This window comes from Nicotiana sylvestris, chromosome 11 (genome assembly GCF_000393655.2).
Source record: "Nicotiana sylvestris chromosome 11, ASM39365v2, whole genome shotgun sequence".
NCBI classification, from domain to species: Eukaryota; Viridiplantae; Streptophyta; class Magnoliopsida; order Solanales; family Solanaceae; genus Nicotiana; species Nicotiana sylvestris.
The window spans coordinates 158,139,666-158,211,754 of record NC_091067.1 but is presented as its reverse complement, the minus strand read 5'-3'; the positions used below and the strand labels follow the sequence as shown (position 1 = coordinate 158,211,754).

The 72,089-nt window shown below is 37.1% G+C and overlaps 2 protein-coding genes and 1 pseudogene across 3 annotated transcripts; 2 read left to right on the top strand and 1 right to left on the bottom strand.

The window, feature by feature from the left end:
* Positions 1–22,258: 22,258 nt before the first annotated feature.
* Positions 22,259–23,697, bottom strand: LOC138881999 (UDP-glycosyltransferase 92A1-like; annotated as a pseudogene).
* Positions 23,698–29,477: 5,780 nt separating this feature from the next.
* On the top strand, positions 29,478–32,338 carry LOC138881901 (uncharacterized). Its single transcript, XM_070162201.1, has 7 exons — positions 29,478–29,819; positions 30,176–30,488; positions 30,642–30,733; positions 30,798–31,302; positions 31,363–31,494; positions 31,816–32,135; positions 32,252–32,338. Exons 1-7 carry the CDS (start codon positions 29,478–29,480, stop codon positions 32,336–32,338), a joined length of 1,791 nt encoding a protein of 596 aa, XP_070018302.1.
* A 2,012-nt stretch (positions 32,339–34,350) lies between these two features.
* LOC104221290 (uncharacterized) lies at positions 34,351–54,942 on the top strand. Of its 2 annotated transcripts, XM_070162517.1 has the most exons (15): positions 34,351–34,727; positions 38,984–39,144; positions 45,497–45,570; positions 45,642–45,780; positions 45,904–45,992; positions 46,074–46,227; positions 46,340–46,533; positions 47,128–47,339; positions 47,424–47,522; positions 49,263–49,378; positions 50,635–50,736; positions 51,574–51,683; positions 51,806–51,893; positions 53,624–53,820; positions 54,578–54,942. In XM_070162517.1, exons 2-15 carry the CDS (start codon positions 39,025–39,027, stop codon positions 54,792–54,794), a joined length of 1,911 nt encoding a protein of 636 aa, XP_070018618.1. In that variant the 5' UTR covers positions 34,351–34,727; positions 38,984–39,024; the 3' UTR covers positions 54,795–54,942. The 2 variants fall into 2 exon arrangements, with proteins under 2 accessions (XP_070018618.1, XP_070018619.1); XM_070162518.1 differs by lacking the exon at positions 38,984–39,144 and having other exon boundaries at positions 34,352–34,727.
* Positions 54,943–72,089: the final 17,147 nt, after the last annotated feature.

Below are 72,089 nucleotides of genomic sequence, written 5' to 3'. Positions count from 1 at the left end.
TCCGAGCTCACGCCCGGCACAATTGTCGATCAAGATATGGATGTTGGGTAAAGTAAAGTTGTCCTTTGGGCTTGCCCTGTTCAGATTGCGGTAATCGACACACACCCTGATCTTCCCATCTTTCTTCGGCACCGGCACCACATTAGCCAACCATTCAGGATATCGAGTGACACGAATAACCTTTGCTTGCAGCTACTTGGTTACTTCTTCTTTAATCTTCACACTCATATCCGTTTTGAACTTCCTCAATTTCTGCTTGACGGGAGGGCATGCCGGGTCAGTGGGCAATTTATGAACCACTAAATCTGTGCTTAACCCCGGTATGTCATCATATGACCATGCAAAAATATCTTTGAACTCAATAAGTGTTTTGATCAATTCTTCCCTGATATTTGGTGTAATGTGGATGCTTATTTTAGTTTCTTTGATATCATCGGCATCCCCTAAATTGATGGCTTCTGTGTCATTTAAGTTGGGCTTGGATTTTTCTTCAAACTGACTTAACTCCCTGTTTATCTCCTCGAAGGCTTCATCCTCATCGTATTCCGATTCATTATCATAATCGACCTCTTGTATAGTTTGTTCAAATTCAGATTGATATTTTAGACTAGGTTGAAGATCCGTTGTGCATGCCATGTCGTTAAGACCAGTATGAAAAGAACTGTTCAGGAAAAAAGAAAAGAAAGAAATAAGAATTTAAAATAAAAATAAAATAAAATAAGGAATGAAGAAGAAACTTTTCATTTTAGTGAATTATAGGATAACAAGGTTTCACACTTTGTTGAGCAATAATAGAAATAAAAAGGAATCTGGATTACAACCCTGGAATAATCCAGAAAACAAAAAGGAAAATCAGAGCCAACTACTAGGACTCCCTAAGTTGGAAGAGGAGTAGCTGTCCAATTGTTGACATTGGCCCTAAGCCCCACAAATTGTATGGCTGCCTTACTGGAACCCTCTCCAGCTTCTATTGTGTTGACATCAGCGAATATTCTTTCAAAGCCCTCATTCAAATCTCCATCTGGCCCGATCAAGGGTCCAAGAACTTCCGGGACTGGCAACTTTCTGCACCCTGCTTTGACAAATGATCTGGACAGGCGTGGGATTGGCTTAGGAAGGACCCAAACTCTTTTCTTCAACTTGCGGGCCCGCTTTACATCCGCTGCAGTAGGCTTGAATCCCAACCCAAAAGTATCCAGGTTCTTGGGCAAAGAAACTGGCTGGACCATTCCCTGCAGATCAATCCCCAGACCTTTTCCTGGTACAAACCCGCTGTTCAACATCTCTGAGGCTATCATGAAGGTTGCAGTTGTGATTCTGGGAAGTGGAAGGCCCCCACCTTCAGGAATTTTGTCTACTGAGACTGCATCAAAAACCTGATAAACCCATAGGCCCTTGTCATTGTCGGTTTTTATAAAGGGCGCAATCGCATCACTGACGGCATGTGTGCCGTCATCCCCATGAACCACAATCTCTTGTTAATCCCATTCAAATTTGACCATTTGATGTAGTGTAGAAGGCACTGCTTTGGCTGCGTGGATCTAGGGTCGTCCCAACAGAAGATTATACGACACTGCCATATCTATCACTTGAAATTCCATGGTAAACTCGACTGGACCAATGGTTAATTCCAATACGATATCACCCACTGTGTCAGTACCGCCCCCATCAAAACCTCGGACGCAGACGCTGCTCTTGTGGATCCTATCATCAGCAATCTTTAGTTTGTTCAGAGTGTCCAAAGGACAGATATTGGCACTTGACCCATTATCAATTAGGACTCGAGTGACCACCGAGTCTTCGCATTTTACCGTCAAGTAGAGTGCCATGTTGTGTTCGGTACCCTCTACACGTAATTCATCGTCAGAGAATGTCACTCGGTTTACTTCGAAGATCTTGTGCACTATTTTCTCCAAATGGTTCACTGAGAGCTTATCCGGGACATGGGCTTCGTTCAGAATCTTCATTAAGGCCTGACAATGATCGCTCGAATGGATCAATAAGGATAGCAACGAAATCTGGGTTGGGGTCTTCCTCAACTGCTCTATAATTGAGTAGTCATGGGTTTTCATCTTCTTCAAAAACTCTTCTGCTTCTTCCTCCGTTACTGGCTTCTTTATTGTTACAGGATTGGTCCTTCTCAATTCTACGGGAACAAAACACCTTCCCGAACGAGTTAACCCCTGAGCCTCGTATACCTCTTCCACAACCTCTTTTCCCTTATGCATCACTGTCACTTGACTGTAGCTCCACGGCACAGCTTTCTCACTTGTTATCGGCAACTACATGACTGGACTGATAACAATTGGTTCTACGTAGACCCCCTTTACCACCAACACTGGTGTGCTTGATACTCCCTACAACACTGCCTTGGTTGTCTCTGGTTTCTTCGCAGCAACAAACGAACCTTTCCCTATTACCACAAATGGCTTGTCATCTGCCTTTCCACAGGTTGAATTTTCGTTCGGACTAGCACGAATCATCATTACCGTTTGTGAGGGTGTTTTAAGTTTCCCTCCTTCATGCACTAGTTCGATCATGTGGGCGTCATGGTGCACTGGTAACGGGTTTTCATTGATGTTGGGTGCCTCTGGTGCCTGAACCTTGATCCTATTTGTGTCAATAAGATCTTGTATGGTAGTCTTCAACTTCCAACACTTCTTAGTATCATGCCCGGGATCCCCCGAACAATATTCACAGCTTACTGAATGGTCCAGATTTCTGGGAAGGGGATTTGGCAATTTGGGTTCAACAGGACATAATAAACCTATCTGCCTCAACTTGTGAAACAGAGTAGTATAGGTTTCTCCCAACGGAGTGAATGTTCTCGGCTTCTGCATCCTTTCGTTTCTGAAAGCCTGATTTCCGCGGAAGCTTGGCCCTGAAGGATTCCTGTAGGCCCTTGGTGGTGGATATGTGTTTTGTGGAGGTGTATATGTATGTTGGGGAGCCGGCACACGCCATTGCGGACGAGCTGAAGGCTGGGTGTAAGTTTGGGCGTGATGGACGGAGAAATGGGGCTCTTGTGGTGGATAATAGGGTTGTGGAGGGTTGTATGGATTGTGTGGATAATTTGGGTAATGGGGTCTGGTTTGGTAGCGGGTGACTGGACCTCTTGATCTGGACCAAGTACCTACTTCGACTGTTGCGACCTCCTCTCTCTTCTTTTTCCCGAGCGCACCTCCCGTGCCGCTTTGGATAGCCTGAGTTGTGGCCTTGATCGCCGAATAACTCATTATCTTGTTGGACCCGAGTCCCTCTTCAACTATGCCGCCCATTTTTACTACTTCATTGAAAGATTTACCAACTGACGTCACCAGGTGACCAAAGTAAGTTGGCTCCAAAGTTTGTAAGAAGTAATCTACCATTTCACCTTCCCTCATTGGCGGATCGACTCTTGCTGCTTGTTCTCTCCAACGGAATCCGAATTCCCTGAAGCTCTCTCTAGGCTTTTTCTCAAGTTTTAATAGTGTGAGACGGTCGGGGACGATCTCAAGGTTATACTGGAAATGACCTGCAAACGCTTGTGCTAGATCATCCCAGGTATACCACCTACTAGGATCCTGCCTTGTGTACCATTCTAATGTGGACCCGCTTAAACTTTAACCGAAATAAGCTATCAGCAGCTCATCCTTTCCACATGCCCCTCCCATCTTGCTGCAGAAACCTCGCAAATGTGTCATGGGATCACCATGTCCCTCATATAGATCAAATTTTGGCATCTTAAAACCTGCCGGCAATTGAACATCGGGGAAGGAACATAGATCTTTATAGGACACACTGACTTGGCTGCCCAATCCATGCATATTCCTGAAGGATTGCTCCAGGCTTTTCACTTTACGGAACACTTCGTCCTGCTTCGGATTCTTAGCTGGCCTCTCAGTTTCTGTCGGGAGCTGAAGGTGAGGGGTGTAAGTGTATGGCTCGGGTGCTTTGAAGGTGAGTTCAGGAGGATAGTATTGATTGTCGTGAACCTGAAACACTGGTTCATCGGATGATTTTTGCAATGTGGCGGGTGGAGGTGCCACGAAAACAGGAACAGCTGGTGGAGGAGGGTTTTGTTTGGGTGGTGAAGCTTAGGGATTATAGAAAGTTTCCCCTTGATAGTATTGGGCAATGGGGAAGCTCGTTGATGGACCAGTGGAAGGGTGTTCTAGAGTCCGAGCTGGTGAAAGGGTAGGAGTAGGGGGGAAGTATTGGTGGTGTTTTCCCCTTAGCCCAGGCTAGGTGCATCCCAACTATCTCTTGTCTCAACCTGTCTACTTCCTCCTTCATCATTTGCATCTCTGTCTTTTCTTCCTCAACACTTTTGTCCGAACCAGACATACTTTCCGGAATGGGCCCTTTTGATCTTGTGTGGTAATGGTAATCTGCCAAGACGTTCTAACGAGCTAACTATTTTGAAATCTCTTTCTCTGGTATAAACAACAAACTTGTTAGCGTTAGAGTTTAACATATATTGCAATTTCACATTGGGGAATACAATGTTCTTAGGCAGTTGACCATTTCTAATATGTTTTTGCTTTGACTGCATGCATCACTCCGACTTATGTCCTTTCTTCATTCACTTTGCCTCTTCTTTTTATCTTTTAGTGGTGGTCGAATCTTATGTGGATTGCCTACGTATCATGTACCCGCATGAATCAGACCGGGCGTAGTTCTGCCACATAAAAGGTAAACAACAATAAAACATTTTTGGAATCACTTAAAGACGAACAACAGACTCGAAATTCAAACGACCCACATTCTCTAATCAAAAGAAATACAAACTCAAGCAAAATAAAATGACAGATTCCTTCCCCTATATGTCGATTTTGACCAAACGGTTGTTTTTGCAAACGTGGCCCATTCCCAATTTCACATGAATTTTGAGGCCGAGAAGATTATTTTATGACACTTCACAAACTTGTCCGTTCTTTTACGAAAATAACCTTTTGACAACTGAAAGATACTCTAAGGCTATCTCGGCAAGAACGGTTTAAGACACCGCCGAAGCTGGCTCGGCTTATTTTGACCAAAAATCTAAATGGTATTCTTGACCACTGACTCTTTTTCTTATTATTTTTCAAATTAAAATAAAATACCGGGTTTTGCCAACGCGGCCCTTCAGCACCTCGGGGACGAAGATTTTAAGGCTGCTTTAGCTAACCGACCAAAATCCTAAAAACATGACCAAAGGTGGTCGTTTATGCAAAGTCAGCCTTTCGGCGTCCTTTTTGGGAACATTCGGCTATTTCTGACAAAAACAGCATCACCCAACTCTATGACGAATTTTTTTTGTCATTTTTGGCTATTTTTGCAAAAGGGGAGGTTGGACCCGATGAGGGCTACCTACGTATCTCACATCCTTTAAGAATCAAACTGGCGTAGTTCGGGCCATATAAACTAAACTTTGTAAACAATACTCCTTTCTTTTCCAATAAATCAAATTAAAAAATTTTAAAATTTCGGCAGGGTTTTGACACTACTTGGACATTGGTTTTATTTTTCTAAAAAATAAGTAGTTATCTCCCTACACTGCTATATACTTTTTTTCTCTTTTTTTTTCTCAAAATTCCTAATTTCAGAAGCCGGTCAGCATGCAGATTTGAAGCAAATAAATGTGCAAAACAAACAAGATGCAGCAGGATGGTCTTTTTCATTTCAGGTTGCTTGTCCTAGACGGACCCAACCCCTGTGTTGAGTCCCCTAAGCCAAATGCAACATGATGCAAATAAACGTTCCTACTAGGGATCCGACATGAAGTCAAGTTATTCTAGGTTCAACCTGGGTATATGTTCTAGACAGTGTGCCCGAGCGAACAACTCGAGTTGAGGAAGGAGCTCCTTTCCGGGAACCAAAAGGCCAGCCGACTTAGAAACTTTCCGAGCCTCTTTTATTTAGGGTATGACACTAACAGAATAGGGAGTCTCAACCAGTAAGCACATCCCCGGAGGTGAGAAGAGAAGGTTTAGGCACAGTTTATATGTACAGTTCAAATAATATCAAAGCGGTAAAAAAACATCATTTTGCACGTTTAGGCCAAAACATGTAATGAGATCAAATAATAAATAAATCCAAATATAATAATTCATCTAAGTTCGAATTCTGAACCCTGAACTAGAGATTCTGGGTTCGCTCCCCAGCAGCTGTCGCCAGAGCTGTCACACCTCCTTTTTACCCGCGCCTGCAAAGGCGTAGAGGAGTTTTTCCAATTAAAGTACAATCGAAACGGGATTTATTATTAAAATTCAGAGTCGCCACTTGGGAGATTTATGGTGTCCCAAGTCACCGGTTTTATCCCGAATCGAGGAAAAGAATGACTTTATATTACAATCTGCATACCAGAAATCCGGATAAGGAATTCTGTTAACCCGGGAGAAGGTGTTAAGCATTACCCGAATTCTGTGGTTCTAGCACAGTCGCTCAACTGTTATATTCGGCTTATTTATCTGATTTTAACAATTATGCACTTGGTGCAAGTTATGACTCTTTTACCGCTTTTATTATTATTGTTGTTATTTTGACAAGGAATTGCAATGTTGTGAAAACGTATCTCGAACCTCGTCACAGTTAATGTACCCGTGGTTATTGACACGTTTTGACTCCGTTGAGATTTGGATTTAGGTTACATAAATGCACACCCGTATTTAAAGACGTAATTTATTAAAGATGTGTCCTAAAGAGACTAGCGTATTGTTATTTTTGGGGAAGGACCATGGAGTTCACTAAGCGGCCGATCCCGAAGTCTATCCATTTATTATGTCTTTTTATCGAGGGCCCCGCAACTTGTGATTTCTCTAGCGAGGCACGCCTCATTTTATTTTAAAGGATTGTCCTATAGTAACTATGTTTTTCTATTTCCATCCGTCTCTAAAATAAAAGAAGAAAAGTACCTAATTTATTTACATGCTTGCGGGTTATTATAGTTAAGTTTCGAATACGATTCGTTAGTTCTGAAAATGATGCAATAAGGGCGATCCGTTTGCCATTTATGGGCCCAGGTCCAACGTATATGGGGTAAAACTGGACCCGGGTCATCCTTAATCCAATAGGGTCTAGTTAATGGTTTCTACACATATTCATAGCTTGCAAAAAAATGGTGTCATTTTGTTAACAGATTTCTGCAAATTTAAAGTGGCATTCTACTGGAATGAAAGAACTTGAAAATCTAATTTTTTATCCTAAACCATTTACATGCATGAAATTAACCAATGGTATCTAATTAAACAATGTTCCTACCAGTTTCAAAAACAGGCCATTTGTTCAATGAGATAACTATTGAATGTTTAAGAATAATCCAAATGGCCTAAAATGCTTTTGATATATACTATTTAACAAATAATACAGAAGTAACAGAACAGGAATTACTATACCATCAATCCTTCTAACTAAGCATACATGGGCAGTTTTCTCACTAAACTACTACAAAAGGCATGCCCAGTTATACATAAACAAACACCTACATGATTATAATGAAAGATGTATTCTAATGTATATACAAATAAGTAGACAACTACAATGAATTTAAAACTTCAACTCTTCATTTCTTTGTATTCATGCTTCAAGTTTCAGCCTACAAGAACCAGTGTATCAATTTGTGTACCTGGTATTTGGAAAGCAAAGAGAAGAAGAGGAAGATCAGTGCAAAAAACAGCAGTAGCATACACAGCAACACAGTAGTACAACAACAACCAGTAAACCATTAGCCAACAATAGCAGAAATCCTAGGAAAGATTAAAACCAAGCAAGAAAACCCATGAACTCAATACAATCAATACTCCACCAACAGAAACCCAGGGAATACTAAACTAAAACCCAGCAGTACCAAAATGAAACACATACAGATGCAAGGAAACAGTAGTTTCTGATTTGTCAAACACTCAAGAAAATCAGCCTGAAACTCTTTAATGTAAAAGTTCAGCCTTAACACTCTATCTCTCTCTGGACTTTTCTCTCAAAAATCCAGCCTTAGCACTTAAACTATTTTCTGAACCTTTTAGAATCAAAATCCAGCATATATACACTCTATTTCTCTGGAAAAATTATCTCTCCTCCCTCTCTCAAACTTTTTTTTTTCTCAATTTCCAGCCTCAACACCCTTTTATACAAGTCTGCCCCCCTTCCAACCTACTGCCCAACCATTTTCTTATTGAAATCTGAATTTTCCACTAAAATCCCACTAAGGAAAGCTTTTCCTTAATTTCAGTCCTCATTCCCTTTTGTTCCCCATTAGTGTATTAATTTAAAGACATTAATATCCCACTAACATTAAAATATTATCCTAACTGTTTCATTTCCAAATCATCCCTGAAACCCCTTAATATTACTGCCCCCTAATACAATTATTCAACTGTATTAAAGTAATTCTGAAATCTGTTTTCAACTAACAAAGATTTGAAGATTAAACCTGACTGACAGCTATAACCAAACTTATTTCTGATAACTGAATGACTGAGGTTAGAATTCAATTGGAACAAATGAACTGAAATTAAATCAAAACTAGACTTAACACAACATAGAACTCAACAGGATCCTTAAAGTTGAAATTGAATAATAAAATCAGAATCAACATGAATGCAGGATCATTGTCAACCTATTGACAATGCCCTGAAACTAAGTGTCCACAGATCAGCACACACAACAACCATTTGACGAACTTACTGGTCTACAAACAAGAATGAAGTAATCGACGAAAACTAATTAACCGATTGCCTACAACAATTGACACTAAACAATCAGAAACAGAGAAATAGGCAATTCGGGTAATTTCAGTGTTATTGACAGAAACATAGATTAACTGGAAACTAATTAATCGACGCAACTTATTAATCGATTACACAAATTATTACACATAACAATTATAGCAAACATAAACAAATGATAGAATTGGACCAAATAAAAAGGTCTACTGAAGATGAATAGAATCAATCGACAAAAAGAATTGAAAAAAAAACAATAAAACTAAACTAAACAGATACATAGTTATTCAAAAATGAACACAGAACAAATGAAAAAGGAAAATACCTAAAAATATCAGAATTTCACGGACCCAGGCTCGATCTTCGGACTCGGACACTTAGAGGTCGAACAGACCTTAGTCGAAGTATTCTCAACTGAGAACACTTCGATTAAGGTCGATTAGACCCCAAATCCTCACTTAATTTGGACGGATACCATGATTTGAATTTCCAGGGTTCCTAGTTTTTTTTTTATTTAGGGCTCGAATGTTTCTAGCCAGATTCGAAGGGAACCAGTGGTGGTTCAGGGGTGAGGGAGGCCTGGTGGATATCTGGTGTGAGTTTGGGGTAGGTTGGGGTAGGGTTAGGTTTTGCTCGAATCTTCGATTGAAGATTCGAGAAGCTATAGGGTGATTCGAGGTAAACGACTAATGGATTTGGAACGAGGGTGGTCGAAGGGATTCAGTGGTGTGAAACTGGGGTTGTTTGGACCACCGGAACCGCCGTGAGGCGATTTCCGGTGGGTGGTCGACGGTGGTAAGAGGCGGAGGGTCATCTAGCCTCTAAGGCATAGAGATGATGAAGAGATGGGGTGTTTTGGCTTGGGGGCGGGGTATGAGATTAAGGTTATATACGGAAGGGTGGAATGAATCCAGGCCGTTTGATCAAGTGAGATCAATGGCCTGGATCAATTTACCTATAGGAAACGACGTCGCTTGGTTTAAATAGGAGGGGTCGGGCTTAACCGGGTAATGGGTCAGGGGTCAGGTTTGGTCACAGCTTTGGGACCGTTTGATCATCTGAGATCAATGGTCCAGATTGAGACGACTGAAACGGCGTCATTTGATAGAGGCTGGAGACGGGTTGGATTGGACCTGGACATGGGGTGTGATTTTGGGCCTGAAATGGTCCAAAATTGGCCCAGTCCGGTTTTCTTATATTTTTTGAACTCTTTTCCTTTTCCTTCTTTAATTTCTAATTTAAACACAATTCCTAATTAAATTGTAAAATCAAAAATAAAACTACACAAATATTAATTAACACTTACACAAATTAAGACCTTAAAATAAAATCATACAATGACAAAAAATAGAATAAAACGCATATTTTTATGATTTTCTTTTTAGAGCCAAATGATGGTCTAATTAATTCCTAAATGCATAATTAAATCCTAAATATGCATGCAATATGTATTTTTTTTTTATTTTTCAATTAACTACAACAAGGTAAATATTTACGGACAAAAACACAAATAATTATCCAAAAATGTCACGCAAATCCTAAAAATTGTACACCAAGAGAACTTTGTTTTATTTTTGATTTCTTTTGGAGTAGTTTTCGTGAAACAAAAATCACGTGCTCACAGTGTGCATGTTTGGTTTGGAACTCCGAGGGCTCGGGTGAGTTTCAGATAGGTGTTGGAGTGTTTTTGGACTTAGAAAATCTGGTTTTCTGGTGTTTGCTGGTGTCCAGTTCCTTTGTACTATGAGATCGCATAGGAAGGTTCGTGATCGCATAGTGTAATTTTAGCGGGCCCTATTTTATGCTATGTGATCGCATAGCTTCTTCCGTGATCGCGTAGAGTTAATTCTGCACCAATTGTTCTATGCGATTGCATTGCTTTCCCCGCTATCGCAATGGGTTAAACCAAGCCTGGGAAAGGAACCATTTTTCCTCTATGCGATCGGACTCCCTAGTCCGTGATCGCAGTGCCCAATCCCCCTTACTTTATGCGATCGCATGCCATTGTTCGCGATCGCAGAGACCAATTTTGCCCAGTCATTTAAACATTAACATAACACATACGAGATTTAACCCAAAACTCATAACTTCTTCTTCCAAACTCCAAATTGGGCGATTTTTGAAAGAGAACTTCACCACAAATTCATAGGTATGTAATCTTAGACTCATTTTCTTCAATTTCCATTAACACTCATTAGATTTCTAGGCCTAAATCATGTTCTTAAGGGTAAAAAATTAGGAATTTGGGAAGAGTTAGGGCTTTTTGTATAATTGAAATTTAGACCTCATTTTGGGGTCGGATTTCAAAACTAATTACATATTCGTGCTCGTTGGTGAATGGGTGATCAAGTTTTGGTTCGAACCTTGTGTTTTGACCAAGCGGGCCCAGGGTCAATTTTTGACGTTTTGGGAAGAATGATAGGAAATCTATAATTAAGCATTGGAATTGAATTATTTAGCGTTTATTGATGTTATTAAGTCAATTATGTCTAGATACAATTGAATTGGAGCCAAATTCAAAAGGAAAAGCGGTGTTTGAGGCTTGAGTTAGTCGTGGAAGTTCGAGGTAAGTGTTTGGTCTAACCTTAGCTTGAGGGATTAGGAGTTGTGTCCTATTTGCTACGTGTTACTTGTTGAGTACAACGTATAGGCATGGTGACGAGTATCTACACAATGGTGTCAAGCATGATCGTGAGTCTTAAATTGAAATTGTTGTGTTCTTAGCAAATACTACAAATGCCTAAGTTGTTGATTCTCTGTATTGAGGAAGGATTATGATTGTTCTCGCGGAAATTACTTATTATTGAGTATTGGTGCTAGTTGAGGAAGTTAGATGTTGGAACAAGTTTGGTTATAGCTGATTTTTTCCTTGTCGGGACGTATTTACTTATACTGTCGATTCCCTTCCCGGGATAGTGTTTTTTCTTTATTGATCCCTTGAAGAGACTCTCTTTGTGATTGGTGTTTAACTGTATATGTGGATCGGGTTGCATACTACAACAATAATATGTTTGGATTGTGTTGCACGCCGCAACAATAATATGTTTGGATTGGATTGCACGCCGCAACAATATTATGTTTGGATCGGATTACACGCCACAATAATAATATAATTGGATCGGGTTGCACACTACAATAGTGATAAATGATATTGATCGGGTTGCATGTCGCAACAGATTTTTTATGATTTGGATCGGATTGAGCGCCACAACAATAGATACTAAAAATGCTTATTGGTTGGTTACGAGTTATTTATTATTTTGCTGTAAATTCTAAATTGTTCTTTATGTTGTGTCTTGAATTACTGTTGGTAAATGATATCCCCCCGCAGCATGTACCCCTCCTATCTTTACATGTTTATTTCTGTTTTATTTTCCGCTGTATATTATATAACTGCACAGGTTTATCTGGTAGTCTGGTCCTAGCCTCATCACTACTTCGCCGGGGTTAGGCCATGCACTTACCAACACATGGGGTCGGTTGTGCTGATACTATACTCTACACTGTGTGTAGATCCCAGAGCAGCAGCTTTTGGACCATAGCTTTGGGTGGCTGCTTTCAGTCTAGTCAGAGATCCTGAGGTAGTCCTGCAGGCTTCCGTAGGCCCCGACATTCTCTTCTATCTTTATATTTTGTTTTCATTTACTTCAGAGAAAGATTGTATCTTTCTTTCCAGATAATTATATGTAGTATTCGTAGATGGTCCGTGATATTGTGACACTGGTTCCGGGTAGAGATGTACTTGGTATTGTCATACTTGTTTTTGGGCTAAGTTATCAGATTACGTCTTCCGTATGTATTTAATTATTGTTAATATTTCGTTATTGATTACATGTTGATTTAAACTGTTAAAAAGTCTAAGTAAAAGAGTTAGTGAATCTAAAATACTCGGCTTGCCTAACTTCCACAAGTAGGCGCCATCACGACTCCCGAGGGTGGGAAATTCGGGTTGTGACAAGTTGGTATTAGAGTTTTAGGTTACATAGGTCTCACAATTCACGGACAAGCTTAGTAGAGTCTGAGGGATCGGTACGGAGATGTTTGTATTTATCCCCCAGAGGCTACAGAGTTAGGAAAAACTTCACATTTATTCTTTTCTGTCTTGCGGTTTGGTTTCTCAATGCTAATTTAATTTCTACTCTGTTCTTTTGCAGATGGCGAGGACATGCGCTTCCTCATCCACCTATTAGCATCCTGAGCCCCTAGAAGCAGCTCCCACGAGGGGCAGAGGGTGAGGCCGAGGTTGTGCTAGAGGCCGAGCTCAGCCCAGAGCAGCAGCACCAGCGGCGGAGCCTCAGGATGACTTTGATGATGAGGTTCCGACCTAGACAGTTCTGGCGGGCCCAGCTCAGGTCCCAAAGGGGTTTATTACTACCCCAGTACTCTAGGATGCTCTGGTACGTCTAGTGGGCCTTATAGAGAGTGTCACCCGGGCAGGCTTGCTTCCTATAGCACCAGCCGTCTCCCAGGCTGGAGGAGGAGCCCATACTCCTGCTACTCGCACTTCAGAGCAGATGGCTCCCCAGTTTCAGACTCCAATAGCTCAGCCAGTTGGAGCAGTTCAGCCAGTATGGTAGCTCAGACCGGTGTTGGAGCAGCTATGGCTGCCGATGCTTTGTGGAGATTGGACAGTTTCACCAAGCTCTTCACTACTACTTTCAGCGGTGCATCTTCTGAGGATCCCCGGGATTATCTAGACAACTGTCATGAGGTTCTCAGAACATGGGGATAGTGGAGACCAATGGGGTCAACTTTGCTACTTTTCGCTTGTCTGGAACCGCCAAGACTTGGTGGAGAGATTATTGTTTGGCTAGACTAGCTGGATCACTAGCTTTGACTTGGAAGCTGTTTACTCAGTAATTTCTGGAGAAGTTTCTCCCTATCACTCAGAGAGAGATCTATCAGAGGCGGTTTGAGCGTCTCCAGCAGGGTTCTATGACCGTTACTCAGTATGAGACCAGATTCATCGACTTAGCCCGTCATTTTCTTATCATACTTCCCACCGAGAGAGAGAGGGTGAGGAGGTTCATTGAGAGACTTATTCAGCCGATTCGACTTCAAATGGATAAGGAGACAGGGAGTGAGATTTCTTTTCAGGAGGCGGCCAATGTGGCCAGGAGAGCTGAGATGGTTCTGTCGTAGGGGGTGGTCAGGGGACTGACAAGAGGCCTCGTCATTCAGGCAGATTTAGTGGTGCCTCGTCTGGAGGCAGGGATTCGTATGGTAGAGGCCATCCTTCTAGGCCTTTTTAGTCAGCACTTCAGGTTTCTCATGGTGCTTTAGGTGGCCGTGGTTCTCATATGCAATATTCTGATTAGCAGCCCTACCATGCACTACCAACTCCTATCAATGCATTGTTGCTCCAGAGTTTTTGGGGTGGTCATTCAGGTTGCCAAGGTCAGTCTCAGTTTTCTCATCCACATCACTCGGGTGGATGCTTTGAGTGTGGTGAGTATGGTCATATCCGGAGGGCTTTTCCGAGATTGGTGGGTATTCAATCGCAGTAGTAGGGTTCCCATGCTATGGTTCAGGCATCAGGTGTTCCACTGCTCGCTCCTCCAGCTAGGGATGGGGGTAGAGGTGCTAGAGGTAGAGGTACAGGTATAAGATGTGGAGGTCGAGCAGCTAGAGGTGGAGGCCAGCCAGAAGCAGGCCGTCCCAAAGATGTAGTTCAGGGTGGTGGGGCCCAGCCCCGATGTTACGCTCTTCCAGCTAGGCCTGAGACTGAGGCTTCCAATGCAGTTATCATAGGTATCGTTCTGGTTTGTAGTAGAGATGCTTCAGTTCTATTTGATCCAGAGTCTATATACTCCTATGTGTCATCTTATTTTGCACCGTATCTGGTCACGCCTAGTGATTCTTTGAGTGCTTTTGTATATGTGTCTACATCGGTGGGTGATTCTATTATGGTAGATCGAGTCCATCATTCGTGTATAGTTGTGATTGGGGGTCTTGAGACTCGTATAGATTTGTTACTTCTGGACATGGTTGATTTTGATGTCATATTGGGGATGGACTAGTTATCACCTTACTACGATATCTTAGATTGTCATGCCAAGACTGTGACCTTATCCTTGCTGGGTCTACCTCGTTTAGAGTAGAGAGAGACTCATGGTCATTCTACCCATAGTGTTATCTCTTATGTGAAGGCTCGGCATATGGTCGAAAAGGGGTGCTTGGCCTATTTGGCATATGTTCGTGTTCTAGCGCCGAGGTTCCTTCTATTGATTCTGTGCATGTTGTTCGTGAGTTCCCTGAAGTATTTCCTTCAAACCTGCCGGGTATGCCACCCGATAGGGATGTTGACTTCTGCATTGATTTGGCTCTGGGCACTCAGCCCATTTTTATCCCGCCATATCGTATGGCCCCACCTGAGTTGAAAGAGTTAAAGGAGTAGTTGCAAGACTTGCTTGAAAAAGGTTTCATTAGACCCACTATTTCGCCTTGGGTGTTCCGGTGTTGTTTGTTAAGAAGAAGGATGGATCGATGCGAATGTGTATATATTACCGGCAATTGAACAAGGTTACAATCAAGAATAAGTAGCCATTACCGAGGATTGATGATTTGTTTGATCAGCTTCAGGGTTCCAAGATATTTTCGAAGATTGACTTGAGATCCGGCTACCATCAGTTGAGGATTAGAGCATCCGATGTCCCTAAGACAGCTTTCCTCACTCGGTACGGGCATTATAAGTTCTTGGTGATGTCATTCAGGTTGACAAATGCCCCAGCAACTTTTATGGATTTGATAAACTGAGTGTTCAGGCCTTACTTAGATTCATTCATAATAGTCTTCATTGATGATATTTTGATCTTTTCCCGCAGTCGGGAGGAGCACGAGCAACATCTTAGAGTGGTTCTTCAGACCTTGAGGGATAGTCAGTTGTATGCCAAGTTTTCGAAGTGTGAGTTTTGGTTAAGTTCAGTTACATTTCTGGGTCACGTTGTATCAGCAGAAGTTATTCAGGTTGATCCGAAAAAGATAAAGGCAGTCAAGAACTGGCCTAGACCCACATCAGCTATAGAGATCCAGAGTTTCTTAGGTTTGGCAGGCTACTATCGTCGGTTTGTAGAGGGGTTTTCGTCTATTGCAGCCCCGATGACCAGGTTGACCCAGAAGGGTGCCCAGCTCAGGTGGTCAGATGAGTGTGAGGTGAGCTTTTAGAAGCTCAAGACAGATTTGACTACGGCACCGGTGTTGGTTTTGCCCACAGGTTCAGGGCCATATACAGTTTATTATGATGCATCTCGTATTGGACTTGGTGCAGTGTTGATGCAGGATGGCAAGGTCATTACCTATGCTTTACGGCAGTTGAAGATTCATGAGAAGAACTATTCGGTTCATGATTTGGAGTTAGCAGCCATTGTTCACGCATTGAAGATTTGGAGGCATTATCTGTATGGCGTGGCATGTGAGGTGTTCACGGATCACAAGAGTCTACAACATTTGTTCAAGCAGAAGGAGCTAAATTTGAGGTAGAGAAGGTGGTTAGAGCTATTAAAGGACTATGATATCACCATCTTATATCATCCGGGAAAGGCCAATGTGGTGGCCGATGCTTTGAGTAGGAAATCAGCCAGTATGGGCAATCTTACTTATATTCCGGTCGGTGAGAGACCGCTTGCCTTGGATGTTCAGGATTTGGCCAATCAGTTCGTGAGGTTGGATGTTTCTAAGCCCATCCATGTGTTAGCTTGCATAATCGCTCATTTTTCTTTATTGGAGCGTATCTGAGATCGGCAGTATAATGATCATCATTTGTGTGTCCTTAGAGACACGGTGCAGCACAGAGGTGCCAAGTAGGTTACCTTAGGAGATGATGGAGTTTTGAGATTGCAGGGTCGAGTTTGTGTGCCTAATGTGGATGAACTTCGAGAGTTGATTTTAGAGGAGACCCATAGTTCCCGATACTCTATTCATCCGGGCGCCGCTAAGATGTATTAAGATTTATGGCAGCATTATTGGTGGCGTAGAATGAAGAAGGACATTGTTGCATATGTGGCTCGGTGTTTGAACTATCAGCAGGTTAAGTACGAGCATCAGAGACCCGGTGGTCTGTTCTAGAAGATTGAGATTCCTGAATGGAAGTGGGAGCGTATCACCATGGACTTCATTGTTGGACTCCCACGGACTTAGAGGAAGTTCGATGCAGTGTGGGTTATTATTGATAGGCTGACCAAGTCAACACATTTCATTCCTGTGGCAGTCTCCTATTCCTCCGAGAGGTTAGCTGAGATCTATATCCAGGAGATTGTTCGTCTTCACGGTGTCCCATGTCTATCATTTCAGATCAAGGTACGTAGTTTACCTTACATTTTTGGAGAGCAGTTCAGCCAGAGTTGGGTACACGGGTTGAGTTGAGCACAACGTTTCATCCTCATACGGATGAGCAGTCCGAGCGGACCATTCAAATTTTAGAGGATATGCTCTGAGCTTGTATCATTGACTTTGGAGGCTCGTGGGATCAGTTTTTGCCCTTAGTAGAGTTTGCCTACAATGACAGCTACCAATCGAGTATCCAGATGGCTCCTTATGAGGCTTTGTATGGTAGGCGGTATCGGTTGAATGGTTTGAGTCGGGAGAGGCTCGGTTGTTGGTACAGATCTAGTTCAGGATGCCTTGGACAAGGTCATAATTATTAAGGATAGGCTCCATACAGCTCAGTCCAGGCAAAAGAGTTATGCCGACCGTAAGGTTCGTGATTTGGCTTTCATGGTGAGTAAGCAGGTATTGCTTCGGGTGTCGCCTATGAAACGCGTGATGAGATTTGGGAAGAAGGGCAAGCTTAGCCCTAGGTTCATTGGCTCGTTTGAGATTCTTAATCGAGTGGGAGAGGTGGCTTACAGACTTGCGTTACCACCGAGCTTATCAGTCGTGCATCCAGTGTTACATGTGTCCATGCTTCGGAAGTATCACGGCGATCCATCCCACGTGTTAGATTTCAGCACTATCTAGTTGGACAAGGACTTGTCCTACGAGGAGGAGCCGGTAGCTATTCTAGACCGGCAGGTTCGTTAGTTGAGATCGAAGAGTTTTCCTTCTGTTCGTGTTCAGTGGAGAGGTCAGCCTACTGAGGCATCGACTTGGGAGTTTGAGTCTGATATGCGGAACCGTTATCCCCACCTTTTCTCTGACTCAGGTACTTCCTTCTTATATCCGTTCGAGGACGAACTGTTGTTTTAGAGGTGGAGAATGTGATGACCCAAAAGGTTATCACTTGTTTTAGAAATAAATTCTGCATTCTGAGGCCTTAAAAACCTTTGTTAGTATCACCTCAATTTGCGTGCACAGTCCAGGCGCGTAGCCGGAAAGCCATTATGTGAAAATCTTTGAAAATGATGAATTTTGACTTTAAAATACATTTAAGTTGACTTCGGTCAATATTTTGGATAAACGGACCTGAACTCGTGATTTGATGGTCCCGGAGGGTCCGTAGGAAAATATGGGTCTTTAGCGTATGTCCGAAATCGAATTCTGAGGTCCCAAGCCCGAGAAATGAATTTTTAAAGAAAATTATTTTTTGGATTATTCATGAGTTTTTGGAAATGAAATGTGTTTAAAATTTGATGGTATCGGGCCCGTATTCTGGTTTTGGAGCCCGATACAGGTCTTGTATATGACTTAAGTTGATTCTGTAAAATTAGTAAGAAACGGACTTGAAATGATGTGAATCAGACCGTATTTGAGAAAATTGAAAAATTTGAAGTTCTTAAGTGATTTCATGCTTTTGATGCTAAAATTGTAGTTGTTGATGTTATTTTGGCGATTTGATCGCACGAGTAAGTCCATAGGGTGTTTTTGAGGTAGTGTGCATGTTTGGTTTGGAGCTCCGAGGGCTCGGGTGAGTTTCGGATAGGTGTCGGAGTATTTTTAGACTTAGAAAATCTGGTTTTGTGCTGTTTGCTGGTGTCCAGTTCCTTTGTACTATGAGATCGCATATGAAGGTTCGCGATCGCATAGTGTAATTTTGGGGGGCCCTATTTTGTGCTATGCGACCGCAATCGCGTAGAGTTAATTCTGGGGGGTCACCAGTTGTTCTATGCGATTGCATTGCTTTCCCCGCTATCGCAATGGGTTAAACCAAGCCCGGGAAGGGAACCATTTTTCCTCTATGCGATCGCAATCCCTAGTCCGCGATCGCAGTGCCCAATCTCCCTTACCCTATGCGATCGCATACCCTTGTTCGCGATCGCAGAGACCAATTTTGCCCAGTCATTTAAACAGTAACAGAACACATACGGGACTTAACCCAAAACTCATAACTTCTTCTTCCAAACTCCAAATTGGGCAATTTTTGAAAGAGAACTTCACCACAAATTCATAGATATGTAATCTTAGACTCATTTTCTTCAATTTTCATTAACACCCATTAGATTTCTAGGCCTAAATCATATTCTTAAGGGTAGAAAATTAGGGATTTGGGTAGAGTTAGAGCTTTTTGTATAATTGGAATTTAGACCTCATTTTGGGGTGGATTTCGAAACTGATTACATATTCGGGCTTGTGGGTGAATGAGTGATCGGGTTTTGGTCCGAATCTTGTGTTTTGACCAAGCGGCCCCAGGGTCGATTTTTTACTTTTGGGGAAGAATGATAGGAAATCTATAATTAAGCATTGGAATTGAATTATTTAGCATTTATTGATGTTATTAAGTCGATTATGTCTATATACAATTGAATTGGAGCAAAATTCAAAAGGAAAAGCGGTGTTTGAGGCTTGAGTTGGTCGTGGAAGTTCGAGGTACATGTTTGGTCTAACCTTAGCTTGAGGGATTAGGAGTTGTGTCCTATTTGCTACGTGTTACTTGTTCAGTACGACGTATAGGCATGGTGACGAGTATCTATACGTTGGTGTCAAGCATGACCGTGAGTCTTAAATTGAAATTGTTGTGTTCTTAAAAATACTATGAATGCCTAAGTTGTTGATTCTCTGTGTTGAACAAGGATTGTGATTGTTTTCGTGGAAATTACTTATGATTGAGTGGTGCTAGTTGAGGAAGTTAGATGTTGGAACAAGTTTGGTTATTGCTGATTTTTCCCTTGCCGGGACGTATTTACTTATACTGTCGATTCCCTTGCCGGATAGTGTTGTTTCTTTATTGATCCCTTGACGGGACTCTATTTGTGATTGGTGTTGAACTGCATATATGGATCGGGTTGCACACCGCAACAATATTATGTTTGGATCGGATTGCACACCGCAACAATAATATAACTGGATCGGGTTGCACGCTGCAACAGTGATAAATGATATGGATTGGGTTGCATGCTGCAACAGAGTTTTTATAATTTGAATCGGGTTGTGCGCCGCAACAATAGATAATAAAAGTGTTTATTGGTTGGTTACGAGTTCTTTATTATTTTGATATAAATTCTAAATTATTATTTATGTTGTCTCTCAAATTACTGTTGGTAAATGATAAATGACATTCCCCCGCAGCATGTCCCCCTCCCATCTTTACATGTTTATTTCTGTTTTATTTTCCGTTGTATATTATATAACTGCACAGGTTTATCTGGTAGTCTGGTCCTAGCCTCGTCACTACTTCGCCGGGGTTAGGCTATGCACTTACCAACACATGGGGTCGGTTGTGCTGATACTACACTCCGCACTGTGTGCAGATCCCGGAGCGGTAGCTTTTGGACCGTAGCTTTGGGTGGTTGCCTTCAGTCCAGTCAGAGATCCCGAGGTAGTCCTGCAGGCGTCCGCAGGCCCCGGCGTTCTCTTCTATCTTTATATTTTGTTTTCATTTATTTCAGAGATAGATTGTATCTTTCTTTCCAGACAATTGTATGTAGTATTCGTAGACGGTCCGTGATATTATGACACCGGTTCCGGGTAGAGATGTACTTGGTATGGTCGTACTTGTTTTTGGGTTAAGTTATCAGATTACGTCTTCTGCATGTATTTAATTATTGTTAATATTCGTTGTTGATCGCATGTTGATTTAAACTGTTAAAAAGGGCTAAGTAAAAGAGTTAATGAATTTAAAATACTCGGCTTGCCTAACTTCCACGAGTAGGAGCCATCACGACTCCCGAGAGTGAAAAATCCGGATCGTGACAGATTAATACATTATGAGCAGAATAAAAACTTGAACTCGATAATTAATAACATTGCAGACAGAATCATTTTTTAATGATTATCTAGTTTCAGGAATACAAAATAATTGGGTTTCAGAAATGAAAAAGATTTTTTCTTTTAACAAAATGGTTATGAAGAAAAAACAGAAAACAGAACTGCAAAATATTTACAGTCTGTCCTCCAATGACATGTAGAGATTGATGGATGTCTTCTATCCTTAGGAAGAAGAGAACAACAACAACGATCCGTAAAATCCCACTAGTGGGGTCTGGGGAGGGTAGTGTGTACGCAGACCTTACCCCTACCTCGAGGAGGTAGTGAGGCTATTTCTGAAATCCTATCCTTAGGAAGAATAGAAAATGTCTTAATTTCTTAAAAGGACTTACAAGTTTATCCGAATCTTAATTTCAAAGTGGTCCGATTTCGTCATAGGTGGCTCGAGATGGTATTCAATGGTTACAACTATACCGATTGGTTTCGACTCTAATCATGTATACATATACAAAAATATTAAAGGACTCATATACATAGCAATTGCATTCATTTTTTAATATGGTAAGTTTTGGATTTGCCTCTGAATTTGGTATGCAGTCTGTTGTATTCATGACAAGTTCCAAAACAATACCGAAAGAGATGTTCAATTACACTTACTATTTGGTGAAAAACTTAACCCAGATATATAATTGGCATAATACATAAACATGCCCTCAAACTTGGCCTTAGCTGACAAGTATATCCTCCAACTTTGAGTGTGCACAAAGTAGGCACCTCAACTTAAATAAAGTTGAACACGTAAACACAAATGCTGATATGGCACTTAAATTTTGAAGGTGTCTAGATGATCATTTTGTAAGTTGGAGCATTCAACTGACAAAGTGAAGACAAGTTAAGGTGCCTACTTGTGCACACTCAAAGTTGGAGGGCATATTTGCCAGCTGAGACCAAGTTTTGTCCTTATAGAATTGAACATAGGCAGTGTTACAGATCATTGGAAGAATACAAATCAGTGTTATCAAAGGCGAAAAGCGCAGAAAAACTCTAATCTCCATTGGGGCATTAAGCGCAAAGCACAAATACAGTATGGGCTTTAATGAAAAAGGGCGCAAGGGAGAAAAAAATACAAATAGGTATGCATTGTCCAAGACTAATAATTATAATCATGAATAATAAATATATGGACAAAGAAATTGAAAACAATTATGACAAAGTGAAATATCAATTGTTTCGTGTCGCCTCTTCAGGATTACACACATTGGCAAGGAAAAGTATGTCTTAGAGCGTTGATGACGATACTAAAGCGCCCACTAAGCGAGGCGAAGTGCTCAACATGTTTTGAGTCTCACTTCAGGGCTTAAGCGAGCTTTAAACGCGCCTTTGATAACACATATATAAATCAGATCATAAGAATGAAAACATGAAAAGAAAAATAGGTTTTTTGATGAATTACATTAACAATAAACAAAAAAATAGAACAAATATTAATTTAAAAAACGTTATACTATTAATGCATGTAATAGTTTTTCTGGTGATCCAAAAATGTTCTTCCTCATACAAAATGCAGCATTAAGAAACTCACCCATGGCTATAATTGAAGAACCCTTTAAACCTTCTTTAGTAGTAATAAAAGCATTGTGAATCATCTCTTTCACCATTAAAGCTCTTTTTCTCATCTCCTTTCCTTATGTTTCCTTCATAAAATCTCAATTTTCCTCACTATCTCCTTATGTTTTATATCAGAGCTAATTACTACTCCACTAGCCATTATTCTAACACAAACTTTAAGATCTTCCTCTAACATCTTTGCATTAAAAGACTGCTTTACTCCCATTGGCCATCCAAGAATTGGAACTCCATTTGTAAGAGCTTTCATTACTGAATTCCATCCACAATGACTCAAAAAGCCGCCAATTGATTTATGTGACAAAATCTCCATTTGTGGTGCCCATTGTTGGACTATAAGTCCTTTTTCTATATTTAATTCTTGGTAACCACTCATTTTATTGATTAATATTTGATGAGTTCCTATTTATCCATATGAAATTTACCCCACTAGATTCAAGTGCTCTGCCTAAGTTTTCTGTTTGTGACTCTGTTAATGTACATTGAGAATCAAATGCTACATAAAGAACTGAATTTGGAGATTTGGAGTCAAGATAATTTGCACAAATCTTTGAAATACTTTCTGCTTCTGATGATTTTCCAGCTCTTGCTTTGCTACCAAATGATGAAACAATTGGTCCTATTGTCCATATTGGACAAGGGAATTGCTTTTTATAATAATCCAACCCCATCAAATCCATATCCTCCACTGTATTAAACAACATTCCATCGGTCTCTAGCCATTCTTGAAACATGGTCTGAGGAAATGGCATAGGTTCTGTAAAAAACGTAATTAGTAAATGTAAAAAACACTAACATTTCGTAATTTCTATAGTACAATGTATTTTGTTGCTAAGAATATTAAGAGTTGAACTATTGAGTTTAAACCTTGAATCTACCGTTACCTGTAATGGCTCTAATATCTTCAGTCAATTCTTTAACAAGAAGCTTATAATTTTTGAAACCAGGAAGAAAATATTCATCATCTAATTTTTTTTCCTACACGAGGAAGATTTATCCAAGTTGAATGATAAGCCCCCATACCAAAACATCCATTAGCATTGAATATAACATGAAAAATTCCAAATGTATGAGCAATTTTAGCTGTCCATGAAAAGAACATGTCTGAAATGACACAAAGTGGTGGCCTAGAGCAATTTTCTTCAAGAAAAAGATTGGACATGATTTTAGTGAAGGCTGGTTTGAGAGAGGGAGTGGATTCGAGGAATCGGATGAAGAGCGAAAGTGGCAGATTCTCGGTGGATTCAGTGTTGGGAGGGAGGCCGTGGAATGTGCAATCGTAAGGAATTTCAAGAAGACGAATGAAGGAATGTGGTGGAATAGATGGTCGGCGTTTCATGATATTGAGAGAGGTGGTGATGAAGGTTATGGAATAACCTTTTTCCTGCTCTAGTTTGAGAGCTAATGCTAAAAATGGGATGAAATGGCCTTGTGCCATTAATGGAAACATTACTATGTTTTCTCTTTTTTGTGCCATTGACAAGAGTGTATAGAAGAAACTATAGCAGTGTGTGTGAGAGAGAAAATATAGAGTTTGAGTATAGTTCTTGGACAAAGATATATAGAGGTCATGAAGTAAGTTTTTGAACTTTATCTCTTTTAATTTCTTGAATTATGATCTGCTATCATTATCAAGTCCTTTTTATTCTCAATACAAGACAGATTTTTGGAAACCATGTGAATATATTCTTAACAGACTATCAATTCCAAAATGAAGAATATAGTTTAACATTTTGGGCAGGTATTTGTCTTACTTGATTCTTCTTTAAATAATAACAACTTGATCAAGATAATGTATGGAAATTGACATAGTAGTTGAAATATCTAAACTTGTATTGTTTAAATACAAGGCAAAATACATATTATACCCATCGACCTTGTACTCAAATCCCTCTTACACACTTCTTAAATACGGGAATAGTATTACATACCAAAACTTTTAAAAGTGTGTCAATTACACACCTCTTTTTCCATGTGTCACACGCGTATATTACACATAAAAAGGCGCGTAAAACTAAAAAATTCACGTGAAATTAGGTTTTTTATTTTTTTATTTTCCCCTTTTTTTAACTATTTTCTTTTCAAATTAAAGAAAACAAATATAACCCATGTCTTCTTCCCCAACCCTAAACCCTAGTGTTCCCCCTCCCCCCAAATTTCGTCTTCTTCCCCAACCCCCATCCTAGTTTTATCTACCCCTTATGTTTCGTTTCTCCAATCCCCATGACTAAGAAGAAAAAACAAAGAAGAATATAGGAGCTATTGTACAAATCACCATTATTGACTTTTTGAAAAAATTTAAAAATTTAATTGTGTCTTGTTGATTTTGGTATTCCATGACCTAGAAAATTAGTTTGAATTCGTGATTATTGTTGAGTAAAAATTTGCTTAGGTAATTAATTTTGATAAAATTTAAAAAACGCCATTAACAAGTTTGAAGCTTTGGGTTTGAGCTTGAATTTGAAATTTGTATAAGGATTTGTGATGGATGTTATTAAAACTTGTTAAAAATCATCAAAGAATTGGAACTATAGTTAGGGAAGAAGGTTCTTGCGGTGGAAGGGTTGGTGATAGTATGGTGGCGGAGGAGAAGATGATGGGGTTGGGAAGATGAGAAGGGAGGAGGGGGGAGGGGTTTTTTTTCTGTTTTTTCTTTGGGAAGATGAGAAGAGGAGGTTTTAAGGAGGGGGGGGCAGAGGTTTTTTTTTCAAATTTTTTTCTCTCGATTTGACACGTGTCAAATGCTGATTAGCGCGTGTAAGAGCAATCTTTAAGAAGATGTGGTCAAACACCGAAGTGGTGTGTAATTGACATACCTTTAAAAGTTTTGGTGTGTAATATTATTTCCGTATTTAAGAGGTGTGTAAGAGAGATTTGGGGATAAGGTCGATGAGTAAAGTATATATTTTGCCTAAATACAATACAATCAAGTATTGTATAAAGCTGAATATGCTCCATATAGTTAAGTTTATATGCAACTATTTTTTGGAAGCAGCTGTAGGATAAATTTAAAACAAAGACCTATACATGTTGCAGAAGCATATTCGGCTTTATTTAAAGTCAAAATAGCACGGACTAGCCATTTTTCGGACTGGTAATAAAAAATAGTCTGCATTTGCGAAGTCATTAAAAAATAGCCACTGTTTTGCTGAAACACGGAAAAGTTCCATCATGATATGCGGGATTATGGAGCTCCTGCATATAAACTTCTAGCATATTATGTTGGAACTCTAGGACACAGAAAGTTTCAGCATGATATGCGGGATTATGGAGCTCATGCATATAAACTTCTAGCATATTATGTTGGAAGCTCATATGTAAAAAATTCGAACTCCAACATATTATGCTGGAATATTTTCGGAATTTTAACAGTGTTTTTGTTCAGATTTTATCTTTACATGAAAAGTGGCCAAATTTCAATTACTTTTTGAAATTGTGGCTATTTTGCAGTTACCAGTTATAAATCTGGCTATTTTTGAAATTAACCCTTTTTTTAAGTGTACAATTATTTTGCACCATCATGTTAAATTATCTATGATATTAGGTTACTGTATGTAACAAGCATGATCTGGAAATCTGAAAAAATATTGTATAGTAAATAACCTACGGGGCATTTGCATCTATACCCGCTTTTTAGGTCACGTTTTAACTTGTGTCCGCTTTGCAAAAAAAATTGCAAGCGCACCCACTTTTTCGCGTAACTTTAGCATACGGGACTGAAGTAGCAAAGGCAATCACGCAAAACTTTAACATTCTAGTAGACGGACCTGAAGTAGCAAGTGAGCTGAAGTTTTTGTTTGTAATTGCTGAATGAAGTTTTGTTCTCTATTTGTTGAAGTTTTTGTTTGTAAATTGCTGAACTTAAGCATAGTAGATGAAGTTTTGTTCTCTATTTGCTGAAGTTTTTGATGAAGTTTTGTTCTCTATTTGCTGAAGTTTTTGTTTGTAATTACTGAACTTAAGCATAGTAGCTGAAGTTTTGTTCTCTATTTGCTGAAGTTTTTGTTTGTAATTGCACTAAATAAGCTGAAGTTTTTTTGTCCTGAATTCATTAGTTTTGTCATTAAACTTTTTCAAAAACTTCAGCAGAAGATGCTGAAGTTATTTAGTTCATTTATAAAAACTTCAGCACTAAATAAGCTAAAGTTTTTTTTGTCCGAGATAAGCTTTTTCAAAAACTTCAGCAGAAGATGCTGAAGTTATTTAGTTCATTTGTAAAAACTTCAGCACTATAAACTGAAGTTTTTTTGTCCTGGATTCATTAGTTTTGTCATATAGCTTTTTTAAAAACTTCAGCAGAAGATGCTGAAGTTATTTAGTTTATTTGTAAAAACTTCAGCACTAAAAACTGAAGTTCTTTTGTCCTGGATTCATTAGTTTTGTCATAAAGGTTTTTCAAAAACTTCAGCAGAAGATGTTGAAATTATTTAGTTCATTTGTAAAAACTTCAGCATTATATAAACTGAAATTTTTGAAAAAGCTTTTTAACATACTAGATAAATAATCAGATTGCCAACATTATCTAAATCATAAATTTTGGAAACAATAAATGTGAAAAGAATAGAATTATCATTGTCTACAAACTTACGTACAAGGAAATATTCACAAATTATTCTCTACTAACTTACGTAATTATTTATAATTTATTTTTAAATAATCTAATAAATATATTTATGACAATCATCTCATGAACTGAAGTTTCATAGCAGCACCAACAACAACAGAAGAAAGAAGAAAAACAAGAAGAAAACGAAGGAGGAGAAGGAGAAGGAGAAAGGGGCTAAAGTTGTTTAAAAAGTGGGTAAAAATTAAAACTTTTTTAAAAAATGAGTATACGTTAAATGGGGGCGACCAAATAGGGCGTCCGATATGGTTAATACATGTAAAAATGAGTATATAATTAAAATTATATACCCTTTTTAATATTTCCTTTAATCTTTGTTGTTTTAGTTTTTCTTTTCCCCATTCCCTCTCTTTTTTTGGTTTCCCTTTTTACTTTGGAATACTAACATGCTGCTAGCTCGCACGATACTTCTACTTTGTGCATGTATAGTGTCCTAAATTCTTAATAACATGCATTGAAATTGAGTTGCTCATAGCCTTCATCAGTGACGGAGCCAGAATTTTCATTAAGGAAAATCAAAATATAAAAAAATAACTCACCAAGAAATCAAGGGGTGTCATCATATAGTTTATATACATATTTTAAAAAGCAATTATCGAGCTAAACAATATAATTTTCCCATGAAAAGGTGTCGGTTGACACCTCTTGCGCGCATGCGGCTCCGCCATTGGCCTTCATATTGGTGGAGCCACATTTATTGAATTTCTTTCCGGAATTGTATTGTGTATATAGGTGAAGTATTTTTTTATGTGTTTATATATAATTAAGATGATATTACAAGAGTATTTTTGCATAAAATATGTCATCATACTCTCATAGAAAAGCGTATTGTGGATCCCTAAAGTATTTGGGCCATAGATAAGTATGGGTCGGGAGAAATTAAAAAATAGTCAGATTTACAAGTGGTCATTCAAAAATAGTAACAGTTATTAGCTACGGCTGAAAGTAATTCCAAGCCAATTGATGCTAAATCAACAGGAAAAGTACATAGTGGAAGTCCTAAGATACTGGGGATTGAAGCTGAAATGGGTGGAGATAATTGTAAAACAAGGGCAGACGAGGTGCAAAGAAAAACTGAACTGAACCCTACTAATTCTGGCATACAATCATGGGCTAGTGTGGTTACTGGTAACAAAATGGCTTCGAGGGGTATGAATCTGCAATTTATAGTGCCGATGATTCACGAAGGAGAAAAAATAGTTCAGCTTGATCCAGAAGACATTGAGAATGAGAAGTGGAGCTCAGCTATAGTCCTATATGTTATTGTAGAATCTCCAACAATAGGAGCCATGGAAAGGTTTCTGGTTTCACAGTGAAAATTTGCAATGAAACCACAAATTTACTACCATAATGAAGATTACTTTGTGATTAGATTCCAGAACTTAGAGGAGAGAAATGAGGTATTGTACTCGGGGCCTCACACTATTAACAACCGACCAGTAATAATGAAAGCATGGACTCCGGATTTCAATCTATACGAGGAAGTTTTAAATACTATTCCATTATGGATTAAGTTACCAAACTTGCCTCTTAATTGTTGGACCATGAAGTCTCTTAGAAAGATTGGTAGTGCGCTTGGCAACCGTATATATGTGGATGACTGTACAACTAGCTCTACTAGAATATCATATGCTAGACTACTTGTGGAGATGGATGTTACAAGACCCTTTCCGAAAAGTGTTAAAGTACAAGATCCTAATGGTAAAGCGTTTGAACAAGAGGTTGCATATGAATGAGAACCGGCTTACTATGTTACTTGCCTAAAAATTGGGCATACTTGTGCTCTTGAAAATAACCAAAAACCCCAAATTCCCCCATGAGAAGAAGAAATGATAGATCTAAGCTAGTTTGGAGGAATAAGGAAACAGGAGTAATAATGAATGTTGCACCTGTTAATGTCCAACCAAAGCAAATGAATAAAGAGAAGGTAGGGGAAGATCTTGGTTTGAAACAGGGAGAGGGATGGCAAATGGTTACACGTAAATCAGCTGCTAAACCTATTAAAACAACCACAACTGAAGAGAGAAGCATTGACAAAAGTAATGGCTTTAATTTTCTGACTGAAACAAAGAATCAACTCGCAAGAACTAGTAGTACTAATGGTAGAGCAGAGTACTATAATCAATGTGTTACTGGTTACTATAAAGGAATTGCTGAAGATGAGAGCTGTAGTAATAGAGGTTTTGAGGGGTTGGCAAGTTCTTTATTCATTCCAACATGAATTTAGTTACATGGAACGTGCGAGGGGTGAATAAGGCATACAAGCAGAAGGAGTTGAAAGTAGCTATTAAGAAGAATAAAATGGATCTACTTGCCATCCTAGAACATAGAGTAGCAGCACAAAATGAGACAAAGATAATCCAAAAAATAGTTCCCGGATGGAAATGGATATCGAACTATAGTATGAATAATAAAGGGAGAACTGGTTAGTTTGGGATCCTAGAGTTTTGGAGGTTACATTAATTGAAATGGATGCACAATATATACATGGTCAAGTAAGAATCTTTGAATTGAAGCTTGAATTTGCTTTTACTGCTATATATGGGCTTCACACAATACAAGACACAAGAAGCTTATGGGGTAAACTCCAGATATTGGTAAATTCACAACAGGGACCATGGATTGCCATGGATGATTTCAATGTTGTGCTGAATCAGGAGGACAGATTACATGGGACACAAATTCAAGATTATGAAACAATGGACTTTAGGGAGTTCATGGTGGATAATGGCTTGGTAGAACTGCAAACTATCGGTAGGGATTATACTTGGACAAATAACCATACTTTTAGCAGGATCGACAGAGCTATAGTAAGTGCAGCATGGATGAATAATATGACAACATTGATAGTCTAGATATTAGAGCCACATATTTCTAATCACTCTCCTTTGAGGATCAACTTTGCTGGACAAATCGATAGAGGAGGAAAACCATTTAGGTTTTTCAATTGCATAGCCGAGCATAAATAATTTTTACAATAGTAGAGGAAGGTTGGCATACATATACTGAAGGAAACCACATGAAAAAAGTGTGAAATAAGCTGAAACGGATTAAACAAGGGTTGAAGAAACTCAATTTTGAACAAATTCATGGAGTGGATAGAAGGCTGAAACAAATAAGAAAACAGTTGAATAAAGTTCAGGAGAAGCTGAGACAATATATTTAGGATGATATCTTAATTGAAGAAGAAAAAGTGCTCAAGAAACAATTAGAGAAATGGGGAGTGATTGAAGAAAGCATCTACAGGCAGAAGTCTAGAGTTAAATGGTTAAAGGAAGGTGATTCAAACTCGGTTTATTTATTTACAAATATGAAGAGTAGATATTCCCAAAATTACATTAGAAGTTTGACAAACACTCAAGGAGATATAATTCATTCTGAAGCAGAAATAAAAGACGAAGTCATAGAATTTTACAAAAAGCTATTCGGGACAGCAACTTCTACATTACCTGCTATTAATCCTATTATCATGAAACAAGGTCCTGAACTGAATAGGAAACAATAGAGGGATTTGATCAGGCCAATTACCAGAGATGAAGTCTACCATGCTCTATTGGATATAGATGATATGAAAGCCCCTGGCTGTGATGGATTAAATGCTTTCTTCTTTAAAAAAGCATGAATAATTATAGGGGATGAGGTTACAGAAGTTGTCTTAGATTTCTTCAAGACTGATACTATGTTTAGAGTTGTGAATTGCACTTCAGTAACACTGATTCGAAAGGTAAAAAATCTAGCATCCATAGCCTATTTCATGTTGCACTACAGTATACAAACTCATTTCTAAGATCTTAACAAAGAGGCTACAGACAGTTATAAACGATTTGGTGGACGATTGCCAGTCGGCTTTTGTGCCAGGCAGGATGATCACAGATAATATAATACTTATCCATGAATTGGTTAAGTGTTACGGAAGAAAAGGAATTTCACCAAGATGCACAATAAAATTGGATATGCAAAAGGCGTACGATTTTCTTGAGTGGGTATTTCTAGAACAAATTCTAATTGGTATGGCATTCTCGGATATGTTCGTAAAATGGGTTATAAGCTGTGTCAATACAGTGTCTTATTCTATCCTATTGAATGGAAAACCAACACCACCTTTTGATGCCAGGAGAGGACTAAGACAAGGAGATCCTTTGTCGTCATTTCTCTTTGAATTAGCAATGGAATGCCTAACCAGAAACCTGAAGACCTTAAGGAAAATACCAGATTTCAACTATCACCCCATATGTGACAAAATGCAAATAATGCAGCTTGGGTTTGCCGATGATCTTCTATTGTTTTGCAGGGGTGATAAGGGATCAATAAAATTATTATATGACTGTTTTCTGCAATTTTCCCATGCCTCAGGTTTAACAGTCAACAAGCATAAAAGTTCCATCTTCTTTGGTGGAGTTTCTGATGATGAGAAGAAGGAAATTATGAAAGTCTTGGGAATCCCTAAAGATGAACTACCAGTAAGATATCTAGGAGTGCCCCTCAGTACTAAAAGATTATTAGTTTCACAATGTCAACCTTTAGTAGACAGAATGGTAGGAAGAATCACTTCATGGACTTCAAATTTCTGTCCTATGCGGGAAGGCTACAACTAATAAAAAGTATTCTTTTCTCTATGCAAACATTTTGGTGCCAGATAGTTATCATGCCAAAAAAGATCATACAATAAATTGTAGCGGTGTGTAAAAGATTTCTCTGGACAGGGGGAAACGAGATAACCAGGAAGACATTAGTTTCATGGGACAAAGTCTGCTATCCCAAATCAGTTGGAGGTTTTAATGTGATTGATATCCATATATGGAATAGGGCTGCTATATGCAAACACTTATGGGATTTATGCAAGAAAAAAGAGATTATGGATCAAGTGGGTCCATAACTACTATGTGAAGAGGAATCATTTGTGGGAGATTAAACCTAGAAATGCTTCTTGGATGGTGAGCAAGGTGTTTAAGGCAATGAAGACTGTTGAAGCGGTTGGCTATACATATGAAGATCTGATGGATGTTACTCAGTTCTCAATTAAGAAGTTCTATCACAGGTTAAGAGGTGACTTCCACAAGATTAGCTGGAGAAGACTAGTGTGTAATAATCCTGGATACAACAAATGGACTTTTATCTTGCAACTGGTAGCTCTTGGGAGAATATATACGAAGGACATACTACTTAAGTGGGGTGTAGTAACAAACTTAGAGTGTCCTCTATGCAACACTGAAGATGAATCCATAGAACATCTGTTCTTCAGCTGCAAGTTCTCTGCAGAATTATGGATCAAACTGCTCAACTAGCAAGGCATCAACAGATTACCTATGAGATGGAGTCAAGAAGTTAACTGGGCAATCAATCATGTTAAAGGAAAAATGTCAAAGCTGGTATATTTAGGATGGTGATGGTTGATTGTATCTACTATCTGTGGCAAGAGAGGAACCAAAGGACTTTCTTGGGCAAAGAAAGAAGTGTTGCAGGCCTCTGTAAATTTCTAGTACAAGACATACATGGAAGAGGACAATGGAATAGTAAGATAGCTGGAGTTTTGAGAAATATGAACTATTACCCCTAGGTTTGTTTGGAAACATGTTGTAAAAAGGGATGTGGGGAGGTTAAGGAGCTAGTTGTGCTAAAGTTGGGGCTGTCCAACTTTAGGGGTTTTGATTTGTTTGTACATATTTTTCCCTTGGTAAATAAAATTTGACTAATTACCAAAAAAAAAAAAATAGTAACAGTTTCAAAAGTAATCGAGATTTAGCCACTTGTTATGTAAAGATAAATCTGAACGAAAACACTCTTCAAAATCCGAAAAAATTATCCAGTGTAATATACTGAATTTCCAATATAATATACTGGAACTCCAGTATGTTTATAATATAAATATACTTGAGTTCCAGTATAATATACAGGTCCAGCATAATATACTGAAACTTTTCGTGTGTTAGAGTTCCAGCATAATATGCTGGAAGTTCATACACAGGTGCATCGATCTGCAGTATATTATGCTAGAACTTTCCGTGTTACAGCAAAATAGTGGCTATTTTTTAATGACTTTACAAACACTGCCTATTTTTGAATAACCAGTTCGAAAACTGGCTAGCTGATGATATGCTATAATTGCGTATTTTAGTCGCTTATTACACTCTAATTTATTGCACTTTAATTGAGTTTGAGCTTTAATCGCTAATGTTCTTTACTAATTGTGTATGTTCTGCCTTGTAGGTAGGGGTGTTCATAAAAATCCGAAAACCCAAACCAAACCGACCGAAAAAATTGATTGTGAGCACCTAATTTTTGCCTCACATAAAAACGACTCCTAAAAGTAGGCCAAAAATAATTTTAATTTATTTTTAGGAATTTTTCTTTATTTAGTTTCATTCCATGCATTTTTAATATTTTAAAATCATAGAAAAATTATAAAAAATTATCACGTTTTAATTTCATGTCATCTTAGGTTCATTTGCATGTAAGAATTAATTTCATTGAGCAAAAATCACAAAAAATTATCATTTTTTACATATTTAGATTTTAGTCTTTAAAATTAGCATTTTTCTTTAGTTTTAAGTTAACTAGTTATTTTATAATGTTAGAAATAGATAAAGAATTTAATATATTAATTTGGGATTTTAATTAATTTAATTAGAGGTTAAAATCAAAGAAAAGAAAACAAAACAAAAAAAGGGAAGGAAAATGGGAAGAATATTGTTAAAATAGCACGGTATAGCCAGTTTTCAGACTGGTCATTCAAAAATAGCCACCGTTTACGAAGTCAATGAAAAATAGCCACTATTTTGCTGCAACAGAGACCGGTCCCGCATAATATACGGGAGTTCAGTGTATCTGTGTACGAACTCCAGCATATTATGCTGGACTGGTATACTTTGCTAAGTCCTGTATAATATACGGGAGACTGGAGCACCGGTGCTCCAAACTCCAGTATATTATACTGGACATTTATACTTGTTGGAACTCCAGTATATTATGCTGGAGTTCTAGTGTACTTATCCTGGAACTCCCGTATAATATGATGGAGTTCAAGCATACTTATGCTAGAACTCCAGTATAATATAGAGGCGTATTTTCCGGGTTTTGAACAGTGTTTCGCTCAGATTTATCTTTACATGAAAAGTGGCTAAATTTCGATTACTTTTGAAACTGGGCTATTTTTGAATGACCAGTTGTAAATCTGGCTATTTTTAAATTTCTTGGCTTATTTTTAAATTGGGCTAATTCCTAAATGGTACAATTGATTTTTAATCATCCAATCCAAACCAAACCAAACTCCACCCCAGCCCGCGACCCGAACCAGCCCAAGACCCCCCTCTAACCCCTTGCTCTCAAAAACAGAGAACCATCTCCATCTTCGCAAAAAAGAACTCAGTCGCACCTCATCTGCAGAAAACACACTCTCATATTCAGAGAATTCATTCATCTCTCACCTGATTCTCACCCATTTCTCACTTCACACACACACACACACACAATAGCAGCCTGAAATTCAAAACGAAAAAATTCAAAAAAAAACTTAGGTATGGAAATACTGAAAACGATTCATAAGCTGTAGCTATTTAGAGAGCTGTAGTTTTCTCTTGCATTTCTGGGTTTCGAAGTGGATTCAGCTTGGATTTTCTGCTGTTGGTTTCTGTTCCTCCTTCAATTAATAGCTGAACCCCAATTTGAAGTTATTTCTGGCCTTTATTTGGCTATTTTAAAGTCTTGCTACTGCTTTCCAGGTATTAATCACTCTTCTGATTATGTATTCATCATTCGAATCAAATGACAACATGTTCATTTTGGACTGACAGTATGTGAAACGTGAATCATGTTCTTACATGCTAAGTTTAATGGTTTTTTGTTTGCTGATTTGCATATCCTGATTGTTAAGCATGAGTTTTAATAAAAATGAAATTGTGATCCTTATGTTTGATAAAAAGCTGTGTAGTAATGGGTGATGAGAAGAGTTTTGTTCTTGTCTTGTATAGTTGTGACTTACAGATTTAGTCATTAATTGGTCAGGCTGTTATATTTGAAGCCAAAAGTCGGATTGAATGAACTGTGGGATTGGCAGACTTGACTTAAGAGCTGAGCATCTTCTGTTTATGTTTGGACATTGTTATAAATGAACTGTAATTATAGTAAAATTACTTATTCCTTGTTGATTTCATTAAGGATTGTAATTAAAAGGCTTGATTTGAACTCTGTAAGCCGTTGATTGTTGGAAGGGGCTGCCAACAAAGATTTCTCGGAGAACAAGTATAATTACAGTGACATATACTTGCATCACTTGATAATCTTAGTCATGGATCGTTGCTTTACAATGAGATATTCAAGCATCTTTACAATTTGTTGAAGTGAAATCTGCTTTATGTGAATTAGAATTCCCACGTATGTGCTTCTTGTTCTCCATATGGTAAAGCAATCTTCATTCTGGCTTTAGCACTTCTTGGCAAGTGAGTTGTTAGTTGTCGACTAGTGAAGCCAGGTTTTTGACATACGTGGTTTCTAATTTCAAGGTTTGGTTCTTTCAATTGATTGGTTATGTCTGGTTCGTCTTGTTTATAATGAAGATAAACACAACTAAAATACAGAATATCTAGATTATAATGGTCTCTAGATTCTCAGTACTTGTTCTCCTGTGTTAGTCAAATTATCTCAGGGATGTTGTGAAAAATGAAAAGGAAATTTGGTCTCCAAGCAATGAATTTCGTAGTTTGCTTTAGGCGCGATTAATAAATCATCGTGACTACAGGTACGGTTCCCGTGCCATAGTCATGATACCTAATTACCAAATTTGGGTGCACATTTCATGTGACCCGATCATAACAACTTCAAACATTAATAAAAATAAACATGTCGTAAATCGCGGGTGCATTTCATGTAGCGTGGTTTGCGATGTGTTCCAAACGGCAAGGGTACGACAATCGTAACTTGTTCAAGAAATAATTCCATAAATCCTAAAAAAACAGTTTAAAATAATTAAAATCGGTAATAAAGTTAAAAATGCATAATAGGTTTAAAACATGTAATTAATCAGATAATAAGCCAATTATTAATAGTTTAAGCGACCGTGCTAGAACCACGGAACGCGGGAATGCCTAACACCTTCTCCCGGGTTAATAGAATTCCTTATCTAGAATTTCTGGTTCGGAGACTTTTTAATAAAGTCGAAATTTTCCTCGATTTGGGATTTAAAATAAACCGGTGACTTGGGACACCCAAATAAACTATTCCAAGTGGCGACTCTGAAATTAAATTAAATAATCCTATTTCGATTAATGTCACTTTAGTTGGAAAAACTCCCTTAATTTCTGTTAGGTAGTTTAAAAACTTTTAAAATTTTACAACAGTAGTACCCCTTCCTTTGTTCGTTTCTTGTGAATGTGTAAGATTTAATTTCTGTTAGGTAGATTTAGGTTCTTTGTCTTTTCTATTAATATGAGATGTTGTAGTATCTGTTATGGCGCAATTTTATAAAGTTATACGATGTTTTACTTTAGGCATTTTTTTTCTTCCATGATTATTTGAATTAGATTCCTTTTACCCATTTTTCTTTTATCTTTCTCTTGTTTTGCATGATCGACGGAGTGCAAAGAGTCCCAATGAGGGATTCAATGTGACTCGACATCGCCGTTGGAATAAGAACTTGCATCTCTTCTTCATTCCTCTTCACTATTTCGCTCGCTCTCCTGAAACACAATCGAACAGAGAAATCGAGGAGTTGCGAGAGAAAATAGCGGATATTCCCTTTCATAACTTGCTGATTAACCTTGCCTTATACTTTATGTGTTTTGACTACTAATATGTTATTTGTATTTGTTTACGTTCCGTGTGTGATGATTTAAGTATAGCATATTTGTGGTTTTTTAATTTTCTTGCATATATAGCTTTAGAGAATATTAATGTTAGATCATGAAATTAAAGGATTAAAGTAGCATTTTAAAGGACTTAAAAACTAGACCTTTCACTTGAAGTCAGTCAAGTTTACATCCATCTTCACCAGAAATGGTTTTTCCTATTACGTTTCCAAGTGAAGATATAATGATGTTTCCAAGTGAAGATATAATGACGTTTTCAAATCACGTTTCTTTACGTCTTGACCTACTTTAATCGAAAATATTTGTAAAATACACGTCCAAATCAGTTTTTCTTTCAAAGTGCACTAACAAATCTCAACATGATTTTTTGGAGTTTAGACAACGAATCTGTATCCTTTAAATGACTCTCAACACTCAATATTCAGCCTTAATTAATTTAAGTTCGGTCGGTTAACCATTTAAAATGGATCTTAAAGGGTGCTTTAAAAACCTTCGCTTTAAATTAATTGAACCCTTACCTAGAACCTTTAGGTTAAGTAGACCATTAACAAAGTTATTCTTAATTACTTTAATCAACATTAGGTGTCCTAATTCACCATAATTAATTAGGTGGCGACTCTTTAACTTCAATCAAATTTGAAATTGCCCATATGTTGTACCTTATTTTAACCAGTTTAAAATGGTCTATAACAATGTGAAGTTGGACGGATAGTCCCAACACCTGAAAGTATAAAGTCAATGGAGGTATAAATGTGTTCTTGTGTGAAAAGTTCAAGTCGATAGACATAAAGACGACTTGTGGCACAAGAAAATTAGTAAATATCCTCACATTGACTATATGGATATAGTCATTTCAGGTTTTAATCTGGCAATACATGAAAAACTTGATATGCGTATAATGGAAATCATTGAAGGATTTAATTGCTCTGAAGCATATTAAGGTTTCTAAGAAATTTATTAAATAAAGTTTCAAAAATCCTTATACGGATTGAAACAATCAGGGTGTATGTGGTATAATCGTTTGAGTGAGTACCTGTTGAAAGAAGGGTACAAGAATGATTGAATTTGTCCTTGTGTTTTTATAAAAAGATCTAGATCTGAATTTGTTATAATCGCCATGTATGTTGATGATTAAATATCATTGGAACTCCGGGGGAGCTTACTAAAGCATTAGACTGTTTAAAAGATAGAGTTTGAAATGAAAGATCTTGAAAAGATAAAAGTTTGTCTTAGCCTACAAATTGAATATATGAAAGATGGAATTTTTTCCATCAATCAACATACACTGAAAAGATTTTAAAGCGATTCTATGTGGATAAAGCACATCCATTGAGTATCCCGATAGTTGTGATATCGTTCGATATAAATAAAGATCCTTCTTGGTCCTGAAGTGTCATATCTTAGTGCAATTGGTGCAATGATATATCTTGCTAACACTACAAAGCCTAATATAATTTTTCAGCTAATGTCTTAGCAAGATATTGCTCTGCTCCTACAATGAGATATTGGAATGGAATCAAACACGTATTGCGGTATCTAAAAGGGACTACCGATATGGGCTTATTTTATGGCGATGATTGCAATCCCGATCTTGTTGGTTATGCCGATACTGGGTATTTATCTGACCATTGAGATAGAATACTTTGAGACTAGTAGTTAATATATATATTCGTGCAATGGAATTGTTATTGCGCTACGAAAAATAACATAGAGCGGGGCAGTTTAAAGTGAAATTATCGCCCATACCCGGCTCGCTGCCGTCAGCCCGAAAAGTTGCGAGGGAAATTGAAATCGTTCAAATCCCCCAAAATTCCCCTCTCCCCCTTTTTATTTTCCCACTTCACTTCTCCTCTTCCCCAAAACTCCCCCCTACCCCACCGGAAACATCACTTCTACGTGGCTCAACCTCTCTCTGAAAGCCGCAAATTTTCCTCTTATTGGATTTAGGGCAATCGCTGATGATTCGGAACTTGTACGATTCTTGGGTTTTGATTAAATCTCAGGTAAATCGCTATTGTTTCACTGCCCTAAATGCTAAATCAAATGAATTCAATAAAAAGCTTATAAAAGATGTATATTACGATATATTAACATCACTTGTGTGATTTTACTGATTATAATATTTGTTGACCATTTTTTTGGTATCTGATTTCTGTGTTTTTCTTTTTGATTAGTGATATCTGAAGAAGCTATTTGTTAGTTAAAGTTAGAGAAGATGGCGAAGGTTGCTGCTGTGGGTCCCGTACATCCATCAAATGCACTTAAATTTGGTGTGGGTGGTGGTTCTAAGGTCACTGCCACCACAGTGAAACGAAAAACTCCATCTGAGTTACGCGTGAGTACCTCTTTTCCCGATTTATTTTTAGTCAGCTTTTTAAATATGAAAGTAGAATTCTTTATGGCTATATGTGTAATTTAAATGAGATGAACATAAGAATGAGAGATTATGTGATTACTTTGTGGGTGAAGAGAGCATTTGTTAGTTAGGCCTTGTATGTAAAACTTCACTCACTTGTCCATCAATTGGGCCTTGTATGAGATCATTATCTCTATGTATTTAGAAATAATTTAATTTTAAACTTTTCATTTTACCTTTAATGTGATGAGTTAGCCACACAAATATTTATGCCTTGTTTTAGTTCACAAGTTTCAAAAGTATGTCTTTAAACTCTGTGCCTAGTCAAACTAATCACATAAAATGGGACAAATGGAGTGGTTAGTAACCTCTTTACCTGTATTAAAACCAAGATTTTAACTTATATTCTCTTACAATATAAAAAGATTTTTACATTATACTTTTTACATTGCACTTTAACCTACCTATTATAGCAAGTTATTTACTTTATTTTCAAGATACCAGACTAGACTTATTTTTTTTTTTGAATTGGTAACTATTGTATATATTATAAAAATCAGTACATAGGTTGCACTGAAAACCAAATTTACATAGAGAGAATTTATAGATATTCTAATTTGAGACCTAGCAGGATCCTAGTATGTCTATGATTGTCAATGTATCTTCTGTGTACATCTGTTTGCACCAAAAACAAAATAGAAGAATACAATTGAGTTTGATCTTCTGCATTGAATTGCTTCTATCTTCAAAACATCTAGTATTCCTTTCCCTCCAGACTGTCCACCAAATACATGCCGGAACAGTCCTCCATCTATCTCTACTAGTTGCTTCAGCTCCAGCTTCTTCCCAGCTATAAATGACATCTTTAATCCTGTATGGCATTGACCATGAGATACCCCTAAGACTAATAAAGATTTTCCATAGTTGATCTGTAATCTTGCAGTGTAGAAATAGATGGTTGACAGTTTCTGCATTTTCCCCACACAGAAAACATCTTGAACACAGAGAAATTCCCCTTTTTATGAGATTATCCTGGGTTAAAACCGCATCCTTTGCTAGTAGCCAAGTAAAGCAGGCTACCTTGTATGGAATCTTTGTTTTCCATATATGTTTCCAAGGCCATTTGTCTACCTGTTGATTATCATGATTCAAAATCTTATATGCATCCTTCACTCGGTAAATCCCTTTGTTGTACCTCTTCCACCATATTGAATCCAAACCTTCCTGTAGTCCTGTAAATGCTTCCAGCTCTTTGTAGAGGTCAGTTAATCTTGTTATCTCCCAGTCATTCAGCTGTCTTCTTAGAGCTATTTCCCATCCTTGACAACTCCTCATATCAGCGACTGTCTTATGCTGGTTTTGTGCTAAACCGAACATATCTGGGTATCTTTCCTTTAAGCTTCCCATTCCTAGCCAGTTATCATTCCAAAATGATGTATTCCTTCCGTTGTTCACTTTTATGGAGGAATGATTCTTCATTATTGGCCAAAGTTCTCTGATTGATTTCCACACACTTACTCCATATGATGTACTGACTTTTTTTGACACCCAGTTGTTTTCTTCACCATACTTGGCTTTGATCACTTTGGCCCATAAAGATTGGGGTTCTTTAGAGTACTTCCATAGCCATTTAATTCTAAGAGCCTTGCTTTGATTCTTCAAATTCCTTATCCCTAATCCACCTTGTTTTTTATCCATTGTTGTTGTCTTCCAATTGACTAAATGGAAGACCTTTTTCTCCTTATTGCCTTGCCAGAGAAATGTTCTTCGGAGTTTGTCCAATCTCTGTAAAATGCCTGATGGAATTGGGAACAAAGACATCATGTAAGTAGGTAGAGAGTCTAATACTGAGTTGATTAGAACTAGCCTACCCCCAATGATAGGTACTGCGATTTCCATCTTGACAACTTCTTCTCACACTTTTCTATGACTGAATTCCAGATTTCTTTTGATTTGGATCTTGCACCAAGAGGCATCCCAAGGTAAACAGTTGGTAGGGACCCCACTTCTCCTCCCAATATCTGAGTCAGTTGTCCCATGTTGTTAACTTCATTAATGGGAAAAATATTGTTCTTTCTCCAGTTAATGTGTAATCCTGATACTCCTTCAAATAAAACCAAAATGATCCTTAAGAATCTAAGTTGGTCTTTTTCAGCATCACAGAAGACTAGAGTATCATCAGCATATTGGAGATGTGTGATCTCTAGATTGTTAGCCCCACTCCTGTTTACCTCAAAACCTTTAACCCATCCACTGACTTTAGCCGTTTTGATCATGTTGTTCAATCCTTCCATGGCTATGATGAATAAAAAGGGAGATAGAGGATCACCTTGTCTGAGACCTCTGTGTGAGTGAAAATAGCCTTTAGGACTTCCATTTATGAGAATGGAGAATTTCACGGTAGATATGCAAAATTTCATCCATCTAATCCATTTTTGCCCAAAACCCATTTGTTCTAACATTCTTAGTATGAAGCTCCAATTCAAATGATCATAGGCCTTCTCGATATCCAATTTGCATAAGATTCCAGGTTCTTTCTTTTTTATTCTTGAATCCACAGCTTCATTGGCAATCAACACTGCATCAATTATTTGTCTTCCTTTGATGAACGCCATTTGTTGAGCCTCCACAAGTTTCCCAACCACCCTCTTAAGTCTTTCAGTTAAGACTTTTGAGAGCAGTTTGTAGAAGCTCCCTATCAGACTGATCGGTCTGAAATCTCTCAATTCTTTCGCACCTGTCTTCTTTGGAATCAATGCTATATATGTTGCATTGAAGCTTTTCTCAAACATCTCCTGTGCATGGAAGTTGTTAAAAGCCGCCATGATATCTTCCTTCAAAATGTCCCAACACTTTCTGAAAAAACCCATTGTGTATCCATCTAGACCTGGAGCCTTGTCACTTGCACACATCTTCAGGCTGCTCAGCACTTCTTGTTCCTCAAAGTTACTCTGTAAAGACTCCCTTTCCGATTCAGAAATGCTTGGAGTATTTTCGAAATTGACTGTTGGTCTCCACTGTTCAGGTTCTGTGTATAGCTCCTTGTAGAATTCAATAATCTCGTTCTCTATTCTTTCTGGATCCTCGATTACTTCATGTCGAATCATTATTTGGTCAATGTTGTTGTTTCTCTTGCGTGCATTTGCAGTCCGATGGAAAAATTTTGTATTCCTATCCCCTTCTTTGAGCCACAAAGCTCTTGATTTTTGTCTCCATGCAAATTCTTCATTCTTGAGTTGCACCTCAATCTCCATTAGAGTAGCTGCTTTCCTGACTGATTCCTCCTCTGTCAACGCTCTTAGTTGTTGCGTTGTCTCAAAATCTGCTAGTTGACTTAGCAATTTTGATTTCTGCAGTCCCAGATTGCCTTCGTAACTTCTGCTCCATCCTTTTAACTTGCCCTTGAGAGCTTTTAACTTGCAAGCTAAAATGTAATCAGGTCTTCCTGAGAATTCAAAAGATCCCCACCACTCTCTAATTCTGTCCTCAAACCTTCCACATTCAGCCACCAATTTTCAAACTTGAAATATGATTTAGCTTGTTCCCACACACCGCAGTCTAGAGCCACAGGTGAATGGTCCGAAATCAGCCTTTGTTGGATAGTTTGCTTGATGTTTCTGAGTCTTACATCCCATTCTTCTGAAATGAGAAATCTATCAATTCTTGAAGCCGCTGTATGATTGTCCCCTTTGAACCAAGTATAGTTTCCTCCTTCAAGTCTAAGATCTATCAGCTCCATATCTTCTATAAAATCCGAAAACTCTACCATCGCTCTGGACCTCCTTGAGCATTCCCGTTTTTCAGAAGAGTACCTTGTAACGTTAAAATCGCCACAAACCGCCCAAGGACCTTCCATCAATCCCCTCACTGCACCAATTTCACTCCATACTTTTTTCCTTTCTATTCTACAATTTGGAGCATACACTCCTGTTATGTGACATTGAAAATTCTGTAGAAGAGCGTCAAACTTGCATGTCAAAGTGTATGCACCAATCTGTAACACCTCCCCTGTCCATACTCTGCAATCCCATAACATCAAAATCCCCCCTCTCGTGCCGCTAGCTTCTAAACTTGCATACCTAACCCATCTACCACCCCATATTTGCCTGACTATTTCCTCGATATCCCCCTCGACTTTTGTTTCTTGCATGCAAATAATGTCTGCCCTCCAATTCTGCACTTGACTTTTTATTATCTCCCTTTTCTTCTTATCATTTAGACCCCTTACATTCCAGGAAATTACTTTGATCCTCATATAGAAATAATTGATAGATCTCTTCCCCTACTCCTTTTCCCGTCACTCTTGAATTTGACATCGAATGAAGTCAAACCTTTTAATTCCAGTGATCCTTTGAATCTTTGTTTCTTCACCTCCAACTCTGACTCCATCCTTCTAACCTGTCTGCAGCTGTCAATTTGCATTAACAATTCCAATGCTTCTTCTTCATGTCCTTGGAAATCTACTCCAAACATTTTCCCCAATTTGATCATATTTTGATGGACCCATATTGTTGCATCCATGTCTTTATCCAATAATAGATTGTGTTGCTGAACTGCTAAAGGATTCACCTCCTCAATTTCCCACTCTTGAATAGGGCTACATTGCTTTAGATCTAGACTTATTTTGGATAGTCACATGTTGTAGTGATCATAACCTAATTGTGTAAAACAGTTTTACATTATCCATATAAGTGCAGAAAAGTTAAGCTCTAAACGTTATTTTATTCCTCCATTACACTATCCATATCAGTGCATATGACACACAAGTTTCTTTTTGCTTTTATTTTGAAAGAAACTCTTACAATATAGTTGAAATTAAACGTATTGGTTAAATTTACAATTAAAATTTGACAAAAAACTATCTTTTTTTTTTTTTTGAATTTTGTAAGTAGAACAAATCTCTCACCATGGGCATCCATGAGCGTCTTTCTCTACAACCACCAAATAGGCAAACACCAAACAGGCAAACACTGCACCCTTGTAGCTGGGAGCACCGACAATACCTGAGGCCTGATGCACATGCACCACAATTGAAGGATATTTGGAGAAGTAGTTGAATGAATGTTACTTCTCCAATCTGTACTTGCTTTCAAAAGCAATCCTGCAAACATCCATATCTCTGTTAAGATCATATATTTTGTGAGGAGAAGTTGCTGGAAGGAGATGGGTTCATCTCCAGCCATTACAATGGAGAATAAGGCTGCCTGCATTTGACTTATTGGTGCAGCTGTAACAGGAATTGTGCATGTCATCTGAGATTTTTTATGTGTGTCCAGGGAGGGATAAAGGAATAGAGGGGTGGTAAGAGAAAATGGTTCGGCAACATAATTTGATGAGGAATATCTTCTGGTTTGTGTACGTGTCAGCTGAGGGAGGATGAAGAAGTTAGAGTTGCGTATTGTTTCCAGATTTTTTTTTTTCAGAAAGTCAATCAAAGAGTGTAAACATTTAAGTTTAGCTAGCAAATCAAAGAAAAGGAAAATATAAATGGTCGCTTAAATGATTGAACATTACTTTAATTTGGTGTGCATTCAAACTATTGATAAATGGTTACCTTTTCCTTCCAATTTTAAGCCTAAACTGGAGTGCAATGAAAGTTGAGTAATTGCTTTGGGGTGGTTGTATTCTTACATCAAGTAGGTTCTACTTTCAAAACATGACTAATTTTCTCTTCTCGTGGTATGATCAATTGAGATGCTCACTGAATAATGTAGTAGTGCTAGATGCAAAAGAATGTGCCTTAGCTCATGTCATGTTATCATTTCCCGTCTGATCTTGTGTACATACAATCATACATGCAATATTTATGTTAGTCATGTGAAGATGGTGTGTGATTTTCACATGTATTGCCCTTTTAAAGTACTTTTATTTGTTAATACAAATGGTATATATGGAGGTACGTATTGGCTTTCAACATACGTGAATGACTATTATAGTAAAAGCTCGCTGGGGGCATGCTCTTTGAAGCGTGTAGCATAGGCCCTTGGTGGCTTTGCTTATACGGCACATTGGTGTGGGCACGAGGATGTTAAGGCGTGTGCCTCATCGCCCATAGGCTTTGTCTTGAAGAGTGCACACTAGGCAGTAAATATAATTGCCAAGTGAATTTTATTTGTTAAGGAAGCAATATAAATGAATATGTTGGTGATTAAGAAAACAAACAACATACCCAGTAAAATCCCACATGTTGGTGATTAAGAATAATATAAGAAAGTTAGTATATATAGTTAGTCATGAAATGTGACTTAGAAAATTTAAATTGCATCTTTGTAGATCTAGTAAACCTTGGTGCTTTTCTTCACTTTTTCTTTTGACACACTGAATATGACAGGGAGAGCAATTGAAGAGAAAGAATACTACACAACCCGTGGATGAATCATCAGCCCCAATTGGTGGCTCTATGAGGTAATTTTTGTTTCCATTTCTCTTATAACTTTTTAATTGCAACTAACAAAGTCCATCCACTTGTTTGAAAGCAATGGTGTTTTCCCGGGGTCCAAGATATCTGATGTATCGAAGAACCCAAGATATGTCGATACTCGTGTGGATGAGTTATTTCCTGTCAGAAAAAACAGCATCAGGCTAAATTTGATTTCGAGGAAAGAAAATGTCAAGGTTAGTTTACTTATTGTCGCGGTACTTTTATTTGGAATCTATGTAATTCAGCAAATGCTTCGACCGACTTCTTTTTGTGTTTTCCCTCACTACTTAAGTATCTTTATTTCTTCTCTCTGGCAGGAAAGTTTTCCAGCAGAGCAAAGTGGTAGTATTAAAAAATCTTCTGTGCCTTCAGCATTTCCTGCTGAGAATCAACAGCAATTGAAATTGTAATTATGTAGAATAGTATTAAATATTGTAGGAATGTATTCTGCTCATTTAATGATTTTTTCATATATTGTCATTGAAAGCCCAGAATCCTTTCTTCCTTCAACTGTAAGTGGAAAAGATTGTGCAACCAAAACTTGTAGCACAAGTCAAAGGTGCAATGAAAATACCTTCCGCAGCGTCACAGAGCTGTCACTGGGTGGTGTAGATGCACATGGCTTGTCTACTATTGATATGGTACTTACTATTACCAGCATCTATCCTCTTTAATTGCTCTGTATACTTTTTTTTTCAACGCTCTTTATACTTAGATAAAGCTAAGGATTGACCTTTTATCTTCTATTGATAGGATAAAGCCTTAAGAGGACTGGCTACCCATGAGCATCAAGTTGCTTCTGCTAAAATTGCTGAATCCTCTGAACCAGATGGTGGTTCAAGGTCAAAAATTTTCTCCTCAGAACTCCATGTCCCATGTAAGATGACCCCGTTGGATCTGACGATGAAAACTAATATACGAGTTGTGTCTGCATCTTCCATCAACTGGTGAGCGATGACTTGATTGATTTTGTTATATAATGAGTCATTTTAGTATCGACGCATGTCTACATTTATTTGTTGGAAAAACTGTCCATATGCATTGTATTCCTTAGTTGAACTCATAAATGTTGAGCTCGTGTTACAACTTATAAGGAATCTGTTTTCTCTTGGTTTTAGCACGAAAGAATTTGTGCGTCTCTGGAAGTTTATTTTACCACCAATAAGGCAAGATGTTTTGAAATACCCGCAGTCCCGCACTATTTGGATCTGGAGTTATAGAGCTTGTTTATGATATTGCTCTAAGTGTTTTAGGTTTATAATGCAGTATCTGATGCATACAATTTCTTTCCTGAGAGTTTACAAGTTCTCTTAAGTTATCACATGCTAAAGTAATACTTGATGGCATGTCACTTAACTAAACCAAGTGGCATAACCATTTAACAAGTGAGAGATGTACATAACATTTTCTCTGACCAAGTGACCATGCCATGAACTGTGTCCCCAAAAAAAAGACAAGTGTTGCTGCATGTCTTATTACTTTGAATTGTGTTCCTCGGTGTTGTGTTTTTAAGGTTAATTGTGTCTCGTATAATCCTGTAGGTTTCATAGATTGATCAATTGTGGCACCGGCAATGTGGTGGCGAGGTTTACATCCTCGAATTGTTCCACCGGTCAAAAGATGACCTGCTTTTCTGAAATGAATTCTGTTTCCCAAGCAGTTAATCATTGGTCATTGCATTCCTGGATGTATCCGCAGTCTCCTCTACCGCCTTCAGTTATATCAACTTTAACATTGTCTGCTTCAATGGGAGGTATTTGCTGGATTCTTCTGTATAGTCCTACCTTTTGCTTGCTATCTTTCCTCCTGACTGTAGAATTTTTACTTTTAATCCTAGGGCAACTGGACTTTTTAAGCGAAAGGCAGCTAGCATGGCAGGATTCCTTTCGAAGTTTATATTACATGCTTCGGAAGAATGTTTGCAGCATCTTCTACGGTAAGTATCATTTTAATTACCACCTTCATGTGCCACTTATAACTGGCATACAGTTTTTAACTTTTTATTCTCTTCGCATTTCATGAGACTTCACACTTATAAATAGTGGTGATTTAGGATGGACATCTGCAACTTAGAAAAGGGAGAAATGCAATAAATGAATTCTTTATGATATTATTACTTGATTAGGCAATTGGGTCTTACCAGTAGAGACTCTGATATTGGTCTACAAGGAGTTTTTAACACAGACATGTACCTATTTTCAGCCTAGTTATGTTACTTGTAATCATAGAGAAACTATTTGAAGTGATTACGGCAGGCTCTGTTTTACACGGAATCCATGGTTCTACTATCTATTTTTCCCTCCTTTTTCATATGTATTTTCCCTTATTATGTGTTAATGATCATTGTTTAACTTTATTGGTTTTTGGTACTTGTGAGTTGTGATGTTAGTTAACTCCTAGGTCTAAAGGTCTGGTGTTCAGCTTATTGGCTTATACATAGGGGTGGCAAATGGGCGGGTTGTGCTGAATTTGGGCGGGTCAAGATGGGTTTGGTCAATAAATGGGTCATTGCCCAACCCAGCCCCTTTGGGCTAAGATGGGCTGGGTCAAGATGAGCTAAACAATGGGTCATAGCCCAACCCGCCCAACTTGACACATGTTTTAGAACCATGCTCATCTTGCATAAACATAGCCTTTTATACATAACCTGTAATACATCATATGTATAAAAGGTAAATAAATACTAGTATTTTCATAATCAAAATATATTTTCTTAAATAACAAATTAGTATTTAAAATGTGTAAGTTGAAAAATATTTTGCAGGTGGGGTTGGGGTGAGTGGGTGGTGCAAGAAAACAAAAAAACGGAAAATTAAGAATACAAAAAAAATAAGTAAAATAAATTGTTTTTGAGGGGGTTTGCGGGAGGTGAGGTGGGTGGTGCAGAAAAACGAAAAAACAGAAAATTGAAAATACAAAAAAAAAGAGTAAAATTGGGGCAACTAAGTAAATTTTTAGATAAGTTGGGTTGAGATCCTTTTGTTTTAGGTGAGCTTCATGGGTTGTATTTGGGCTACTTTATGGGTCAGAATGGGCTATAAAAAATAATGGGTTAATTTGGGCTCAGTCCAAATAGCCCCATGAGCTAAAATGTTTGTAGCCCAACCCATTAATCTCTGGCGGGTGGGATGGGTTTGGGCTCAAATTGCCACCCCTACTTATACATACTTGCCTTTAAGAGCTCTACTCTGAGACAATTTAAAAACACATACAAAAGTTCGCATTGCCATGTCCATTGAAGAACTATCCAATGGTGATGTAAATGACAGCCATTGGTACTTGCCTGTCGCTTCTTCCATGATTGTATTTATTTGCCTGACTACCCTTCTTTGCTCCCAAAAGTCCAGAAAGGGTAACACCTGAATTAGATTAGATCTCTTTGGATGAGGTGATATAGAATCTAATTAACATAAAATAAACAATCTGATTTTAATTTTCTGTTGTAATAACTCTGTAAAACTAAATAAAGATGCAATTGTTTGTGGATACAGTTTCTTGGCAGCTTAAAAGTCATTCCCTTTGTTCAATTTTATATTGCACTATTTCCTTATTAGCCTGTTCCAAAATGAATGACTTCCGTCATATAAAATGAAATAGTGGGAATACCTTTTTTTTGCTTCATTGTAGTGATTTGATTCTATGTATTCATGTTCTCTCTCTGTTTTTAACTTTGCAGTCTGCACAGCTCAATTTGTGGTCATGTTCACCAGTTCTTATTCTGAGGAAAACTGCATTTGCAATGCATATATATCTCAGTCAACCCGTGGTTTGAGGTCATTACTCAAAGAACATGTAAGATGATGGCTTGATGGTACTTCTTATTTTGCTTATTTCTTCATGGTATTCTTCAAGCACAGTTCTGTCGTTATCCAGCTCGTTTTGGCCTATTTGGTTTCTGCTGTTACCCTCCTGCAAAGTGCTGATACAATGCTTTTAGTTTGTGATTGTAAAAGTTGATCTTGGATCAGCTCGGGGATGTTCTAATGAGTCACTAAAGTTTCATATACTTGATTAGGTCTAACCTCTACAATTTAAGCTCCCCAACAACTAGACTAGTTTTAATGATGTAATGATTTGCAAGTAATGTTAGTTTGGATTTGAATAGCATCTTAAATTGCCTGATAACATTACACAAGTTATGAAACTTGGTACATGCTCCAGTGGAGAAGTTCCATATGTTAGTCCATAAATAGGAGCCGTAAAGCAAAAGGTGTTAAAGACAATATAGCCCCAGGACTTTAAGTGAGAAGCAAATGCATGGTGTGTAAATATTGCATCACGTAACCTCTATCTGTTGAAAATGTGTTAAAAAGATAGGAAATAAGTTTTTTTTTCCTTTTCTAAAAGCATGAAGCTGGCATTCTAGCTCAGTATATTACTACAGTATAACAAGTGACAAAAGTTGGTGCCAAGTCTTTAGGAGCAAGATAGAATAACTGATCAGTGGAGTGAATACAAAGATGGACTCTTTGGCTTTCCACAGCCATTTGAGTCAAGCAAATAAAGTTGGGCAAAACTATTTGAAATTGAAGTTGGAAAATAAATTATTCGACATACAAGTCCAGGGCACAACTTCAACTGTTTTTTTGAAACTGGCCAAGCTCAAAGAGAGTGCTTGTGAGTTACAAGATCTAAGACACCCCATAGAAAAAGAAAAAGAAGGGATTGTGACTGTACAAAAAAGAAAGTCTACTTCCGTAGAGAGTTTATGAACTCTCTTCATCCTGAATGTTGTGCCAAAAAACGCAAAAAATTAATGATTTGAGTTGTCTTTTTAGAAGGCATCTCTTGTACAAAAGTGCGACATTGAACTTCCATATACTTGCATAAAAAAGAAGGATTAGGAAACACTATCAGCTATAGCAGTAAAGAAGGATGATTAGGATTTGACTCCTGGTTTCATTGTCTCCTGTATGTGCTATCTAATATCACTCAAGTGGTGATGCTAAAGTGCTGAATGGGCATGCATTTTAGCTGTGTGATTATGCATTTTGTTGCATATGTAATTTGTTAAGCTGATTATGTGTTACAATCTTTTGTGGTGGTAGGATGTTTCTTTTTCTATGCCGCTTTGCCGCTCAAAATTGGAGGAACTTAGTACAGAAGAGCTGCTTGAGCTTTCAGAGATTGAGAAACAAAATCTGGGCCAGGTAATTTGTCATGTAGTTGAGACTCACGTGGAAAAAAATCCGGGAGAGAAATTTGCTTACAAATCTTTGTATTAATGATGTCAGATTCTTTGACTTACTTGTCAATGCCTAGTTTTAAGAAAGGGAGAATTGTACAAAGTATTAAAAAGGGCAGCCCAGTGCACAAAGTATTCCGCGTTCACGCAGGGTCCGAGGAAGGCTGCACCCTAAGGAGGTGTGATGTAGGCAGCCTGCCCTGATGCAAGCATCAGTGACTGATTCCACGACTTGAACCCGTGATCAATAGGTCACACAGAGACAACTTGACCGTTGCTTCAAGGCTTCCCTTCAATTGTCCAAAGTATTGAGTGTTTTTTTCATGTTATGTCTGAGTTTCCTTTGCCTTAATGAACTTAAACTTTCTCAATGTGGAAATTTTGGAGTAATTATAGTGATGTATAAAATTACTTTACTGCTTGCTAGAAGAACTGTCGCGGTGTATTCAAATATTGGATTATTCAGTTTCCCCTTTTACCATGAAAAACTTTTTTATTGTTGAAGTATGTCAACTGCTTCCTTTAACAGCTTAAACTGCCAGAGACGAGACACTTTATAGTTCACAACATTGTCCCCCTGCTCCACCCAAATATTTTTTGATTTTTTTTCCTTGGGCCACACACATGGAAATATTTCATTTATAGGTTATGGTAGGCTGAACTAAGGACCTTTGCTTGCTTAATATGTTGAAGTGTGTGAATAACCTGATTTAAAAGCTTAAGTTGTAGAGGGGACATCCTTATTTATTTGTTGGTTTATAATAATTTTTTTTCCAACTGGTGAGTTTAATGTTTTATGCAGACTAGGCGGCGGGGTGCAATGTCTGATGTGGATAACCGGCCCCAATCTCTGCTGGCATTCACTGGAAATGAGAATGTTCATTCTTTATATGATTTTCTACTGAACTATAGGTAAGCTCATAGTTAATAAAAAAGTTTAGTTGTCTTCATTCCATATCCTCCCTTCCATCATATTATGCCACAGTTTTGATATTCAATTCTCTAAACTACATAGCATTTTGTCAAATTTTCAGATATTTCTTAACTTCTCTAACTGGTGTGGACGTCCCTGCGTTGTATTCACGTATCCCATTTGAGAATGCTGCATTCACTGCCCCTGAGGTTGGTTTAAGACTTATGCATAATCTTGTTTCTTCAATTTGATTGTCCGAATAGTTGGGTTAAAGCCATGACCTTTGGGGTCGTTCTTATGGAGATGAGATAGTACACGATTATAAGACAATTATAGTATGAGTAGTAAGCAAATACATGGATTGTAACCGGATATACATTTGCAGTTGTGTGTTTGCTTGATTGTGATGAAGACTTTAACGGAGGGCTCAATATAACACTGTTCTTGGTTTGCCCTTCAATGAACATTTTCTTCCTCCCAATCTTCACCCAAGATTGGAGTCTCTCACCTTATATCCAAAGGATAATTTCGGCATTTAGGGGCCAATATGGTTAACCGATCAAAAAAGAAAGATAACAATCCCAATATGCTCTTTTTTTAAAATTTTAATTTTGTAAATAGTAACTCCCATATTAGCAATTTCATTTTCCCTAAGATAATAAAATGTACACACGTTATCATTTGTTGTATTGTTGATAGATCTATCTTGTTTATCTTATGCTTTTAGATAATGTGTAGCCACTTAATTCAACAGGAATACTGTAAAAGTTTTTTTTTTTTAACATGCCAATGATTGTGCCTGTACTTGCCTCAGTGTGGCTTTATGCTTCATAAGCTGTCTTCCTCTGTTAGGCGTTTAAACATAAGCTATCAGATTTGTGGCACTCCCCTAAAACTAGTAATAATAAATGGGTTTGTGAAATACAAAACAAACTCGTTTCTTAGTTTGAACTTGGAAAAAAAAAATAGAGCATGACAGTCTATTCTAGAGTTCAGAATTTGCCACTGTGGGATATGCAGCTATAGAAAATTTGAGGGCTACACCTGCTGACCAGTAGTATAACAGCGGCACATTTTTCTAATAGTGGAGGCTTAAAGTAAATAAGTTACTGCACTTCATTAAGTGTCACTCCCGATGTGGGGCTTATTATATCATATCAATTTCCAGTAAGATACACCCATGATATGTCCAGGATGCCCTATCTTGTTAGTTTCCTTATTTGTCAATTTATATTGGATACAAGTACCTTAAGAAAAGATGCTTGCGGCAGAACAAAGCATCACTTGTCTAAGTGTTTGACTGTGAATATAGATATCAGATACTATTTTCTTTGGCTAAATAAATGGATGAACTATATCTATGCTTGTACATAAGATATGTAATTGAAGGTGGCATGTCGCAGTCTGCTTGATATTTGAATGTTTGTTAAATTTGATCTGTTCGTTCATAGTTGAGACCTTAAATCTGTTTTAATCTTTGAGGCAGTTGAGTTTAACTAAAAATTTGCTGAATAAAACACGCAAAGACTTGCTCTTACTTTGTGATACAGGCACACATGCACGACACACTCTTTCATTTTTACAAAAACTGTTAGTGATCTAGCTCTTTTATATGCCATAAGCTATTATCTACCTATGTTTTTTTATAATAGAGAGGCTAGGCTCGATGGACGTTCACAAAGCATTATCTGCACCTGCTTTCTTACTATCCCAAAAGATCTTGCTTTCCACTCTTGACTAATAAGAGTAATGTCTTTTTATAAAAGATAATTTCTCAATATACTGAGTCTTAAGCTGATTATTACGTATTACGCTACAAAAAATAATCTCTAAATATCTTCAGTTGAGAGCTTGTTATTGCATTATCAATGTGTTCTGTCTTAAGCTGATTATAGTGTTATCCAGAATGCAAATAGATATCACTATACCTACTCTGCAGGTCAGATGCAAGGAGGTCAGGAGAATTGATCAGGTAGCTTTTCAAGGAATGGAGTCAAATGTGCCTTGTGAGCATAATCAGCAACCATCTTCTGGGATGTGCTATAGTGTTGAAATTAAGGGTCGATACCTTGCCCCATGGGTAACCTCTGCTATATGTGATGCTTTCAGCTCTAACAGCACAAGTTTTGAGGCTAGGTATACTGTCTACAAAACACTGTTCACATGGATTATCTAGAATATATTGTTGCATGTAGTGTATTAAAACATGTTCTTTTACTGGTTGGAAGGGGATATTCCTTGGGGTGGTAAGATGTCCCAAGAGAAGTGAATGCTATCAGCAGATGATGCCCCTAAAGTAAGTTTGTAAGATGTTCTAAGAGAAGTGAAACGCTATCAGTAGATGATGCCCCTAAATAGGTGGAAGTGTTCTGCTAAGTTGATAGACGCCAAAAAACTAAAACCGGAAAGTGCTGCTTTGTATTCCTTACTAAAAAAAGTGCTTCTTTATGTTGCATATTTCCAAGAACTTCCAGACTAATATTTTACTTAGGCCGTGGATTTGGTCTAGTGTCTTCAATATAGTGCAAGTGAGAAGATACTCAGAACTGTAGGGTTATTGAGAACTCACCAACTTTCATATTTTGGAACATGAAAAACCTTGAATGTCAGCATTTCATACTTGGTATTTTGGTTACAAAAGATCTACTGAAAGAAAGTTGAAACTTAAATGTTTCAATGTCAAAATCCAACTGGGAGAAATCCTTCAGTAATATGAAAAAACCTGCTAGTATGAAGATAGGTCTACTGTAGTGTCCAAATACTTGGACGATCCAACTTTTGTATTTGTATTCTGTTCAGAAGTTTTAATTTATCTTACTGATGCTGTTTTGTTTTATTTATTTACTTATGTATTCTTTTTTTTCTTTCTCCGTGGTATTTTATGGCTTTGCAGTTTTATCACAGAACCTACTTCGGTTGGCTTGAATACTTGTCTCAGTGTTAGCGGGAAATGTTCTGATCCACAAGTTTCAGCAACTGAAGCCTTGGATAACGGTAGCCTCTGTTTTGGTATCCCAAATACCAAATTGTGTGCCCAGATAAATTCTGCCTTTTTAAAGGGCGTGAAGTACTTTGGCGGTTCATATACTGCTTTTCTTTCACCTGTTTGACATCCTGTGTTGTGACATATTCTGGGTAAATTATAAACTGGCATCTGTTTTTGCTGCAATACATCTTTCTGTTTGTAAAGTTGTTCAGTAATTGTTTGTGAGTGAACTTTATTTTGTCAAATTAATAGGAGGCACGGTTCATCCCTCATTTTTATTTTAAACTAATCTTGCTGTATAGCTGCCTTGAAAGCTAATGCAGCGCATAATTTGCAAAAAGGCTGATGATTAATGCAACTACAAACTTTATGCATGCAATTGCCATTAAAAGTTCATAGTTGTCCGTGTTGGTTCTGGTGATTGGGATTGCTCTACTGCTGTGCATTGCAGTTGATGGCATTTGCTATGCCGTTGTTTCTTGCAAACTTTGCTTAAGAGGTGGCAAAATGGTTAAAGGATATCCATCCATATTATACATCAAAAAATGGGTTGGATAATGAACCATTTAAAAATGGGTTGAATATGGATAAAGAACCATATTATCCACTTAGAAAATGGATAACTAATGTGTTTAACTTTTACATTTGTAAAGTCTCAAATTGGTTTGGAAGACTAGGAATTCTCTTATAAGTGAATATATTTAAGAAGCCATGGATAATAAGGATATCCATATTAATCGCCGGATAAATCCGTTTTTATCCGTTTCAAATACGTATTGGGTCGGAGAATTTATCCATTTTTTACATTACCCGTTTTGAATCATGATCGGGTCGAATCATGTGTCCGTATCGTACATTTTCCTCATTCTATTTTATGAGTTTGCGAGTTATAAGCTTGTAATGCCTGGTTCGAACCAATCTTTAGTTGTTCCATGCGCAATGAAAGGCTGACTTTTCTTATTGTCAAGTAGCTAATTGTAGCTGCAGCACTATATTTTTCTAAAAATCTAGTTTATGTTATAAAATATAACCCAAAATAACAATATAGAACAAGCAAAAACAAACTAAGAGATATAGAGAGAAAGAGAGGAAGAGAGATTCTTATTTCTTCTTCAATTGTGTATTTTTCCTATCTATTACAAGGCCTTTATATAGGCATAAAAAGTGAAGAAAATATGTCATGGAATATGTCATTGAACATACAAATTATGTCATTGAATATGTCATTAAGCATTTTAGCTAAAGATCATGGAAGAAGAGTAGACATCCACCATAATGTGATATTCATCATAACACTCCCCCTTGGATGTCCATAGATAATGTGCCTTGTTAAAAACTCTCTAAAAAAATATTGGGATGTACATAATTATTTATGATATGCATTGCTTGCTGCCTCATTAAAAACCTTACCAGGAAAACCCAGTGGGACAAAACCTTGGTTAAGGAAAAGAGTGCAGCGTATAGTTACTCCCCCTGATGAAAAATCACTTAATGTCTCGAAGACGACGCATTCCAATCTTATATATCAGCTTTTCAAATATTGAGGTTGGTAATGCCTTAGTGAACAGATCAGCCAAATTATCACTTGAACGAACTTGTTGTACATCTATTTCACCATTCTTCTGAAGATCATGAGTGAAAAAGAATTTTGGTGAAATGTGTTTTGTTCTATCTCCTTTGATATATCCTCCTTTCAATTGAGCTATGCATGCAGCATTGTCTTCATACAATATTGTTGGAATATTCTCTTTCGAAGAAAAACCACATGTTTGCTGAATGTGTTGAGTTATAGATCTTAACCAAACGCATTCTCGACTTGCTTCGTGAATGACTATTATCTCTGCATGATTTGAAGAAGTAGCAACCATAGTTTGTTTTGTCGAACGCCATGATATGGTTGTACCTCCACTTGTAAATAAATAGCCTATCTGAGATCGACCTTTGTGTGGATCAGACAAATATCCTGCATCTGCATAACCAATCAATGATGGCTTGGATTCGTTTGAATAAAATAAACCCATATCAATGGTCCCTTGGAGGTATCTGAATATATGTTTAATACCATTCCAGTGTCTTTGTGTTGGCGAAGTACTAAATCTTGCCAATAAACTTACTGAGAAAGCTATATCTGGTCGGGAATTATTGGCAAGATACATTAATGCCCCAATTGCACTAAGATATGGTACTTCGGCACCAAGAAGCTCTTCATCATTTTCATGAGGTCGGAATGGATCTTTCTTTATATCAAGTGATCTCACAACCATTGGGGTACTCAATGGATGTGCTTTATCCATATAGAATCGCTTTAAAATCTTTTCGGTATATGTTGATTGATGGACAAATATTCCATCTTTCATATACTCAATTTGTAGACCAAGACAAAATTTTGTCTTTCCAAGATCTTTCATTTCAAATTCTTTCTTCAAACAGTCTACTGTTTTTGGGAAGCTCCTCAGGAGTTCCAATGATATTTAAATCATCAACATACACAGCGATTATAACAAATTCAGATCCAGACCTTTTTATAAAGACACAAGGACAAATTGGATCATTCTTGTACCCTTCTTTCAACAGGTATTCACTCAGGCGATTGTACCACATACGACCTGATTGTTTCAATCCGTATAAAGATTTCTGAAGCTTTATTGAACAAGTTTCTCGAAAACTTTTATATGCTTCTGGCACTTTAAATCCCTCAGGTACTTTCATAAAAATTTCGTTGTCTAATGATCCATACAAATAGGCTGTAACAACATCCATTAGATGCATATCAAGTTTTTCTTGCACTGTCATATTTATGAGATACCTGAAGGTGATAGCATCCACTACAGGAGAATATGTCTCCATATAATCAATTCCAGGCCTTTGGGAAAACCCTTGTGCCACAAGTCGTGCTTTATATCTAACGACTTCATTTTTATCATTTCGTTTCCGCACAAAAACCCATTTATACCCTACTGGCTTTATGCCTTCAGGTGTTCGAACTATGGGTCCGAAGACTTCACGTTTTCCAAGTGAAGTTAACTCTGCCTGGATAGCGTCTTTCCATTTTGGCCAATCATTTCTCTGTCTACATTCATTGACAGATTTTGGTTCAAGATCCTCATCTTGTTGCATTATTTCAACAGCAACATTATAAGCAAAAATGTTATCGATAACAACATTATTTCGGTTCCATCTTTTCCCGGTTGAGACGTAACTTATTGATATCTCTTCATTTTCATTATTTTCAGGTACCTGGACCTCCCCTAAGGTCTTATCATTTGTTACGTCTTGGGGCTCTTCTTGAGCCACTACCTCCGTGTTATGTTCACTTTGATCATTTGCTCCTTTTCTTCTTCGAGGATTTTTATCTTTAGAACCGATTGGTCTACCACGTTTCAAGCATGGCTTAGACTCATTTGCTTTAATTAATTGTCCTTCCGGGATATCAACTCGAATTGGTGCATTAGCAGCTGGAATATGTGACTTGGTCACCCTTGGTAGGTCAGTGAATGCATCTGGCAATTGATTTGCAATATTTTGCAAATGAATAATCTTTTGAACCTCTTGTTCACATTGATTTGTTCTAGTATCTAAACGAGACAGTGATAATGCATTCCAATCTATACTCTTTTTCAGCTGCTTATTTTCTCCCCCTAATGTTGGATATACTGATTCATCAAAATGACAATCAGAAAATCTTGCCGTAAATAAATCTCCAGTCATCGGCTCTAGATATTTTATAATTGAAGGAGATTCATATCCAACATATATCCCCAACCTTCTTTGAGGACCCATCTTTGTGCGTTGTGGTGGAGCAATTGGAACATATATCGCACAACCAAAGATCCTAAGATGGGAAATATTTGGCTCCTGACCAAAAGCCAATTGCAATGGGGAGACTTTATGATAACTTGTGGGCCTTATCCGCACAAGTGATGCTGCGTGCAAAATAGCATGACCCCATACTGAAATGGGAAGTTTTGTTCTCATAAGCATTGGTCTAGCAATTAATTGGAGGCGTTTGATCAATGATTCTGCTAGACCATTTTGTGTATGAACATGAGCAACCGGATGCTCAATTGTTATCCCAGTTGAAATACAATAATCATTAAAGGCTTGGGATGTAAACTCACCAGCATTATCAAGACGGATTGTCTTAATTGCATAATCTGGAAACTGTGCTCTTAGCTTTATTATTTGAGCCAACAATCTCGCAAATGCCATATTGCGAGTTGATAGTAAGCACACATGTGACCATCTTGTAGATGCATCTATCAAAACCATATAATATTTGAATGGTCCACATGGAGGGTGAATGGGCCCACATATATCACCTTGTATACGTTCCAGAAATGCAGGGGATTCCATCCTAACTTTAATAGTTGATGGTCTAATAATTAATTTTCCTTGAGAACATGCAGCACAAGAGAATTCCTTAAATTGAAGAATTTTCTGATTCTTCATTGCATGTCCATGTGAATTCTCAATTATTTTACGCATCATATTAGAACCAGGATGGCCCAACCGGTCATGCCAAATAATAAAATTATCTTGATTAGTAAACTTCTTGTTTACTACGGCATGTGTTTCAATCCTGCTAATACTTGTGTAGTATAAGCCGGAGGAAAAAGCGGGTAACATTTCAAGCACATATTTCTTACCGGACGTTATTGTAGTAATATAAAGATATTCAATCTTTTCATCATTTGTAGTCTCAATATGATAGCCATTTTGGCGAATATCTTTGAAACTTAATAAGTTTCTTTGAGATTTACTACAATATAGTGCTTCATCAATAGCCAAATTTGTTCCTCCTGGTAGTAATAAATTGGCTCTTCCAGAACCTTCAATTAATCTTGTACTACCGGATATTGTATTAACATTCGCTTCTTTCATTACCAAATAAGAGAAATATCTCTTATCTTTTAAAATAGTGTGTGTTGTAGCACTATCCAGAAGACATATATCAGTGGGCCTAACGGGCCGGGCCTCGCGGTCCCGGGCTTCGTGGTCCCGGGCTCTGGCGGTCCCGGGCCTGGCGGTCCCGGTCTTCGTGGGCCTAATGGGTGGAACCGGCCCGTGACGGGCCTAAGCCCACATGGTCCTGTGCTTAACGGGCCGGGCTCGTGGGCCTAGCGGGCTTTTTTTTTTTTTTTAAGACAATTTCTTGTAGTATCATGGCTATATTAATATGTAGTATATATGTATATCTAATTATTAAAGTGCTTGACGAAAAAGAAAATAACAAAACAATAGTAAAACACTAAATTGTCATGCATAAATATCACTTCTTGAAGTATATTATATTGTATCTTATGTATATATATTCTCTTATATATTTTCTTTTAGTATATGTATTGTATCTTATGTATATATATTCGCATAATAATATATTTTCTTGTAGTATATATATTGTATATTATGTATATATTGTAGCATAATATATTTTCTTGTAGTATATTATATTGTATCTTATGTATATATATTCTCTTATATATTTTCTTATAGTATATATATTGTATTTTATGTATATATATTCGCATAATATATTTTCTTGTAGTATATATATTGTATATTATGTATATATTGTAGCATAATATATTTTCTTGTAGTATATTATATTGTATCTTATGTATATATATTCTCTTATATATTTTCTTGTAGTATATATATTGTATCTTATGTATATATTGTAGCTTATAAATATATTTTCTTGTAGTATATATATTGTATATTATGTATATATTGTAGCATAATATATTTTCTTGTAGTATATTATATTGTATCTTATGTATATATATTCTCTTATATATTTTCTTGTAGTATATATATTGTATCTTATGTATATATTGTAGCTTATAAATATATTTTCTTGTAGTATATATATTGTATATTATGTATATATTGTAGCATAATATATTTTCTTGTAGTATATATATTGTATATTATGTATATATTGTAGCATAATATATTTTCTTGTAGTATATTATATTGTATCTTATGTATATATATTCTCTTATATATTTTCTTGTAGTATATATATTGTATCTTATGTATATATTGTAGCTTATAAATATATTTTCTTGTAGTATATATATTGTATATTATGTATATATTGTAGCATAATATATTTTCTTGTAGTATATATATTGTATATTATGTATATATTGTAGCATAATATATTTTCTTGTAGTATATTATATTGTATCTTATGTATATATATTCTCTTATATATTTTCTTGTAGTATATATATTGTATCTTATGTATATATTGTAGCTTATAAATATATTTTCTTGTAGTATATATATTGTATATTATGTATATATTGTAGCTTATAAATAATTCTAAGTATAGACAAAGAAATATTGCGAAAAGAAGCTCATGGGTAGAAGCAATAAATTTTATTACCAAAAAATGACATATCTTTCTTAGTCATCCTTCCCCCAATGGAATGAGCACAACAAGGTACTAATACCACCATTAGAAGGAAAAAAACTAAGGAAGATGTGCCAAAATACAAGTTACATATTATTCTATGTATTATCTCTAACAAATCTCATAAATCCTTCAAGGTTCGGAGGAGGTTGCGTTGGTGGTGGTGGAAAAGAAGCTTGTTCATCACCACTTCCGGGCGAAGCCGAATCCTCCGTAAGTTCCGCTATCATTTCTTCATAAGCTTCATCTATCGCCGGTTGTGCTTCTGCAATTCCAAAGTTTCTTCTTTCCGAGCGGATCCAATCTCTAAACAATACTGATTTTTCCAAGCTATCCCTCATAGACGCTCTATGATCACCTATTTGCAGTCTTGCTTGACTGAAAGCGCTCTCTGATGCAACAGTTGAAGCTTGAATTGATAAAATATCCCGAGCCATCCTTGCAAGAACAGGAAAATGTTTTTCCCTTGCCTTCCACCATTCCAAAAGATCAAAAGAGCCGTCTGGATTCTCCTTTTCAAGTCCCTGAGACAAATAAACTTGAAGCTCATTTAGATGTGAAGTTTCATCATAATTTTCACCTTGAGACCCCCTGAACTCCGTCCAAGATTTAAGAGCTTTTAAGCCCGCAACTCTTTTAGAGGATTGTGAGCTAGACGAAGTAGGGGTTGGAATAGTTGGCCTAGCATGCTCTAAGGCAAGTTGATAAGCATTATAAACTGTTTGAGCGTTAATCTTAATTGAAGCTTTTGCATCTGCAAGTGTCGCAATTTCCTCATTTGAAAGATCTAAAGCCTTATAAATATTTGAATACCAAAAATGAGGACCTCCCAATTTCATTGTAGGATTTAGCATTGCAGCAAGACCATAAATAGGAGGGATAGGAAAAAAATATTTTTTAAACTTTTGTTTCATTTCATTTATAGCAAGTTCATAAATATCCCCACCCTCACTAAATTCAACAAACAAATCAGATAGTGCTGCAATATAAACTAAACAGTTTGAAATAGTAGGATAATATTGCCCAGAAAATGCATTTGTTGCAATTTGAAAATGTTCTAAAAAATCTAAAAGAATTTTAACATTAGTCCAATCTTGAGTGGTAAGCATTTCATCATCATCTTCACCACCTACCCGAGAATTAAACGTTGCATTAATTGGGTTTCTATATTCATATGCTACTACTAAACTTTCGTACATACAATTCCATCTAGTCGGGCAAGGTTTAGGAACCTTTCTTTCTCTAAGGCCATATTCATCACATTTTTTAAAATACTCTCTAAGTCTACTTCTACGGTTTGAATAAAAAAGCCAATTAAGAGCCATTCTAACCTTTTCAATTTCTATGTTTAATATTCGCATACCATCACCGACAATTAAATGATAAATATGACAAATACATCTAACATGGAAAATATTAGTAAATGCAGGATTTAGTGTTGTTGTAAGCATGCCTATAGCACTGGTGTTACTAGAAGCATTATCCATTGAAATTGCCATTATTTTATCGCTAAAGCAAAAATATCTACAAATATCTGCAACAGTGTTAGCTATAAACTTACCTGTGTGACGCGAATTAATTATTCTATATGCAATTATGCGTTTTTGCATTATCCATTCCTCATCTATCCAATGACTTGTAACAGTTAGGTAATCACAATCATTACCACTTCTACCAATATCAGTAGTAATAGAAATCCGATTAGGTATATGAGTAAATAAATAACGCAAATATTGTTCATATTCATGTTTGAATTTATAAATATCACTCTTAACTGTTGCGCGAGGCCAACCTTTATAAGTAGGATTAAACACTCTTCTAATATAATGAACCCAATTAGGATTAGAAGCAAAAGTATAAGGTAAGCACATAACAGTAATCATCTTTGCTAATTCTTCACGATCTCTATTTGGATCGTAATATAAAATACCTCCAGTGACAGTGTTAATTCCTGGTTGAACTAGATTTGAACCTGTACTAGGGTTAACCGCAGAATCTACACTTGTCCCCTCTAGATGCGCTTTCATTTGAAAAAATCTAGCCTTATCTCTAGGGTGTGTTTTTATGTGCCTAGTCAAACTACCTGTGCCGCTACGGTCTCCTACATATTTATGCGACATTAATTTCCCACAAGTTTTACACTTAGCCTTATTTTTTTCTCTTACTTGAGTAAAAAAATTCCAAACTAATGATGTTTCTAAGCGTTTAGCAGGTTCTCTATTAAAAGTAGGAGTTTCTACAGGTGGGTCGACCGGTGCATCACTTGGGTTATTAAGAGGACTAGTAGGTGTATCATCTAAATCCGGTGCTTGAGTTTCATCATCATCCTCATTTTCCTCATTATTTTCTAAGATGGTTTCATTAGGATAAAGAGCATTCATAATTTCATCATCTAATCTATCACCTGGTGCAACATTATGATAAAATTCACTATCGGTAAATTGAAAACAAGGGTGATCACTATCAAGAATTACGGAAGGAGGAGGACGTCTAGGTTGGCGACTACTTTCAACTTGCTTATCTTTTCTAGGTCGGGGAGCCGGGGGAAGGGTAGTTGGTTGGCCACTACTTTCACCGGTTTTATCTTTTCCTTTACCAAACATTTTTTTCAAAGTAAATGCCATATTAATTATAATTATGCAAACTAAACCACACAAAAATATATTCTAAAAACGTAAGAGTTGAAACGAGTTTACCGGATTGCCGAACAACTTCTTGAAAATTGAAAATCGTTGAACACTTGAAAACTTCAATTCAACAACTTCACAATTTTTCACGAAATTTCAACAATAAATTAAGTAATTGTAGTAGAGAGATTGAGAGAGATTGAGAGATATTGAGAGATATTGATGAATTGGTGAATAAAAATGAAAGAATGAGGGGGTATTTATAGTTGAGAAATGGGGAAAAGTGTAATTATATAAAGTTTGGGGTTAAAATAAAGTTTGGGGGCCAAATGGCCATTTTTTTAACTTAAAAAACGGTCATATTTTCAGCCCAAACGGCTAGATTTTAAATATGACCGTTGGAGATTTTTTTTTTTTTTTTTTTGAAAAATAGCCGTTGGGCCCGCCAGGCCCGCCTGCCGCTCCCGGGCTAAACGGTCCCGGGCTCGTGGGCTCAACCATGGAGACCAGCCCGTGACGGGCTCAGGAGGCCCACCAAGACCGGCCCACCCAGGACCGGCCCACCAGGCCCGTTAGGACCGCGGGCCCGGTCCGGTCCGGTTCAGGCCCGGCCCACCGAGCAGCATTAGTTGTAGCACTATCCAAAAGACATATATCATCTTTATTAATCTTGAGTCCAACTGAAGACTGTGGAATTTTCATATTCTTCATAAAAAAAGACAAATAATACATCATAAGAAATATGAAAGACAAGCAAAAAAACATTAAGAAATACATTAGAAATATAGAAACTAGCAATACATGATGCATTAGGAAAATACACTCAAGAAAAAATAAACTAGTTGCAAACATAAACATAACAACTTTTATAACTTCATTCCCCAGTAAGATGATTCATTCTTCAGTCAATATCCTCAAAGAAGTCTCCAACTTCTAAATGAGTAATATTTGTTAGGCCTTCAAAATCATCATCTTTATATGCAGGATGTGCCTTAGAATCATATTTATTTGAGGGACCTGCTTCATCATTATTATTTTGAAAGGTCAAGTGTGCCTCCACATTATTTTCTTTTTTCTTGAGGGAGGCTTGATAAAGTTTGACAAAATGTTCTGGCGTACGGCAAATGTGCGCCCAATGATCTCTCATACCACATCGGTGACACATACTAGCTTTACTTTTTGAATGATTAATTTGAGAACCCTTATTGTTCTCCAATTTATTTCCACCATAATGACGATAATTGTTTCGCCCCTGCCACGTCCACGTTTATGACCATGTCCACGACCACGGTAATTATTTTGTTTTCTTTCAAACTTATCATATGTTGCTACAACATTCACTTCCGGAAATGGAGCTGACCCAGTAGGACGGGCTTCATGATTTTTCATTAATAGAGTATTATTCTGCTCAGCCACAAGTAGGCATGTGATTAACTCAGAATATTTCTTAAAACCTTTTTCACAGTATTGTTGTTGTAGCACCACATTTGAAGCGTGAAAAGTAGAAAATGTTTTTCCAATAAGTCCTCATCTGTGATAGTGTCTCCACATAATTTTAATAGAGAACTTACTTTAAAGATAGCAGAATTATACTCACTTACAGTTGTAAAGTCTTGCAACCTTAAATGTATCCACTCATACTGAGCTTTCGGTAATACCGTAAGTTTTAGGTGGTCATATCGATCCTTCAAATTAATCCATAATTCAAGTGGATCTTTTACTGTTAAATATTCAGTTTTTAACCCTTCATGTAAATGATGGCGAAGGAAAATCATGGCTTTCGCTTTATCCTGATTTGATGCTTCATTTCCTTGTATAATCGTATTTCCAAGACCTTTAGCGTCGAGGTGAATTTCAGCATCAAGGACCCATGATAAATAGTTCTTCCCGGTGATGTCAAGTGCCACAAATTCAAGTTTTGATAAATTTGACATAGTGAAAACTATCATAAAAGATGAATAAGTTAGAGAAATAATTATAATAATAAACAATTAATGAAACAAATCGATTAAGGTAAAACAAATGAAAATAAAGCTATATCATGTTAGCAATCTACTATTTCATTTTATTCATGCCATAAAATAGAAACTATACATTATTTCATTTCACTTTATATTATTGATATATATATATATATATATATATATAGAATTTAACGTTTTATTAGTTGCAGTGACTAGATAATGTATACACTACATACATATGCATACATTTTTTTTAATGGTATTGTGTCAGGTGTGAAAAACAACATGATAAACAAAAATATGAAAAAGGGAACAACAACATGAATGATGTAAATTATCAAAAATTGCAAAGAAAAATTTAGGTTGTAAGAATTAAGCATATGATATATGTACTGCCATAAATAAAATGATTATAATGATACATACCTCAATAAAATATGGCTCAACTTAGCTGGAGTTAAGAATAAAATTAGAGCTTCGTGCTGATAACGTGTTATGAAATATAACCCAAAATAACAATATAGAACAAGCAAAAACAAACTAAGAGATATAGAGAGAAAGAGAGGAAGAGAGATTCTTATTTCTTCTTCAATTGTGTATTTTTCCTATCTATTACAAGGCCTTTATATAGGCATAAAAAGTGAAGAAAATATGTCATGGAATATGTCATTGAACATACAAATTATGTCATTGAATATGTCATTAAGCATTTTAGCTAAAGATCATGGAAGAAGAGTAGACATCCACCATAATGTGATATTCATCATAACAGTTTAGTGATTTTGGTTTGAAGTCATTCACTGGAAGTGTTTTCCCTTCCTTTATTGCTCTTAATTATGCGGAAATTTGAAACATGAATATTTTCATGTAATTGTCGACTTTTGTTTCATAACTCGTTTGACTTCAAGACTTATGATACGGATATTATATGATTAAAATACCTTAATAAATGACCTCTTGAGTGTATTAAGCACCGCTAGATTACCTGAAAATACGAGTTACAACATCCTTGATTCGTTTAACTTCTAATACTGGTTAATCACCCTTATACACTCTTGTATCACTTAAGACCAATAGGATTGACTTCTTATCATCTCAAAGATAATTCCTTCTTGGATTTATGTTAACTAATATATGGCATGAACTAACACATGTGGATATGGGTTGTAACACCCTCCCCCCCTTAGGAACATTCGTCCTCGAATGTAAGGGTTCATGGGGAGTTTAAATCATCGTGGATTCCAATGGAAATTTCCGATCAATTTTCCCCTATAAAATGGTCACTAGCAAAACTTGCAAGCAATTAAGCCCAACATATGGCTTCACAAGGCTACACAAAGCATTATGCATATTTACATTATCTACATATCACCATTTTGTATTAAGGAGGAGTATTCTCAAATTATTGCAAAAAAAAATAAAATAATTTTTTGTTTGTTTGCAATTGTTGTGAATTTTTGTGTTATTTTTCTTGTATTGTTTGCATTTGTCTGTGCATGTTTATTTGCTAAATTAATAAAAAATACAAAAATATGTCGCATTTGCATTTAGGATTTAAGTTTGCAATTATGAGTAATTAAGTTTGTTTTACAAGAATGAAAATTACAAAAATAGGCATCTTTTACATTTTTAGCCTTTAATGTCCAAATTGTGTGATTGTATTTTAATTGTCATTTCATTTTATATGATAATTGTTGCTAGGAATTAATTAGTATTTTTAATAAGTTAATTTAGTTTGTAACTTAATTTAGAATTTTAGTTTTAGAAAGTAAAAGAAAATAAGCAATAAAAGAGGAAGAAAATCGGATTGGGCCACCTTCTAATTTAAATCAACCATGGCCCAAACCAAATAAACTCCTACCGGGTCGACCCGACCCGGTCTTCCCCATAACCCCAAACAAACACCCCTCACCCCTTCTTCTATTTGGACATTTGTTTTGAAAAAACCGTAAAAAAAAGAAAACCTAAAGCTACCTGCCCCCCCCCCTCTTCTTCTTCTTCTCCAAAACCACCCCCCCTTCACCTCGTCCCAAGCTCCCATGGCTGACCCCAACCCAGCAGACCCCCCCTCTCTTCATATTCTTCGTCATATTGTGCTTCACCCACAGTTCGTCGAGCCCCAGCCAGTAGCCATGGACGAACCACCATTTACTCTGTCGACCACTCTTTCTGTTTCACCTTCTTCGTCTTCAACTCCAGCCAAGCATCGAACCACCATGAACGACCCTTCTCCCTCCATCTTCTTCGTCGTCGACCTAGGCTCACGAGCGAACAATCCTTGTCCAGGCCCTCCGCTATTTCCGTCAACTCATCGTCTAACATGAACACCACCCAAACCACCATTGCTGCTGCCCTCCCGTCGAGCTCTAGCAGCCACTGCTGCTGCTTCACCTCAACACACACGCACGCACAGCCTCACAACCAAACACATAGCTGTTGCTGCTTCATCTCATCTCTCATCAAACATCTTCTCAACAAGCACACGCATGGATAGAGCAGCAACAAGAGGTCATTGAAACAAAGTGAGAGATAGACGGAGGAAAAGCGAAGCAGTTCGGTTAAAGTCCGATGAAGTTCTGTCAAGGTCTCGTTTGGTTTTGTTCGAGTTCGTCGTTGTTCATTTCCGGTTAGTTGGTTTAAGTTTCATTTATGTCCGTATTTTGTTTGATATTCTCGGATCTGAAATCAGTATATGTTTGATTCGTTCGTTGTTATCATTTCTTGATTATTTCTTCAGTTTGTTTTATGTTCTTGTTTAGTTTTAATATAGAAGTGTTTAGTTTAATCATGTTGTTAGATTTAATTTAAAGTTTAATTGATTATTGAGTTTAGTGATTTGAATCTACTTGTTTGTTATGTTCAATTTGTTACTGTTATTGAATCTGAAAGTATGTTTGTTGTTAAAAATATTGTTCAGTCAAAAATATTGAGTTTCTAGCCTAAATTTGTTGATGAAATTTGATTAGGAATTGGTTATAGCTGCTGTATTTTGGTTAGATTGATTAGGTGAAATGGTTATAGCTGACGGGCGTAGAATGGTAAAATTGCAGTATTTTCAGGGGTAGAATGGTAAATTGCATGATTTTCAAGGGCATTTTCGGGATTTTAAATGAGTATTAAAAATAATTAATGAGTGTTCTGTCCACTAAGTATTAAGTAATATTAAAATAATATTAAAAAAATACGTAGTGGGGGACAAGACATAATGGTGGGGAATTAATACATTGTTTAATATAGTGGGAGACAAAGCATGCAGTAGTGGGAAATAATGGAATTAATTAAAGAAAAGATATGGGTTAGTGGGAACTAATATATTTGTTTAATATAGTGGGGGACAAAACGTTAAGTAGTAGGAAGTTAAAGGGGGGTGGGTAGAAGATAGTAGGATTTTAGTTTAAATGCTTCAAGTTTGTAAATAAATAGGGGGATGCTGGACACAAATAAAGGAGGAGGTTTTCTGAATATTAAGGAGAGAGGATTCCGAAAATATTGAAAGGGGAAAGGGGAATTGGCTGAATATTGAGAGAGAAAAATTCGAAAAGATTAAAAGATTTTTGAGGATTCCGAAAATATTGAAAGGATAGAGGAGATTGGTTGAATATTGAGAAAATATTTTCGAAGGAGATTCGAAAGAGAGAGCAGTATACACCCGATATACAATCTGCATACACTGGATATACAGAGGGATCAAGATTTAAGGATTAAACATTAACTGGTCTTTCAATCTAAAAAAGATTCACTTTGTTTCTGCCCGTTGATTGTTGTTGGTGTTTCTGGATTTCATTCGATTTGTTTCCTTGAGTTTGGTTGGTTATTTGCTACTACTTCACTGGTTGTTGCTGGATTTCTGCTCGGTTTTTAAATCTGTTGCTGGGTGTTGCTGTTGTTGTATGCTACTGCATTCCAGCTGATCTTCCTTTTGTTTTGCTTCCAATATCAAGTACACAACTGACACACTGGTTACTGTAAACTGAAACATGAAGCATGAATATTAAATGAAGAGTTGAAGTTCGGAATTTATCTTAGTTATATTCTGAATTTTATTTGTATATATACATTATTTAGCTTTCTCTAATCAGAATCATATAGTTGTTTAATATATATAATGGAACATCCACAGTAGCTTAGTGGACGAACTGCCTATGTATTGCTAAAAAAAATAAAATAAAAATAAATGGTGTAGTAACTCTGTCTAGTTAGTTCGTTATTGTTGGATGATTATCATGTCTCAAAAAGCATGTTAGCTGATTTAGACTATTCTTAAACATCCAACAGTTAACTCATTAAACGAATAGACCGTTTCAGAACTTGTAGGAATATTGTTTAGCTAGATACTATTGGTTAATTTCAGCATGTTAATGGTCTAGGATTAAAATTAGATTGCCAAAGTTTTTTTTAATTTGACAAACTGTGATCATGCCTAGTATAATGTAACTGGGTAGTAACATGTGAATGAGATGGCCCAGGTCCAGTTTTGTGCCATGCACGTTGGGCCTGGGTCCACGTTAGCTAATAGGCTGTCCATATTGTGTTTACATTCTGATTTAACAAATTGCGTTCGGAACCCAACTCTAACAATTCGTAAGCATGTAAATAAATTAGGACCTTTTCTCTTTCATTTTTTAGAGACAAATTTAATAGAAAAAATGTAGGCATTTTAGGATTATCCTTTTAAAAATAAATGAGATGAGCCTCGCCCAATAAAATGCACAAGTTGCGCGGCCCTCAATAAATGGTTAATGTTTGTATAGACTTCGGGATCGGCCGTTTTAGCAAGATTTCATGGCCTTCTCAAAAATAATAATACACTAGTCACTTTAGGCGCGCCCTTAGTAATTTACTTTCTTAAACGCGGGTGTACATTGATGTGACCCAAGTTCAAATCTCAACGGAGCCGAAATATGTCGACGGCCATGGGTACATTGATTGTGACGTGGTTCGAGATATATTTTCACAACGTTGCAATTCACTGTAAAATAATAAAAATAAAAGCGGTAAATAGTTAGAATTTGCACATAAGTTCGTATTTGTATAAAATCAGATAATTAAGCCGAATATAACAGTTGAGCGACTGTGCTAGAACCACGGAACTCGGGAATGCCTAACACCTCCTCCCGGGTTAACAGAATTCCTTATCCGGATTTCTAGTGCGCAGACTGTTAAACAGAGTCATTCTTTTCCTCGATTCGGGATTCAACCGGTGACTTGGGACACCATAAATCTCCCAAGTGGTGACTCTGAAATAAATACATAAATCCCTTTTCGATTGTCCTTTAATTGGAAAAACCTCTCTATCGCGTCCCTTCGCGGGCAGTGCGGGCGAAAAAGGAGGTGTGACAGCTCTGACGACTCTGCTAGGGAACGAACCCAGAATCTCTGGTTCAGGATTCAAGAATTCGAGCTTAGAATAATTGTTATTATTTGGCTTCATTTATCATCTGATATTATTACATGTTTCAGCCTAAATGTGCAAAATGTTACTCTTACCGCTTTGATATTATCTGAACTGTATATATAAACTGCTACGAAATACCTCTCTTCTCTCTCTTGAGGAGTGCACGCTGGTTGTGACTTCTTTCTGTTAGTGTCTTATCCCAAAATAGAACGAGGATTCGGAGGAGTTGCAAAATCGGATGATCTTTTGGTTACCGGTACGCAGTTCCCATCCTCGACTCGAGTTGTCCGCTCGGGTAAGCCAGGTCTAGAACAAACACCCAGGATAAACCTAGTATAACAAAACCTCATGCCGGATCACTAGTAGGAACGCTCATTTGCATCATGTTGCATTTGACTTAGGGGACTCAACACAGGGGTTGGGTCAGTCTAGGACAAGCAACCTGAAATGAAAAAAGATCATCCTGCTGCATCATGTTTGCTTTGCGCATTTATTTGCTTCAGATCTGCATGCAATCGAGAATTTTTGAAAAAAATTGTGAAAAGAGAAAAAGAAAATAGCAGTGTAGGGAGATAACTACTTATTTTTAGAAAAATAAAACCAATGTCCAAGTAGTGTCAAAACCCTGCCGAAAGTTTGAAAAAATAAAAAAAAAATTGTCTTTTTTAGTTTGATTTATTTGAAAAACAAAAGAAAAGAGTCTTGTTTACACGTTTAGTTTATGTTGCCCGAACTACACGGGTCTGATTCTCATCGGATGTGAGATACGTAGGCAAACCTTTTCGGTTCCGGCCCACCATATTCAAAAAATTCAAAAAAATATTTTCCATTACTCGCTTCTTTAGAAAGCCTTTCTTCTAGACCTCAATTTTTTTAATTTTTTTTTAAATACAAAAATATTTCCTTTTAATCTCTCTCAAAATCCGAAATATTTGTTTAAAAATTCAAAAGAAAATTCAAAATTCAATAATATTTTTCTTTTCTTTTGTAGTATTTCTTTCATAAATTCAGA

What these genes read in the sequence shown, in the direction of transcription:
- LOC138881901 (XM_070162201.1), top strand. Translation starts at nt 29,478, where the DNA reads ATGGATGCACAATATATACATGGTCAAGTAAGAATCTTTGAATTGAAG. An exon ending in TCTTCTATTGTTTTGCAGGG is followed by an intron (nt 31,303 to 31,362) that starts GTGATAAGGGAT and finishes CCCATGCCTCAG; the next exon opens with GTTTAACAGTCAACAAGCAT. An exon ending in GGACTTTTATCTTGCAACTG is followed by an intron (nt 32,136 to 32,251) that starts GTAGCTCTTGGG and finishes TCTGTTCTTCAG; the next exon opens with CTGCAAGTTCTCTGCAGAAT.
- LOC104221290 (XM_070162517.1), top strand. Translation starts at nt 39,025, where the DNA reads ATGGCGAAGGTTGCTGCTGTGGGTCCCGTACATCCATCAAATGCACTT. An exon ending in TGTTTGCAGCATCTTCTACG is followed by an intron (nt 47,523 to 49,262) that starts GTAAGTATCATT and finishes TTAACTTTGCAG; the next exon opens with TCTGCACAGCTCAATTTGTG. An exon ending in AGCACAAGTTTTGAGGCTAG is followed by an intron (nt 53,821 to 54,577) that starts GTATACTGTCTA and finishes ATGGCTTTGCAG; the next exon opens with TTTTATCACAGAACCTACTT.